Source organism: Pundamilia nyererei, unplaced genomic scaffold, assembly GCF_000239375.1.
Source record: "Pundamilia nyererei isolate P.nyererei 1_Seehausen unplaced genomic scaffold, PunNye1.0 scaffold00103, whole genome shotgun sequence".
Taxonomy (NCBI): domain Eukaryota; kingdom Metazoa; phylum Chordata; class Actinopteri; order Cichliformes; family Cichlidae; genus Pundamilia; species Pundamilia nyererei.
Window position 1 is genome coordinate 1,522,404 of NW_005187504.1, and position 56,346 is coordinate 1,578,749.

The following is a 56,346-nucleotide window of genomic DNA, read 5'->3' on the forward strand; positions in this document are numbered from 1 at the left end:
TGCTGTGGTTTAGTGTTTTACTGCTGGCAGTAAACACATCCTAACCAACAGCTAATTTTATGTGATAATCAAAGACTGGGGATGAATGCTGATGTTTTCAGTGATCCAGGGCGATGCAAACTTCTCGTTTGGCCTTACAGAAAGCATCTCTGAGGGGCTTGTTACTGGCAGCCCACAGATGCAGTCTACTGTGAATTTCTTCCCACTGATTTTTGTGTAGCTGAAAACACTACGTATGTTCGTAAACTGGTGAAATGTGGGATGATTAAGTAGCACCAGCACGGTGGTGTTGGAGCTATCGAAGGACTGGAAAGAGTTGGAAAACTGAAGTTTGTGACTGTCCTCAATCATATCCTGTCATAAGGATCTAATCTTTAAACTTGAAACTTTTATTACCATGGCACCAGAAACTGATTGTTTTTGAAAGGAATTTGGACTAAAAATGAGTTCTTAAGGTGATATTCTTGTTTTTCTTTTTACCATTAAAAATAGTTTCATTCAGCTACATAATGAGAGGCGGTTAACTTGCTTTAACCAATGACTTCTGCAGAATTGGGTTTAAATGATCATTATATGTTATGACATTATGATATAAAAATGGAAACATTGAATACTCCCGCTTCAGCTACTTGATCCAGTTTCATGAGAAGGATTAATAAAGTGTCCTGCTATATTTATCCCTTTGATCATGGATGTCAAACTCATTTTACATTTTCTAAAGATGTCCAGTGGGCCGGATTGGAGTCTTGGCCTGGCCGATTCTGGCCCAGAGGCTTTATGTTTGACACCCCTGCTGCAGCTGGAAGAAGGCTGGCAGCTGCTCCTTCCACACATTTTATAGCCAGTGGTTTATGAAACTGCTGACTCAGCACTTTCATTAAAGTGTTTAAGTGATACAACTTTAAAATGCATAAAGCTAGTTTTCAAAATGCTTGCACAGTAGCAGCCTGCAGTGACACGAGCCTTAATATGATATATTTTTCATTAAACACTTTTCCAAAAGACTCACTCAGAAATTAATATTAAATTAAAAAAAAGCTCAATTCCTCTTCCTCTAAGAAGTCGCTGGTGACATTTATCCATTTTGGTTTGTACAAGAGGAAAAAGTGATAATCCAACCTGTAAAATGTCTACATATATATTTTTACTATCTATTGTGTAGCAGAATAAGAGGAGTGTCATTCTGTTCCCTTATGTATTATTGAGCTATAATCCATAGTTTTAATGTTGCGACTGCAGAACGTGAAGCCACCTTTCCCTTTTTTTTTTTCAAGCTGAAGCTGCACCATGTTATCATCCTGGGACACTATATGTTGCTGTTCAGTTTACCGTCTCCTGCGTCGTCCTTTGGCAGCGATGCTCTGACGCAGCAGCCGCTGCAGTCCTCTATGGTCCTCTATCAAAGACCTGCAAAGCCTGCAGCAGGAGGCTGGACGCGTGGCAGCGCAGGTTCGTCAGCCAGGAGATGCTGATTCCTGCCCCCGTGAGACCGTTTTACAGTTTGTTTGGCTTTTTTTTTTTTTAACACTTGCTGAATTATTTTCTCTTTCACTTTTACTCACTGGTTAGTTTTAGCCACTAAAGATGACCTGATTAGTTTTGGGTAAAAACATGCACCCTCATTAGAGTAATCCTGCTTTTTAACAAACAGCCAGATCTCTCTCAATGATGCCATAACATCGTCCCTAAGGGCAAATATTACCTGGGGGAGGTTTGAGTTCCAAACATGGCGTCTCTGAGTCACAGAGAGGTTTACAGATGGTGGAGATTTCCTCAGATTTCAAGACAACACCACAGCACCCAGTAGTGACTCACCCTGACCTCTCTTCCATCTGGTTTAGGGTTTATGATTTGACACCACCAGGGTCTGTTAGGCCTGTCTTAGAGAACTGGCTTCAGCTGACATAAACCCAAGCAAAATTATCTGAGCAGAGATGCCCAGATCGCCCTCCTTTCAGCCTCCTCTTCTAGTGAAATACAGACCCAGCTGAGAGGAATAACTGCTGCTGGGCCTCCTCACCTTAGAGCCTTCCAGCATGAATCCTGCTCAGATATCCAGACCATATCAGCTGACTTGTGTCTGTGTTGAGCTTTCCCCTGAGCCCCCTCATAATCACCTAAAACTTCACCCTACCTGTGCAGCAGAGCCCCGACGTTATAATTGTAACAGCTTTTAATTCCACTTTTCTTCTGATCACACAAACTGTGGTTCAAGTCTTCAGTTCCTCTAAAAGTAACAGCCAGCTTTACAGGTATCCACCCTCCCCAAACCGCTGCATTTACTGTAAGGTGACTGTACCCTGATGAACCGGTTTAGTTCTCCTCTTTGTGCCTCATGCCCACGTGTGTCCCTTTTATTCATTGACTGAATAACAGGCAGAGGACCCTGAGCCGTGTTTTGGTGTTTAAAGCTGAAAATAAAGCAGCGTGAGTGGGTGTAGTGAGCGTAGGTCATGAAGTGTTTTTCACTGGGTTTTTTTCCACATCAAGGTGGCTCACAACTAAAACGCACGGAAAAGTACTGCAGCACACACACAGTTTTTAAATCAAAGTCTGGGCAAACATACATTTATTTTCCCCTGCAAAAAAAAGAAAAAGAGGCCATCCAGACATAGTGTTGCTGTTTACTCGTGGCTTCTATTCACTGCAGCAATTTGGGCAGGATAAGCGATGACATTTAAATGTAAATTCTACTTCTTAGAGAGGGAAAAGCAAAGTCGATAAGAGCTGCAAAGTAAATGAGCACAGCGGAGTCTAACTCCCAGAGAGAGATTGCCTTTGCTGTGCGACTGACTTGATCATATTTAGATCTTTCTCCTGTAATTGCTTGTTTCAAAAAGATAGAAAGTGATGAAGTGTAAATGCAAGACAGTTTTAGGGACGTGACCTGATACTGGGTCTCGGAAAAGTGCTGCCGATTTCGCTTTTAGTTCAAAGTAAATGCGCTGAAAGTGGTTAATGTGGCTGAAATCAAAGTTTTAATGCGAAGGTTCAGCAAAATGCAGAGAAATAAAAGTGAAAGAATGGAAAGGCAAAGAGTCGGGATGTTAGTGGGAGGCTGGCTTTATCTGTGAGAAGAGGTTAGTGCAAGTTTGCACAAAAAGATTCATTTCAGCTTGAGGATAAAGGCACAGGACGTACTCAGATCGGTCCATTGTGTGAAGCCAGTGCTAATTTTATTCTAAGAATAGTCTACTGCAGGGGTGTCAAACATAAGGCCAAGGGGCCAGAATTGGACCCAGAAGAGTCTAATTTGGCCCACTGGACGGCTTTGGAAGAAGTAAAGGAGGAAATAAATTCTTCCTGCTGATAGAGACTTCTCCCACAGCCATTCTTACTACACCAAAGCAATTAAGTAACAGATAAACAATTAAATAATATAAAGTTTCCTGTTTTTTCACTATCAGCTTTTTACAACAATAAAAGCAAATGGATATTTTCTGCGACTTATAACAAACTTGTTGTTTTATAATTACAGGACAGTCTCAGTACTTTTCTGTAATTTGTGCTGACAGACTTTTTCTCTTTGCCACTGCAGCATTTTTGAAGTTGCCTTTCTTTTTCAGAAGGGGGGATTTCACCAATCTGACCCACTTGAGATCAAAGTGGGCCAACAATGTAGTTTGACACTCCTGGGCTAATGCAGGCTAGTTTCAGATCCAACTTCCTCCTTATTTCTTATTTCTTTTCAGTTGATAAAAATTTGATCATACAGTAAAGAGACAACCTGAATGTTCAGACTGCGAGTGGCGACAGTAGGAAGCTAGAAAGCTCGGATCAAACCAGGTTGGTCGTTCATTCTCATTTGATCCAGCTCTAAATATAAGCTTTATAAACAGGAACGTTTTTAAGCCTATTCTTAAAACTAGAGACAGCGTCTGTCTCCTGAATCCAAGCGTCTGCCTCCAATTAAGAAACTCAAGGAACCACATGTGAGGTTGTAGTTTGACAGTGAAGTGCTTCAAGATTTGAAGGGTCCAAATTGAAGAGAAGGAAAAGAAGACAATCCTCCTTTCGAGTCTCTGTTAGCACTCTCGCTGTGGTGTTTTGGATCAACTGAACCTTTTTTAGTGAGCTTTTAAAGCTAATTTACAAGAAACAAATCCATTGATTACTTTTTTCAGCATCACTCTGAGGATGTTTCTATTTTTTGTGTTTCCAGTTCCAGTCAACAAATGCTGGTAACGAAAGTCTGTCAAAGAAAAAGCACAAAACACTGCTTGGAATTTGTGATTTTCTAACAATGTTGAGTAGCTGTGATAAAAAGGACAAAATATTTTTTAGAGACCAACCTGTTGGAAATTTGAGCAATTTTCATTTCTTCAAAGAGCTTTACTGAAGAAGTGCCGATTCCTGCCACGTTATTGAAAGAAATTCAGTTTTGCTACGTGTCTGCTCAGAATGTTTTTCAGTAAAATGTTGAATTTTTTCTACTGAAAGAATCAGCCGTGATTTCAATTTGAGGAAGACATGCAAAAAAAAAAATAACCCACTCAAACTTCACAGAAAATCTGAAGTTTTTAAAGAGTCAATTTAATAAGAGTGGAATTAAACTGACTTCTTGAGCTGAACTCAGTAAATATTTGATCAGCATGTTCTTAAAATTACATTAAGTTGCTAATTTAAATATCTTTTGTGTCTTTTTAATTGATTTGGTGTCATGCTTTCATCACGTAGCGTCAGAACTATTAATCACGTCCCCTGCTGGGATTATTAAGGCCATCTTCATTCATTTTTCGTTCAGGTCTTTCGTTTGTTTGTTTTTTTACCTCAGTTGACTGTTGAGGGAAATGCATCCTGTAGCTAATTGCTAATTTCTCCTCTGCATTATGAGCTACTCTCTAATTATCTGTCTCCTGTTTGGTGCTGTGCAGGTGAGCGGCTTTATCAGAACTCCCAGAAAACAGCTCCCTGCATGAAAGTAGCTTCAGAAACAAAAGATTGAAATTGTTTGATATGCTTTATGATCAAATTCTTCACCGAGAAACTTTTAAGCAATCAAGCATAGTTCATGCCCATGCATAAGATGTTTTTAATTGCAGTGTTAATAGCCACTTTGTCTGAAATAAAACACTTAAAGGGAACTTATTTAGCTATTTTGCAGCTATTTTTATTATCGGTGAACCTGGTTAGAGGAGCTTTGCATGAGACGCAGTTCAAAATAGTCCTGATTTATCTCATACTGGGCCTCAATGTAGCACTTCTGTCTGTAAGAAGCTGTTTTAAGCTCCTTTACTCTCCCTTTAAGCTTCAAGAGGCAGTTGTATACCTGAGATGGCCATATTAGCCATTTTAGCCCCTCAGTGACATCATACAGAGCCATGAGTAGAAAAATACTGCATCAGAGGTTTTAGAGCAGTTTGAAGTCTGAGCTTTTGGCTCACAGGGAGTACTCACACATATACTGACGCAGGTAGATGTATCTATATATGAAATAATAAAAAGTATGGCAACACACCTTGAAAAAAAAATTCTGCAGATCCAAACCCACAGTTGTGCGTGATTTAGAGGTAAACGACCACACCGGTGTGTTTGCCATCAAATCCTCTGACCTGTGATCACAGTGGGAGTAACTCACAGCTCAAATTTCTTAAGAATTTCAAAGAAAAATCCCACATGACCTTGTAAAGTCTCAATGGGTGTGAAACAGCAAACACAAAGCAGCTCACCAGCTCTGGATTTCTGTTACTATGGCAGCACCACTGTGGGACCTGTGCAGACGTCTGTTACAGCTCAGTAGTTTTGTCACCTTTGTGTAAGTCACGTTTCAGTTACACATCCGAGTCAGTGTTTGACTTTTGTTTAGTCAGTGAAAGTCTAGACTAGCAGTAAACTCTCTGCATCACACATGAAGACACTCAGCAACTATCAGGTGAATCCTCGTGAAACTGTTTCCGGAGAGTTAACTTTACAAACTGCAGTTTTTCTCCCACAGAGGGGTTCACATAACTTTTGTCAGTGGCCGGCGCCTTAATGCTTCTAATTCAAATTATAGCTCCGTGTTTGTTATACAGTGTGAGCAAAGCTCTGCTGTGTAATCATGTGGATGCGTCAGTACAAGTCATTCAGTCAATGATTTACTAACTCTTAATAAAGCCACGAATTTCCCCTCATAAATCTCGCACAAATGGTCACTTATTAGACAGTATCAGCGTAACACAGATGGACGTGAACACCGACTCTGAATGCTTCGAATGAGGTTTACTTCAAAAAGGTTTGGCATAGGGCAAAAAATAAAATTACAACTGAAAGAAAACAAACAAAAACTGTTCAGTTTTGGCTCATTGAACCAAAGTCGCCACATTCTGTGATTAAATCTATAATATTAACCAAGAAAATGAAACATTAAGCTAACATGGAATTACTAAAAAATGCAATTTCCTTGTAGTTGTCACTTTAGGCTGGCTCAGGAAGTTAGTTAGTCCACATTGACTCCCATGTTAACATTTAGAGCAATAGAAAGCCTGCTTAGAGCCTGGTACAAAGAGGGGTTTTGAGTCAGTTGTTTTAATAACTCTTACTGTGGATTATTTGCATCCTGACCTTGTTCAATGCCATTTAGAGCAACTTTATTGGCATAAAGGAACAATTGATAAAGCCTGGTGAGTGGTACGCCCCATCCAAGAGGTTTGTGGCTCACACTGTTACTTAGCACCAACACCAGATGTGGATGCAGCTGGCTAACCAGCCTGCTGGTTTATGCTGATAAGTTGGCGCCTGATCGATCAAATATGGTCACCTCTGGCTCCAAAACAGCAACGCGGTAGCTTGGAAAACGCTGCCGCTTAAAACTGCCGGATCTAAACCTAGTATATAATATCACAGTGGCCACATCCATTTTTTAAATACAGTCTATTAATTACACAGAGTTGCTGAATTGAACTTCAAGACAGAATATTGGAACAAAACTGTGAAAAGATGTATTCTTAAATAAGGTTGGTATAGGTGATATCCTCTAACATAGCAGTGAGGCACATGTTTGCAGTGACAGTCTTCCACTCATTAGAGCACCGAATGTGTGTGGATCCAGTGCTGGAAATAGACCCAGACATATACAGTATGTGCTAAGACCGACTATTTTAGGAAATCCATAGCCTCATTTAAAAATCTTGTCTTTTTGAGCTTTTTGAGCTTTTATCCTCCTTTTTATCCTCCAGGTGTATTTGACCTTTTCACAAGAATGACAATTAAAACATCACCATAAAAACACACTTGGTCTCTAACCAAAGTATTTTCATGGTAAACCAGTTGAAAAGACACTCAGCTAATGAAAGTCACAATTGGCCATTTTGATGCAATGAAAAACTTGTCAGATTTCATCGACTGCGCTTTTGTCTCTCGGTGTAAGCGTTGCTATAGTAAACAAGAGTATGATGGCATTGCTGTGTGTCGTTCATCATCAAGGTTATTTTCTGTGGCTCCCAATCAAAGCCGAGGAGAGCCGAGCACAAAGACGCTTTCACACCCCGGCCTCATTATCACTGCTCTTGGCTTGCACGTATTCCGTCTTTATCTTTCACAGCTTCCATCATATCTTCATTTAGAGTCGTGCCTTTCAATTACCGGGGAGCCCTAATGAACAGCAGACACCCTCAGTGGAGACATTGTGGACAGGCCAGCTCATTAAGGCTGATGAGTCAGAGGGCAAATAATGATGATCAAGGTTGTCTGCAGAGTCGGATCACCTCGTTCGAGTCTGACTTCAAAGTGTGGGACTGTCTCAGTCTTTGTTCTTTGATTTGACCGTGGAGTATCCACCGGTACCTCCAATAATGCCGCATTGCAGCTCGCGTGTTTTGGATGGTGAATTTATAAATTAAGCTGTTTTTTATCGCCCTCCTTTCTTACAAGTTCTCGTGACTTTTATAATTTAATTAGTAGATCTATGGAGCATTTTTGTGATGTGTTGTAACCCAGCAGAAAGTAATTATGACATGTCAATATGTTTGGATACAGCTAGAAGAAATCGAACATAATGAGCTCTTTTGTGGTGTTATGGTGCAGGGGTTAACACATTTGCCTTACATGTAAAAGATCCCCATTTTAAGACTGGGAGGAGGCACAAACCGAGCCTCAGGGGGGTCACAAGATAGTATTCCTTTAGGAAAGGCATCCGGGGTCAAACCTGTGCCAAATCAAACATGCAAATCCACTGTGGCGACTAGTTGGGAAATGAGGGAGCAGCTGAAAGTGTCAGCAGCACTGCTACAAAGCCCTGCAGATATTTTAGTCCCACTGAAGTCCTCCTTTTGTGTTTAGCAGTGATCATGTGGTAAATGTTTGTCTTTTTGCATTATAACTGTTTAGAAGGCCAAACATGTTCATTCATCCTTGGCAAGAGACGCTCACAGTGGTGCACGCTGCTGTGACAAGTGAAACAAGTCAGATAAAATCTTCAGCAGTTTTTCTTTCTGAAATTCATGGAATAATAAGTAAATGTTTAAATTTCATCATTTTAGTGGACTAAGAATCAAAACCTGCACATTATCTTTATCAGGGACCTGGTGAAAGGTATGGCTTTTTAATAAACCCTTAACACAGGGATCATTTCTCTAAAAGAAAACGCTTTAGTCTTATAAATATGAACCGCTATTTCAAATTAACAAAAACCTCTCGTTCAACATTAAAGCTAAAGCAGCAGGTGTTCGGTCTCCTGCAGATCAGAACGGAGCAGAACCGAATATTGAAACTCATGAACGGCATCCACTTTAGTGAAATCTGCTCTACCTATTAGCCAAAGTCTAATAGCTTCGTGTTTCTCAGTCTGCTACACGTCTTTCTCCCCTCTGTGAGTTTCCAACCCTTAATAAATTAGATGATCTCACAGAAAACTTCCCCCAAAAGTTCTCTGGGAGACACACGCAGCATAAGAAAATATATATGTCGCTGGATCTCTTCAATTCAACTCAGTTACATTTTATTTAAATTGCACCAAATCACAAAAACTGTTGTCCCAAGGTGCTTGGATCTCACAAAACAACCCTTTCCTGCTGCTTTCTGTGACATCACTAAACCTGATAAGTTTATGGTCTCGGCTGCCAGTTTCAGGCTGTGTTCAGCACAACATAACCTCCTAATTATAACAGCTATCAGTCAAAAAGGATCAACGGGATGCTTTAAGACCATCACTGCCCATCTAGTTTCACAGTTTGGTTTCAAAAAAGCAAGATGGTGACAGCAAAAGTGGTAAAGTCAGTTCAACACTAGGCTTCTCTAACTAATGAGTGATGGTACGGTGGCTATCTTTTGTATTGGCAGCTCGGCTGAACTGTGGAGCTAAGTCCAGTTTTCTCCATGAGATTATCAGTAATGTAATGACCGGCGATCATGAATATCAGCGATCCCAAGTGAAACCTTTCTGAAATTTTAAGATGGGTGACTGGAGTGACTGCTACCGACTGACACGCGAGGGGGCGGTAAATAGATTATGGGGTTTCCTAGGCAACTGAATCTTGCAACCTTCACTTGGGATCAATCATTAGATGTGGCTTCATCCTCCCACAGGTGAAGGCGATCCTGAAACCTGGCTTATTCTCTGTGAGACCAATCATGATGTGACTCATTGAGGAAGTGTGAAATGCAGCAGCACAGGTTCAGCGGACGGTCTTCTTCTCTCGGAGGCCTTTCCAGGACAGATTCAGTCTGAAAAACCATGTTAGAAGGAGTACACGGTGTTCTGTGTCTGAGCAAAGACAATGAAATCTTCAAATAATAAGAGAAAACTTAAACAATCCTCGTGGGCAAACTGAGCCCATTCAGCAGCAAATTAAACAAACCGCAAAAAAGGAAATGTAATTTAAATGATAATGGGTTTAAACGCGGCACCATTTGTATTATAATAATTTCACAAGTTGAGGTAAGAGTACGAGGGATTTATAACGAGCAGCTCCTTTTAAAGACTCAAGATGCTTTTCAGTTCTTATAAGTGGGTGATGCAAGTATTGCCACAGCGGGGCAAAAAGGGGGTTGACACTGAGAGAAAAGCAGGAAAAGATGAAAAGGGAGCTTTGCAAAGAGATGGTGGAGGAGGTGGTGTGGCATCAGTATTAATGTTAATGTCAGACTGATACTGCAATACATGTCATGTTGAAAAAGTCGCACATCTGACTCATGAATGCGCCGAAATGCCACTTTGTACCATTTGAAATCATCTCGATTGTGCGCCGTCTTTTCCTTTTTCTGTGTTTTTTTTCTCCTTTTTTAATCTTGTAAAGAAGTAGAAAGCGAGGCTCATGTCAGTGCGACCACGGAACAGAACTCAATTATGAGTTTTTCATTGTGTCAGCAGAAAGCGTCTAAAAAGCTGCTCCGTGCTGAGGGAATCCTGATTTCACAGCCGCCCACATGCTCCAGTTCTGTGGAGCTCACACTCCTCTGGCTCCCAGCGGGGGGCGCGGGATGAATACCGGATTATTACGTTCACGATGATGCAGGATGTCGGCGAGAGCGTGACAGGCAGGAGGAGATATTTTTAATGTAAACTTGTTAAGTCAAGGAGGTGAGAGAAACAGAGGCGGCGTGAGAGGAGCGAGTGCATTATTTATGTATGAGTGCGCTTATTCAAGCTGAGAGAGAAGCGTCTGTTAATGCTGGTAAACATAATATACGCCACTTACCCTACTCATTTCCAGCTCGTTATTTCTGTTGTTGGACTCCACTACAGTAGCTTTGTATGATTCAGTTTACTCTGAGCCTTGCTGCACTCTTTTAGTTTGACGTCTGTGTGAAACAAGCTGCTTTAGCTCCGCTCCCTTTATGCCAACTTTGGTGTTCTGACTGGCCTGTGTCAGGAGGACTAGTTACCATTGGGTCAACCTCCCCCCAACCAAACAAACCCTCACCTAGTTTCACAGCAGCTGCCAGTATCAGGGAATACACGTTTTAGTGACCAGTGGTTGCCAGCCGCTTGCCAACTGGTTTTTAGACCTTTATAAAATAAGAGCAGTTCATTTGACTGACTAGTGTTTCTATCAAAAGCAGCAATAGTTAAGATTCAAGATTCAAGAGCTTTATTGTCAAGACAGCAGTATACACAGTATACAGCGTACCGAAATGCTGTTTATATTTATAAGTGTATAAAAGATATATCTCCAAGAGATATATAAAACTAGGAATTACAAATAATTAACATGCTAAATTTCAGTAGAATTAAGGGCTAAAAAGGTACTAATTACTAACTATACCGTACTATACAGTACTATAATGATAACTATACAATACTAACTGTACAATAAACAAAGACCGGACAGAGACTATACAAAGGGGATTGTGCAGTAGGTATTGAATACCAGGTTCAAGTCATTACCAGGATATTGTAGACGAGTGAGGACGAAGACATGTGCAAGATGCAAAATGTGCAAATATAGTATAGTTTAGATGTGTGCTCAGTAACTATGTGACTGAGTGTGCAAGTAAGCATTTTGTTCTCAGGTCCAGTTTGTAGTGGATTTGTAAAAGTTTTTGTTGTTTTTGAGTCTTTTGTAAGGTTTGTAAAGGTGTGTATCAGTCCTTTGGTGGGAGTGAGCTGAGGGCTCTGACTGCTTGGGGGAAGCTCTTGCAGTGTCTGGTCGTTATGGTTTTGATGCTGTGAAACCGTCTGCCAGATGGAAGGAGGGAGAACAGCACACGTGAGGGGTGGAAAGTGTCCTTCACTATGTTGTTCGCATGTCGGATGATGTGTTTGTTGTAGAGTTGGGAGAGGGTGATCCTCTGTGCTGTCCCCACTATCCGCTGCAGAGACTTCTTTTGCAGTTCCTGTACCAGATAGTGATGTAGCAGCAGAGGACGCTCTCGAAACTCCATCCCTGTTATAAACATCCATTCAGGCCCAAACTGAAAAAGGTTCAAATCTTTGGATGAAACAGAACTGGAACATTTTTTTGGGCAGACACTCAAATTTTAACACATTTTCCCCTCGTATTCCTTAATTTCACTACCACCAGCTACAGTGAGAGACCTATAACAGAAAAACAAGTGCTTTAGATTATTATTTAAATATAGTTTTAGTTTATACTGATGGAGAAAACTCTTGAAAACTGAACAAACTTTAACAAAAAGCTTTGAACAAAGTTCACATATTTGCAGCCATAAGTGGTTGATAATTTTGAGACCTATATTTCTGTTACAGACTTGGGTGTCGTGCAGCTTGTTTCTTATACACAGAAATTCAGATGCAGGCCAATTTATGTTTAGTTAAGTCACACAAAGGTCTGGACTGAAGCTATGGTTGAGCTATTTATGATTTCTTTTATGGGGGTGAGGTTTTCCTTACTGAATGAATCATAAATCTGTAAATGAACTGAAGCAATTTCTGTGTTTTGAGTGCTTAAAGTACTAAAAGTGACTGTGGACGTCAACCTTGCAGCTTTTCAGCAGCATCACAGCCTAAACTGCTTCATGAGTTAGAGTCAGATTTAATCCCAGAGGATTACATCAATCCAGCTGTGTTCAGGGATCAAAGGAGCCCCAAATTAAATTATTTCTCAGCGGAAACAGTGTGAAGTAGGAAGGCAGCGTGGAAAATCCTATTTTACCCCAAGTGTGTGTGTGAGTGTGAGCGAGAGAAAGGAGTCTGTGCTGCATCTGCAGGATTATTAATGTTTGGCGCCACCTAGCGGTTATGCAGATTTTGCGCAACGACTTTCTCGTGAATGACCAAATGCAAGGCATATTTCTGCTTCTTGAAGATTTGAATATTTGTTTACTAATTTAAACAATCAGCATTTGCACAACAACAGAAGGCTCGAGTCTCAAAATCATTTGGGTTTGACTTGATTTGGAGGGCAAAGATGTGCAGATAAGAATCCCAGAGAAATATTGAAAAATACGTATGCATGTACACGTCTTTTCATCTTATGCAACAAAAGCATTTTAAATGTATTTAATTACTTAAAATATAAACACTTTAAGTGAATAGTGTATCAAATTTGAATCATTTTAATAGCCTGCATTTCAAATGAAGAGTTTTCCTGATGAACACGGGTGGTTTACTTGCCCTAAAGAACAAAAAAACAACAACACCCATTTGTAACAACAACAACAACATTTTATGAGAACATACATACCCTCGCCGTTGTTTCCAGTAAACATAGAAGGACAAAGGTTCATTTGACTTCACCTTTATTTACCCAGGGTGGAGAAATCCAACGTGCATTTAAAATGTTTCTCGGGAACGCTCTGCTCCTCGCTCACACTGATGCGCACTGTTGCAGATCAGCCGCAGCCGTGGTTTGTTCGTTTTTGAGCAAATACACAGAAATATTTCGAGGTTAGGTGTCTTTCTCTCTCTCAAGTAACCAGCATCCGACTTCAAAACAGGCCGCTGTAAGACTTTTTTACTTCCTCTGCTGTGCTTTCAAAAAAGACGAATAAAAATCTGAAGTTTCACATTAGTGGAAGTGGAATTGTTCCTTACAGAAAATTAAAATCAGACAGTTTGGTTTACTGATATTGTCAGTGACATGCGTTGGTGCTGTGTGTGTGAAGTAAGAGGTTTCTGATATTCACAGTAGTAACTTAAAGGTGCTGTGAAATGCTTTAAATTCATAGTGAAAAGCTTGCCAGTGGCAGTGCACTGAAACTGACCACAGTAGCCAGAGGCCAGTTTCAGCCCCAGCAACACAGACAAAGTCCAAGTGAGACAAAACCATCAAAGTCACGAGAATGTGTCACAAAAAACGTGAAAGTATATTAAAATTACACAATAAAACTTTCTGACATTGTGTCATGATTACACACTTCCACTGTAATATGTAAACATTTGTTTAAAGGAACAATTCACCCCAAATCACATGAACTTATGTACCAAGCAAAGCAAGCAGCTAGCTACAGTATCATTACTCCAGACAAACACCGGGTGAGTTTCATGTGTTATTCTTTGTACGGGTTTGAATACAGGAGCATTTCAGAGGCAGTGTCTAGTCTGTACGGGACTTTTTTGGGCGGGGAAATTAACGTTCTTCTATCTAACATCCTGCCCCTCCTCTTCTGCTCTGTGCAGTGTGAAGAAGAGCCGCTGCATCAATAAACAGTGTGGCTCCAACTCAACGATGCAGATTTGAGTAAAAGGCAAATAAAAACTGAAGCACAAACTTTTGTTGGACGGCCGATACCACTTAGTAGATTATTATCAGATAATTGCTTTAAAAACGCTCTAAAAGCACAAATATAGTCTCGAGGTCCAGTTCAGCGACTCCAATTAGCCGAGGTGAGGCCTCGCAGACAGCTGCACATGTTGGCACGTCTGTCAGTCCAAACAGCCACGCCAACTTTAAGCCTTGGCAAACACCCAGACAAGCGAGTTATGCAAAATTTTACACCGACTGTATGAAAGTGACTTTTGGGTGAAGTGTCCCTTTAAAACCCTGATTTGGCTGTGTGGAGTGAATTAAGGGTGTAAACGTACACTGAAACCTGTAAATCTATATATTTACTCAAGTCTCTTATTGTAATTGATCTGCTACATTTACAGTGTCAAAACAAATCTCACTGCCACTCGGTGTCGGGCCTTGTATGAGGACCTCTGTCAGTTTTCGGTTGACAAATGTGTAAAACAACAAACCAGCGTTCACCGACTCAGAGATCAGGGGTTAGAACCACCTGATGAATGGCCAGTTCACCCAAATCACGACAAAGATTTCATGATCTTAGTGGTATGATTTCAGATGTCTGCAGGCAGCATAAGTAACGTCTTTTTGTGATTTGAGTGGACTGACCCTTTAAATCTCGGTGAAAAGAGCCTCACGTGTCTGGACGGTCCAGCTGGAAACATCAGATCACGTTTGGCGGCGAATAAGCTGCATGTACGAACAAATAACGGTCACGTATCTCTGAAAGAGAAGTTTTTCACAATAACAGAACTTGAATATGTTAAAGTTGTGAAAACATGAAAGTAAAAAATAAGATTTATTAATTTTCAAGTCTTTGATGTAAATTTCAGCTGAGACCTCAGATGCGACTGGACACGGTCCCCTCGCTCATCTTCAAAAAGAACGACTGCAGATTGCACAGCATGCACTTCTTCTTCTTCTTCTTCTTCATCTTGTTGTTACTTTTCTTGTAAACTCCCTGATATTTTCCCTCTTCGTCGTCCTCCTCCTCCACCCATGGCACCCACGCTCCCCTGTGCTGGCTCGGGTTGGCTCGGGGGTCGTCGGGTGGAAAGTAAACCGGTACGGCTGTTTGGTTGTAGTAGGCGAGCCGGGCCAGCAGCTGCTGGACTACATCTGGCCTCTGGTCTGCCAGGTCGTGCCGCTCGTACGGGTCGCCTGTGATGTTGAACAGCCAGATGTTTTTGTGGACGGAGGATTTCTGGTAAAGTATCGAGCGTTCAAGGTTCCACCAGCGACCGGGTAGAGAGGTGGGAAGCATCTGAGGATCAATGTTTCAAATATTTGTTATAACAATCAATGTGAAACAGAAAAGTAGAATGAAGCTCTCTGAAGCATGCAGCAGTACCTGTGGGGGGACCCAATCTCCGTGGCCTGGATCACCTGTCAGTAGCTTCCAATCTCCAACTCTGATGGCAGCCTGGACTGAAGTGTCCCACACCGGCTGTAGTGACTCCAGCCCGAACTGGAGGGTTGGATGGGATTTGGTCAGTGGTATTCCAGGTTGGGATCTGTTCTGGTATGGGAAAAATGTCCGCTTGGACTTTGATTTTGAATGTAGTTTGAGCGTCTTGGATTTTGGCCGGCTTGATTGTGACAAGTTCTGGTTCTGGGACGTGGTCCTCCTGAATTTTGTTTTCAAACGGGTTTGGATCGGAGGCGGAGATTTAGGACGGGATGTTCCAGACCCTGACGAAGTGCCACCGATCTTTGGATGCGGTCTGTGATTGGGCAGAGGCCGGTCCCAAGTGTGGGCTTTGGTCTTCTTAGCTTTAGGTGGGGGTTTTGATTTTAGGCGAGGCTTGAGCTTCTTTTTGAAGAGGGGCTTAGATTTAGGCTTAGAGGCATGATGGGAAAATGTTTGAGGTTTCTTGGTGGTCTTTGTTTTGAAGGCTAACTTTTGTTTTGGTGGCTTCTTCACAACCTTCTTCTTCTTCTTCACCTTCTTTAAAACTTTGGTTTTTAAAGTTTTCACTGCCAAATCAAAGAAAACAGCGATCAAGACATATTAAAGATAAATGACCTCTTTTGTGCTCATATTTCTCTCTTTCTCTTCTCTCTGTATTTCCTACAATAAACAAACATTTTCCCCCCTGGTGGTAAATTTACTGACATGAGACTTATCATATTGAAACCAGTCAATGTCAATTAAAAGCAGCTGCTTGGTGAAGAGACGTGCAAAGTGGGCAGGGCATGAGATAAGGAACAGGCACGGTGGTGCGTTGGTCTGATTCAGAGGCTACGTCGAGCTCTGCAGACTGTTGTTTTGTAGCTCTTCCACTAGGGGGCAGAATATGTGGCATGACTGGTTTGTGCTTAACTGTTTGTTGTTATTTTAGCAGAGCTCCTGTCACAGAGCCCAAAGAGCTTCTTTGTAGTGAAGCGCGATAATGAAGCCTTCGCAGGCTGTTTTTTCTTAATACCTTATTGTTTTTGTCCGTCTTTGTCTTCGTAGCAAGCTCTTCAGTGCCCTCTTTAGTTGTTCAAGCCAACCTTTCAACCTATCAGCATTTTACCTTGCAGAGTATCAGCACATTTGAGCTACTGCTGGATTTTTTTTACAGTGTGTCAAAACAGCAATTCTTCAACTTTATTTTCAATGTTACAGGAGGTGGAATAAATCTGTGGGATTGCCCATCTAGCTAGGGCGTAGTCTACGACTGCTGGGTGCTGAGTCGAGGGAGATGGCCGCCCCTCTTTAAGCCTGATTCTGACGGATGTTTCTTCCTGTTAAAAGGGAGTTTTTCCTTTCTTTATGGTCTTTACCTCAAAATATACAAAACCTAAAAAAACCCACCTTGAGGTGACCGTTGTAGTCACTTGGTGCTATATAAATAAAACTGGATTTAATTGATTTGTCAGCATGGCTGCTCATTTTAAATCACTCCACAGAAGTCCTGTTATGTTTCCTTGCACTCGTGCGATGTGCTGGATTTTCTCCAGTGTGTCAAAACAGCAATTCTTCAACTTTATTTTCAATGGAGGTGGAATAAATCTGTGGGATTGCCCATCTGGCTAGAGCGTACGTCCAGCTGGTGAACCAGGACTGTGTTGACGTGGCTAAAAAACGAACGTGTTTTCAGCACGATTTGCGACGATACGTGATGGCCACAGTTCAGGCAGTTTCCCTTAAATGAATCAGGGCGTTACAGCAAAAGTCCACACTGGGAAATGGATTCTTGAAAAAAGAAGAGCCTGATCCTGGCCTCTTCACCTGACGTTACTTTGGGATGTTTCCGGCTTGGAAACTTTAGAGGTTTCAGCTGAAAATTGCTCAGCTGTAGCTGTAGATCCAGATCTCATCAATCTTGATTAGTTTGAAACAAAAAATTACTGTTTGGTCTTTTTTTGAGTTGAGTTTGAGGTCTGAGGTAAAATCCCAGTTAAAGTAGTCAGACTTTCAGGGAGCGATCTAAAATTAGCAGTTGTGAAAAAAGCTGTCAGGAAATTCCTGAGAAGAGGACCTCGAACTGGAAACCAGCCAAATTTATATGAGGAAGTCTTGCGATTCCTACGTGCCCATTCCTGGACCTTTTTGTTCACACCTCATTAAAAAAAGTCCTTTATGGACTTTTTTTGCCCCTGTAGTTACCCCAGTTTTCCTCGTCCTGGTTCTTCTTTTCAATTGGAGATTTGTGCAGAGGGTCGATGTTGTGAAGGATCTCCTTACGGGGCGACTCCCTCCCCTCACTGATGGCGGGCCAAACATCAAAACCATCCAGGCCCTGGCTCTGAACGGAAGGCAAACACTTCATTTACAGTAAGAGATTACAGAGCAGGGTAATGACGGGTATGCTGCTAAAAATACCAGAAGCAAGACTCATACATTTACTGGACACAAATAAAGAATAAGTAATTTCCTTGTAAAAGACGCCACTGACTTTTTGAATTACTACGTTTCCTGTAGCCAAGAAAGCATTGCTTATCTGCTGGCAGCAATGCAAATCTATCCACAGATCAAGCCAACAAAGCTTTTTGGACACTATACACAGACTGCACGGACTTAGAAATGAAAGTAATTTATATCCGAACAAAAACACAAAGCATGTTTGAGGCCAGTGTTTGGTAATGCTGCACTTATCATAATAGGTCCGGCTGATTTATCCAGATGACAGTAAAAGTAGGGACGGCTTTACAGTAGCACTGTTCAGTCTGAGGCCAACACAGAGATGAATATAGGCAGAGCTCTACTTTCATCTCTAATAATGACAACGAATAAACTTAATCTGAAATTAGGGGGAGACAGTAAGCGAGCTGAGGGACCAGAGATTGAGCTCTTTGGCAAGACGACTGGAAAAACATACAGATCCTGAACGAGTTTACAGTAACAGAAGAGCTCGTATCGGTATCTCTCTCTGTTTTATAGCACAATAAAATGGTCAGTAACACACTGGGAGAGAGTCGTTTTTCCATGCTGCTTAACTTTTATCCTCCCATATTTACTGTCTAAGAAGAAACATCAGAGACAAGTGCGAGAAAGTACAAGCAAACGGCTCCCACAGGTTATTGTTCTGACACAGGCCCACTGACCTGGCTGATGTTTCCTCCGGCCAGGCTCACCAGTGTAGGGAACCAGTCTGTGATGTGCATGAGAGCTTTGGAGACTCGTCTCCTGCGCCTGAGCAGAGGGCTGTGCACGAACCCCACGCCGCGGACTCCACCCTCCCAATATGTACCCTGAAACACAGCCAGCACATTTAATTTCATTCTGCTCTCTTTCATTTTGGTTAGCTGAGATTTTTTATATGTTATCTGTAAAACTACTGCAGACGTGTGAAAGGCCTCTGGATACTTCGGTTGTGAGTCGTCTGCACATCCTACAGTTCACATTTGGCATCTGCAGAATTTTAAGGGCCTAGCAAAGAGTTCAGCTCTTTGTTGTGTTCCTCAACCCACCCCTGCGCAGCTTTCTTTAGCACCATTTTTACATATATAAAAAAGACTGAATGGGTTAGCAGAACAACAGGACTAAAGTAGAGCCAGGCACGTGTTTTGGGGTTTTAGCTGGCTCAAAATAGGTCACGGCTGATCCTCATACAGTTAAGAAAAGGAGTCTGCTCTCTGATTTAAAAGAAGTTTGTGTATGTTATTGTCATTTTTACCCATTTGTTAAACAAAATATTTATTTTAAGGTTGAGTGAAATGAACCCCACTTATAAAAGATTCCTTAAAAATCAGTCCTGGTGATTTTCCAACCTGGACTTGCCAACTGTGCCTACTGTAGATACATTTTAGACAGTCATGTGTAACCACATGGTGTGCATTACCAAGGGTGGATTGTGGGACATTAATGCTTTGCAGCAGCGATGATGTCATTTGTTACTGGCGCTCACACAGGGGGACAAGTGGACAGTTGGAGCAGATCATCCAACCCTAGTCTGCTTAGGACGCTGCTGCATGTCAATCCACACGAATGGCAAAAGTCAATGTGTCCCTGCAGGACACTGCAGAGTAAGGAAGAGATCGATGTTGTTCACGCCACCTACACCTACAAGTGGTTGTACATTTATAATGTAGGTATTAAATGAAATGATTTAACCAGACTACAGCCGTAATAATATTATCACAAAGCTGATAAAAGGTCATTTATTGTGTTTCTTCATTTAAAACCAATCTTCTGGACTGTAGCGCTTTCATTACATCCCATATTAAGCTTGTCAGACTCATCTCGACATAAAAATCTTATGAGGGCAATTTCCTAATTGGTCACAGACTGTATATAAAAGATGACAGCAAGATCCTGATTGTCTTGCACTGTCTTAAACTTGCACTGGTTTTAATGGCCACCAGGGGGTGTCTTCTCTGGCTAAAAAAGGCATTACTGACTATGCCTTATTTTCTGTCACTCTCACATTCAGAACAGCAGTTCACAAAGCAGTGAGAGACGTCATTATGACTATGTGGACTTTTTATGAAGCCTATGCTTAGACGCCGTGCAGTTATTTTACCTTACGACCCCGCAGCGGCCAGTTGTTCCCGCCTGTGAAAGGCTGAGCGCCGTTGTCGGTGGAGTAGATGATGACGCTGTTTCGGTAGTATCCGTACTTTCTGAGGGCGTAGGTCACGTTTCGGACCGCTTCGTCCACCGTGGAAACCATGCCGGCGAAGTTTCTCCTGGGGACGTTGACCATGTCCCGGAAGGGGTAGATGTAGGACTCTGGAGGATTTAGAGGAGTGTGGACCGCCTGAAGGGAAACGTTACAGGATATTATTACATGTTTTTAAATTCTATCAACCATCCAAAATCAGCCGTAAACAACAAACATCTGGGCGGCGTGTTTTGAATTAAAACCTTTGAGTCTGTTTGAACAAACTGTCTCAAAAAAGCCAAACAAACAAACACTTCAATGTGGACTGTGCACTCTCTGAGCGCTCACACTCAGACATAAACAAACATGACATGCAAACACATCCTGTTGTGAACACCGGCCCCTCTGATCCCCCCTCCACCCGCTTTTTTAAAAACTTTTTGATTGGCTTTAACGTAACCCATCTTCTAAAGATGTTTAATGTAACGACCTCAGCGCCGTACCTGGAAGGACAGCAGCAGGAAGAGCGGCCTCTCTGCAGGGTCGTGACTCTCCAGGATCTTGCGAGCTCTCTGTGTGAAGAGCGTGGTCGAGTATTTCCCCTCGTGGCCCCACGCTACGCCCTCATCGTCATGGAGATCGTAGCCACACAAGTCCTTGCCGTCACACGATTCATAACTAGACGCAGATGGAGAAATGTGAGTTACTGGAGTAAACACAGTAAAAAGACAGAGAGCAATCATGAAAACAGGTAATAATAGTAGTTGTGATTTACCTGTAGTAGTCCACACTTCCGGTTAACGAACCAAAGAAAGTGTCAAAACCTTTTCTGGTGGGCAGACACGCTTTCCTAAAGGAAAAAATGATTACTGATTACAGATGTTTGGAGGGTTTGTAATACAAGCCTGACACCCCAACAACCAGCTGAGCAATGTGGACCATTTTATAGAAGAAATGATCACAAATGATGGCCGATGACTTTAAACGTCTTGAAAAATGTCAGGAACCTGATAACTGCTGTTCCCTTTTACTTGATATCCGTCCACTAACTCCAGTGAGTTAGATCATTCAGTGCTCTCTAGCTTAAATAGCCATGTTTCTTTCTCTTCATGCTGTCTGTTGTACAGAATAAGCACAGTAGGGAGTGTTCAGCACTATGCCAACTCAGTTCAACGGTAGGAGAGTTTAAAGCTCCAGCGAACTGTAGAATAAAGACCGATTGTGTTGTCTGGCAAGTTTCAGCCTGTGGCCTTCTTCCGGCTGATTCTAAAAACATATCACAGATAACATTTTAAACAGTAGAACATTTCTATTGGACACGCCCTCAGATCATTTCAGGTCTCAGGTCATTTCTTGCAGGCGCCTCACTAGACATATATGATTGATTGATTTGTACTGTTTCCACGCTACACTGATCATTTCTTAAAATGCGTCACTCAAAAAATGCATCACCATACACACTTTTAATTTTAAAAAATTATTGGTTTTACTGAGCGGTCTTTATACATGTAAAATGGCTAACAGCAATAGTTAGCTATTAATATATATTGGTTAACTAAACCGTTTTAGGTTCTGACTAATAAAAATAAACCCCCCACTGCTTAGGACCACTGTGGGGTCTAGCTGTGGACCAAATTTGGTCCAACAACTCCTGCAAATTTCCATAACTTATAATGCTACATACTTCTGCTTGTCACAGCAGGAAAAGCACAGGTGCAGTCAACAGTTACATAAACTATTATGATGAGTCCAAGTAAACCATAATTGTGAGCCAGCATGCATCATACCAAAGCCCTGAAACCTTTAGCCAGGTGTGTGGAGACAGAAAGGCCGGCAGGGACTGGTCTCTTTTTAAAAAACACAGTATGTCACAGCTGAGATAAACAGAAAGACCGTCCTGCGTCATCTCATATTTTAACTAGTCATGAAAAAAAAGCAGAGTATCTTTTTATGTTTTTAAGAATGTGGACATAATTGAAAAAAATCTTCTTGTCCTTAGCACTTTTTAAAATCTGGTAAATTCAAAGTCAGCTGAACAACACCACATAATAACATACTACACCATGTTATTATTTATTTACAAGAAACAAAGTCAAATTGCAGAAGTAGTGTGTGAAAAACTAAGTGAACCCTTACTGCTTCCATAAGAATCCATTGATCCATAAGTCCCAGCAAATTCGCTTTAAGGTGCAGAAACCCCAACAGTTACATCTTAGACTCTACAGGCCTCAGTTAGCATGTTAAATGGAACAATGTTGTTTAGACAGACAAGACCAAAGTGTAGATATTTGATCATTTTGCAGAGCATCACATTTGGTAAAACCAAACACAGCACATCAGCACAAACATCTCATATCAGCTGTCAACCATAGTGTTGGAGGGGTGATGATTTGGGTTGCTCAGAGGACCTAAGCAGCTTGCAGTCATTGAGTTGACCACGAACCCCTCTGTATACCAAAGTACTGTGGAGTCAGATGTGAGGCCATTTCTTCGACTGCTAAAGCTTGGCCCAAATTGTGTCACACAAAAGGACAGCGATCAAAAGCACGGCAGCAGTCAAAGTCCAGACCCCAATCTAATTGAAATGCCAAGGCATTGTCATGGCAGCGGTACATAAACAATTACCAGCAAAGCAAAGCACTCCTGTAAAGAAGAGTGGGCCAAGATTCCTTCACGATGATATGAGAAACTGATAAAGTCATACGGAAAAAGATTACTTCAAGTTAAGTAGTCCAGCTTCTGAATCATGACTGCATCACTGTTTCTCCACCATCTTTGTGTCAGCAGACTTTTCACCAAACAATATTCTCCAAGTTATACTGAAGGCTCCCTCTCACCTGTAGAAACCCAGGTGCCACTTGCCAACCATATGTGTGGCGTAGCCGGCCTCGCGAAGCCTCTCAGGCAGAGTGTCCATGTGCGAGGGCAGACAGCTGGGCTGTCTGGGTCTGATAATGGAGTGCTGTAATCCCGTGTGGATCTGATATCTGGAAGAAAGAAAAAAAGAGCTGTTAGTGGGTTTGTAACAGGCAAGCCGCTCAGGCAGGAGCTTCCGTTTGGCCTCAGAGAAGACGCAGGGAGCTCATTATTAATCCTGGCTGCAGCTCAGGGCCTAATCAATAAACTCATTATTCAAAGCAGCTACCTCATTTGAAACAGGAGCTTCACATGCAGCCATTTCTTCCTCATTTCACACATTTAAAGCCCTCTCTAATTCTTTAACGTGATTCTTGTGCTTCTCTAACATGTGAATGAAAAACCGCTTGTTGGAGTTTCAAAATCCAACAGAAAACAGATGCCTTCAAGAAAGATTATTATTGGCTCTACTGGACGTTTCTTCCCGTTAAAAGGGAGTTTTTCCTTCCCACTGTCGCCAAAGCGCTTGCTGAAAAGGGGTCATATGATTGTTGGTATTTTCTCTGTTTTATTTTAAGGCAACTCTTGTTGTGATTTGGTGCTGTACAAAGAGCATTTCATTGAATTGTGCTATCAAAAAGCATTCAATCTAAATGTCAAGCTACAGATGTGGTGAAAATGCAATTAGTACAATGTGTAAACGCGGAGGTATTGCCCACAACAAATAAGAACTGCTGGCTAATAACTGCCGAGCACAAATCCTAAAGGAAAACCTGACACAACAAGCACAGCTGGAAGAAAAATGGAAAAAATGCCAAGACTCAAAGCGCTGACGCGAGAGCAAAGCTTCAAATTAACCCATCAACAGGGTAGCTTAAGTTCTGGAAAGAATATGGATGCACTTCAAACGCTTTTTAATGTGGTAATGGCTTAATGTTGTAAATCTCTTACCATTAAAATGGAACAATCTGACAGTACATCCAGACAAATAAGACCAGAGGATATGAATTATAGCAGTTACATGCTATAAATTAATTAATGAGTCAATATTCGGACGGCTTTGATAATAAGATAATGATTTAAGATCTTTTTAAGTGGTTTTTTTAAATACTGAAACAAAGAGAAAACAATATGTATTGGTGTACATGAGACAGTTTATTAAGAGACTGGGCTAAATGTTGTCAAAATTTAATGTAAAGACTTCCGATATTTACTGTAGGAGGTCGGTAAAGGTGTGTTTGTACCTGCCGGTGATGAGCTGACTGCGCGACGGCGTGCAGATCGGCTGAACGTAGTAGTTTTCCAATTTCACGCCCTCTGCTGCCAGTTTGTCCAGAGTGGGAGTCTTGATGGTCGGGTTGTGGTAACCGATATCATTGAAACCCTGCAAGAGATTCATGATTGCATCAAAGACTTTGTGTTTTAGAGTCTCACTTTAATTTGCCAAATACATACTCAGTGGTTCCTATACTGTACTGTAAGGAAGTAATGGGTCCAGGTGTGTTTGTTTTGTCTGTATTTTCTATGGTACAGTTTTGTTTGTGAGCTGGAAACAGTGTTGCAACAGTTCCAGAGAAGCTCTATCAGAAGCTTCATTACTCAGCCCCACACTGGTTGGTTTTTAAGGCTTGTGAGTCATTTTAAGATGCTGGGTCCTGTTACAATACTGTAGGAAACAATACTTTCTGCTTCTTGAGAAACTTAACAATGACCTATAAATCATTTAACCATCACAAACAGCACATAACTCAAGGGATGAACCAGTGTTTTGTCCGCACATAACAGACCACTTTAGAAAACAACCTGTTTTAAATAGCTTAGCTTTAGGCACTTTCTTTCTAATAGCCTGTCCCAAAATACATCATTTGTTCCCGTTAGCGGAATCTTTGAAAACATTTCTGGGCCAGTGAGGACATTCTCACAGCGCCATTAACCAAAAACTTGGCACATTGCGCCATGGTGTGCAATGTGCCCTAAAAAAAAACGAGGTAACATGAGAAGTGGAGAACAAAATAAGAAGTGAATTCAGAATTTAAAAATTTAGTTAAAAATTTTTCATCAGGTCAGGAGAGATGTGAACAGCAGGTGTCTACACAATACACAATGCAACACTATCAGTGATGGATTGGCCTCCCCAGAGCCCAGACCTCAACTTTAATGAAGCAATGTGGGATAACCTCGACAGATTGCAGAGCCAAAGGCAGCCAACATCCAAAGAAGAAGGCTGGAGAACTTTTCCTGAAGACTACTCGCCTAAGAGAGCTCAGGCTGTGTTGAAGAATGAAGATGGTGATGTCAAATATTGACTTCAAGCTCATCAGATTTGTAGAAACTCTGTTTTTGCCTTACAGACTGTATTTGAGGCTGCATTTCCATGTTTGCACCTTTCAATAAATTGCTGCATTTGTTTCCCATTTTCGTACCAACATTTAAAGAAATTTTGTGCGGCTCAAGACTTATGCACAGCTCTGCACATAAAATGGTTTGTAATAAACTTGATCTAGCTGTTAAGTTGGTCTTAGTAAGGACCAGTCTGCAAAAGCGTAGCCTTAACTTCACCTGGCCTCACCGATGACATGATGCTTGCTTCCTAGCAGCCTGCGCTGTCTTGGTAATGTAGCATTTCTGATTTGCAGCAATTATGCAAAATCAAAGCTGAGCTAGCAAAAAGTCAATTTCACCAACAGTGTAATGAGAAAATTAACAGAGGTGTACAGACAGCAGCAAAACATTTGGTTGCTAAGCAGTCTAAATGTGATCTAAACAAGAAATCACAGGAAGTGAACAAACAGTTACTCCAATATGGAGGTCCTTCACTCAGAAAACAAAAACTGAAAACAAAACAAAGTAATAAAAAACAGTGGAAAGACCTCCTTTCCAGAGACATCTCAAAATCAGCTGCTCGTCAAGAGTAGTATTTTATGTAGGAAGTAGAAGGTCAAGCTGTGTAACTTTTAGGCTGGACCCGTGTATGTCTTACAGTTTCTATGAGAGGATCTGCTTGGTTTTAAGTAAGCGTGACGGGACCTGTGGATTCATGTGTCACTGCCAAAAGGCTGCAGCTGTCACCGGGTCTGTGGGTTACTCTTTCTTCTGTGTGTGGTAATCTTGATCCTTAAGCTGAGCTGCTGCGTGGCGAAAACGAAGAAGTCGAACCACACCAAGTACGTAGAAACAATCAAAACTGACCACTGTGCGTGCTTCTAATGCGTGTATAAACATTCAATCGATCTGACTTACGCATAGTGTCCTCACTGTTTGTTGGTTTTTTGGGAGGACTTCACGCGAGCACCTAGCCACACACAGTCTTCAATGACACTGCGGTGCAACATACTGAGTTTAAACAAGCACAACAGGAGTGTGTCTCTGTGGTACCTGCAGCTATCGGCGTCCACGACTAAAAATAATCCCCAGTTCGACACAACAACTTATGACCGACTAACCTGAAATCCAAGATTGTGAATATCTTGTCTGTAACATCTGTTTGCATGCGGTGGATACGTGAAACCACATTTGAGACGGACTTGCCAAATTGAAATTCAGGTTTAAATCAGAGAGGTTATACTCAGAGAGGCGTTAAGTCCTCCTATGCTGCTCTCATGCGTGCTGTTTAATTCATTTCACTGCTTATAAACCAGATTTTTCAGCTACTTTCACACATATGGTTGTAAATGTTTTAGGAATGATTTGATTTCTATCCCCAATAATATATATTTATGTAAATACTATGATGTGTTTCCTCGTTTCAGTGGCACCGTCCAAGCATTTTGATTCAAGAAAACGCACTCGCACGACTCTCACACACACCTGATCGTCGGTGAGGATGAATACGATGTGCGGCTGGTTCTTCTTCTTCTGCGCCGTCTCGTCAGTCTGCTGCTGCATCTGGTTGTTCGGGGGCCGATGAGCCGACAGGCAGTCGAGGGTGAGCAAAACACTCAGCGCAGTCAGAGCCGCAGCTGCAGCAGCAGGGGCAGCCTGCATCCTTACAGCAGGAGCTCTGCGGAAAAGAACGACAACAAGAATATAACAATACGGCGACAACTTCTACCAACAAAACACCAGGGAAGAGTAGCTCAAAAATGTTAGACTCAGCACAAATTCACACAACCCTGCCATCAGTGGGGTGACTGACTGTAGATCACGAAACCACATTTGAGACAGACTTGCCAACTTGGCTGCAAATGTGATCTGAAACACTTCCATCTGGTGGACAGAGAGCTGAAACTCCGCGGAGGGCTTTCAGCTATTTACAATCTCTGGAACTGAGTAGCATGAATAAAAAAAATAAAGAAAAACGATTAGAATATTACCCGGAACCGAGAGAGAGCAGAAACAGGGCATTTGGAAGTGCTGGAAGAGGGTTTTATTACTTTTCTTTGATCATTTGCTGATTTATTTCACATTTTACACCCTAGGAGTGTCAAACGGGGATAAACTCCTCTGTCACTGGGGATATGGTGTTATAACAGCTGGATGATCACGGTCGCGCTTAGGAATGCACCGATGCTTGGAGCACGTTACACGCTTTCTAATGTCACGTATCAGACCTTTCCAGCAAACTCCGGTTAGTGTTTCTCAGATGGTCACAAAGAAAAACTGCCTGAATTAATTCTAATACTTGAAATGCATGGCTATCACAGTCCTGTGTTTGCACTGCTGTATTTCCTCAGAGCAGCCAGATTTTCATGTTCATGTAAACTTCCTCTCTTTCAGTTTAAACCGCTTTTTCAGGAAGTAACCTAACTGATGCCCCGATGGTCCAGAGACAACAGAGATTATGTAAGGCAAGTTGATTGGTCAGCAGCTGACGGTGTTTCCAAAACCGCACCCACCCTTCACCCGTAAAACAATCTGAATAAAGTGAACCCTCACTGACTTCTAACTTTTGTTGCTGTCAGCGTTTTCACATTATACGGTGTGATGTTAGTGAAAGAAAGACAGATTTCTCTGTAGCGTGGGAAACACAGCATGTGCATCAGGAGTCAGATTTACGGCCAAAAAGGGAAGCAGATGAGTGAGTCTCTCTGTACTTTAATCACAATCTAAACCTTGATTAGTTTTATCCCACCACCACTAAGACAAACCATCTTTCCACCTTTTACATCGTGACAGAAAAGCTGATGCTCGTTTCAGTTGGAACGATCTTAAAATGCGGCAGATTTCATGTAAATGTTGCTCCATGCTCTCAGCATGAATAACTGCAGACAGTACTCCACTACATTTGATCAAAAACTTATCCTGTTTTCCTTCTCTCACCCCAACCGGTCGCAGCAGATGGCCCCGCCCCTCCCTGAGCCTGGTTCTGCTGGAGGTCTCTTCCTGTTAAAAGGGAGTTTTTCCTTCCCACTGTCGCCAAAGTGCTTGTTCATAGAGGGGGTCATATGATTGTTGGGGTTTTCTCTGTATGTATTATTGCAGGGTCTACCTTACAATATAAAGTGCTTTGAGGTGACTGTTGTTGTGATTTGGTGCTGTATAAATAAAGTTGAATTTTCAGATTTAAATCTAAATCTAAACTGAGTAATAACGTATGTGATGCTATTATGGATCATAAGGTATGTAAAGTACACAGGATTTCCCTGCATATAAAACTTTTTGGTGCTCACCTAAACAATGTTTTGGCCTTCCGCTAATAAACATAAACATTTTTGCTCACCGAATGCTGAAACACAGCAAGAAAATGCACATACTGGTTTTAAGTAAGGTGAAATAGACTCACTTTGTTAAATAAATGCAGGACAATGATGTTTGCATGCATATTTACACCCTCAACTTACCACCAGAGCCAGAAAAAACATGATACAGACACGAAAACTAGCTTGTTTACGCGGGTCAGTGAAGGTCTGAGCTGCAGACGGGGAACCAGTGGGTAAAATGTTATTTTGTAACCTGGTGACAATTTAATTATAAACTTATAAAGCTGTAAAAAGACTAACTGACCAACATCTTTTAACAATAATTTCTTTTTTTTAAACAAGCCCGCCTTCTTGGCTGGAAAATGGCTTATTGTGAAATACTTGACCACATTCATGGAGTTTCAAACATATTTTAGAACTATGTGTGCCATGTTTCTCTTCAACTGTCCGATGTGTAGCCCATTGTTTACTTTATCTTGGTGAGTGCGTCTCTCTGCTGGCTCACACTGAGGACCGCTGTCAGTCCTGACTGATCTGATGAGTGAGTCACTTGTTAATAGATGTGTAAAATAACCTTTACAAGGCCCGAATGCTCTTTGATACTTCCTCGAATTGCCAGTGTTTAAACAATATGAAATTATCCATGACATTAAATAGTAACAAGGTTCAAAAAGGATCTTTTTAAACTCTCTAATCTTTATTTTCTCAACGCAAACTGTAACCGAGCGCTCTTTAAGAGGAAGGGTAACCTCAGACTGTTTTATCTGTATCATCTACGACATGTTTATTAACGTGAAAGCCAAGAAGACCATGTAATGTTGATTTTATATGTAAGCTGACGAAAAGCAGCTGTCTCAGCTTGATTGTAGAGTACTGGTTTCCAACTACTGGTGAGATACAGGTACTCATGGGAAAAGAAGCAGAGTAGTCTGAGTGAGTGTCTTAGTTAAGAAGCTCTGACTAACCTTATATAGCCTAGTTTTGCTTTGATGGAGTTAGTATATATTTAAATGCAGTATTTATCAGAAATAATAATAATAATGAAACTGTAATAATACTATATTAAGTCTGGTATCAGAGTATATCCAGGTCGAGAAAACTCAAGTCAGCATCGTTCATCTTATCCTCACCTCTGCGGTGTTATTTCAAAGCCAGGCCTGAATCAATACCTCGATACAAGGATCAATGGGAGTGAACGGCTCTTCTTCCCCCTCCTCTTCTCTCTCCTTCTTCTTCAGTTCATTCCTCACCCTTCGGCTTCTTCTTCTTCTTCAGCTCGGAGAACGCCTGGTTTGCAGAAAAGTTTGCAAAAGACGCAGCATGTCCTTTGAGTTTCCACCAGAGCCTCCTTCCTCCAGTCTGAAGAGTGCCTTCTCTCCCCGCAGATGAAATACGAGCGAAGGACAGCCGCACACAAACACGCTCCCACCTCCGGCCTGACTCGCCAAAATAAAATACGCTCGACTCGTCATTTTAAAGTCACACAAGTCATTTTAAACTGCTGCTGTGAATGAAATGAAACCTCCTCCAGTTACCATAGTGACCACTGCAGGGCCGTAAATGAACCGTGATAACGTCAACAGGCTGAACGTGTAAACTGTCACAATAAAGCATTATTAATGAAATACAACTCTGATATCACATCAGAGTTGTATTTATCAGGAACATTAAACAACTGTTCCTGATAAACAGTGAATTAACTTCCTGTCCTGTAATCAGCATTTTCGTTGCCTCGAGTAGGCAGTATATAATAATTAAGTCATATGGTAAGGTGTATTATGACCTAAATTTAGCTAAATATCACAGATCCTGAATTCAAATCTTAAAAAAAAAACGTATTTAGTCGGTAGACGTTATAAAGGAGTTTTATCGGAGTTGTTTGTTGATGTATGGCATTTTTATGCCCCAGTGACGAATTGAATTGAATTTTATTTAGATAATAATTAAAAAAAAAACGCCTAAAGGCTGTCCAGCTGCAGAATAACAGGACTTCAAGGACTGCTCCAGATGAAATATTTGCTAAAAACAAACAAACAAACAAACAAACAAACAAACAAACAAACAAACAAACAAACAAACAAACAAACAAACAAACAAACAAACAAAAACAGTCTTCGTTAAGAGCTCTCGTTAAGTTCTGTATTAATTTGGAAATTTCCCAGCTTAACATCCGCTCCTCTTGACTTTATTTCTGTAACTTAACGCTTATGGAAACCGGTAATAAAGCCGCAATAAATGCCGTTTCTTTCAACGGCGTTAAGTCTCTTTAATGTGTTTCTTGTAGTGTCAATACTGACACCGTCACTTTGTTCGTGTCTCCGGGAATAAAGGCAGGACTTCAGCCGAGCAGCCTGCCTGCAGACCGGACTGTTACAGGCAAAAGGAGTCCGCTGGCACTCGCAGGAAGCCTGGAATTTCTTTTAGGGCAACATGCTGTAGAAATGCAAAATAAGGATCAAGTGATCCCAAAATATTCAGGATGAGGCAGGAAAATATGCTAGACTAAAAAAAAAAAATACCAGCTCCATTCAACCCTTATTAAAAATCAGAAAAAAATGGATAATACCAAACATCTAAAGACCACGTGTGCAGACAAATATGAGAAAGGTGGCATTTAGAAGTCTGTGTCCAGATGGAGTCTGTTATTTCTAAATGCACCTACATTGTAGACGGTGGGTCTTACAAAACAAGAACACATGTCATCAGTACGAGGTCTTCATAGTGCTGAGTTGCTCGTTTTAGTCTTTGTTTCCAGCTTTGGATTGTCACATTTGGAAACGGTTTTCATTTAAAACGCTCAGTTACTTTATTATATAACTGAGACGTTTGTTTGATTTAAATTCAAACCTGGCAAAGTTTTGTAGAGAAGGTTGTTCATGTGTTTTGCTGTGATGTCTTTAGATATTAGACTTTACACTCATAGAGACAATAAGCACAAAACAAGGGCGCCACAGAGGCTGTGTTACTCAAGACATGGAGCTGTTTCATTTGGCCCCTTGATTTATTTTGAAAGTTAAAAGAGAAATCATGTTTCTCCAAGCGGTGCCACTTTTGTCCATGGATGGATGACTGACTGGTTATTCAGAATATCTTAGCAAAATCTAGTGAGACTCTTTTATCTTGGTGGAAGGAGCCTTTCTGAAATCCCTCTTTAAATGATACTGTTTTTTCTGTCTCTGTCCAAATAGTCCCGACTACAGTGGGACCCTCTGCCTGTGCTGCGTCCTGTGCCAAGTTTCCAGCAAACACAGCGTTGAAAGAGGCTGTGCGTGATTTATTAAGGCCTGATTCACTGGCAGTGAGCAGTACATGCAGGAATACTACCAGACATTGTTGCTGCTCCCTCAGTTGCTCACCCAGTAAGCCACAGAATTTCTGTCCCTAATGTTCCTAATAAAACAATATCAACACCCAATCTGGGAATTCATGGAGATTATAATGTGCCTATAATGGAATTTATCCATTGCAGCTATTGAAGTCCATTTCTGATATTAAAAAATGTGAGAAGTTAAATGAAACGTCATAGAAATTGTCATCATTTTTATTATTTTCATTAAGTCAGTGTTGACTTTTATTTTTTAAAATAGACGCTGTATCATAGTAAACAAATAGTCAAGCCAACATTGAGCTAAGCTAAAATATTGACTTTCTCTGACGTCCACAGCCCCTTTGATCTTAAGTGGGTCAGCACAGTGAAACTCCTCTTTCTGTTTCTTTACAGAAACTTACATTTAATCAATAAGATTTTTTAAATATAAGAAAAAGAAGCACAATTACAACTGTGCATTTCATGTTTTCTACTTGATAAAGAAATGCTGCTGTAGTAAATTAAAGAAAGCTGTCCACATGTAAGAAGTAAAGTAGTGTAAAGTAATAAAATAACTTAATTACTTGGGTTTAGTATGTATGTTCATGGGGGAGATCATTATCAGTAGGAAAAGCTTTAAAACTTGTCAAGAAACAGTTAAAAATTCAAAGTTCATGTACAGTGGGCCAGATTGGAGTCTTCCCCTGGCCAGTTCATGGTCCCAGGGCCTTATGTTTCACACACCTGCTATAAGCAGTCCATTTATTGACAAAGAAATGTATGTATTGGGTCAGGATTATTAATGAAATTCCACTTCCAGACTCTAAAAACATATTGTAGTTTTGATTCAGCTGACTGAAAAGCTAATACTAGTCACGTGTACGGATTTTAAATTCTGATTTTGACTCACTTTGTATTTTGATTTCTTGAGCAAAATCAGCATCCATGTATTTATTTGTAAAAACAGTTTAAATAGTGTGTTAGGGATTTCATTAGTCTATTAATTAACCTTTACCGATTAACTTTAAATTTGTTCCTTTTTGTTAAAAATGTAAAATGCTGCATTACTTTATTTATATGATAATAACCTTCGTATTGAAAAAATAATAGCAGATGGATGAGTGGAAACCTTTCTGTCTAATTAAACAGCTCAGCGTTAACTGAGGACCTTTTCCTGTCAGCTGTATTCTGCTCATTTACAGCTTCAAACTTTTATTAGGTGTGCCAAGAGGCACACTTATTCTTCTTGGACTGTATTACTGTAGTTTTGAATAAGTCACATTTATTAGGGATGTGCCCTCTGTGACATCATACAGAGCCAAGAGTAGAAAAAATATCTAAAACAAGTTTGAAGCCTTTTATTGTCTCACAGGGATCAGTATCCCCCTTTTTAAAATTTATATTTTATTTTTATTAATTACTTTTATTATTTTATTTGAACTTTTTTGAAATTTTATTTAAGAATAAAAACTAAATAAAATAAAACGTTTCCTAATTTTTAATATCAGTATCCACCACTGTACCACTATATATACAGTACTGTGCAGAAGTCTTAAATCACCCATTTTATTTCTTTATATTTTGCTTCCAAGGAGCCACACTTGTAATTTTTTTAACAAGATCTTTTACAAGTGATCTTGAGCAGTAGCTTTCCAGGCTTTCTGGAGATTTTTCAATGTTTTTCATTCATTTTTACTCCAGTCCTTGTACCATTTTTAGATGAATGTTTTTGTTTGTTTCTTTGTAAAGACACTAAATACTGATCTTTCAATTGTTCCACCGTGAAAAAGCTCCATAATCAAAGCACATAAAAGACTTAATCTAGCAAACAACCAATTTTAAATTATATCTTTAAGCACTTTGTTGCCAGCAGCTTTCCTGAGCTAACTCTACAAAACAGTGTGACTGGTATAAAACAGCATTTTTGCTCCAACAAAAATGGTGATTAACAAAGAGCTAGTAGCTGACAACCTGTCAGTGTGTCCGTAAAAAAGCAGGAAACTGGACAAGTGGAGGACAAAAGTAGAAGTGGCACAGTACAGTGTCTGAAAATCATGTTCTTAAGAAAGAGAACAAAAACCATTAAAGAACTGACACCAGAGCTGAGAGATGCTTTAGCCCTTCAGTTTATTTATCTACTGTTTGCTGAAACTTCAGAATAAGTCTCAGTGGAAAGGTGGCTGCCAAGAAGCCAATCCTAAGGAAGGGAAACAAGGAGAAAGGGCTGAAGTATGCTAGATTATACAAGAACTGGACTGAAAATCAGTGGCAACAGATCTTTCGAAACCAAATTTGAATATGTTGTTTCAAATAATTGTCAATATGTGTGGAGGAGGTCAGCCATCTGTAACAGACTGTGGGGGATGATTCATTTTTCAGCATAACAATGATCCCAAACACACAGACCCCCCCGAGTCCAGACCACAACATTACTGGAATCATGATGGAATCAGCTTGACAGAGAATAAAACAGCAGACAGCCAAAATCTAAAGAAGAGCTTTGAATGTCTTTCAAGAAGAGTGTAGAGAAATGACAAGAAAGCTTTCCCAACAGAGTTCAGGCTGCGTTGAGAAAGAATAAAGAAAGAATTAAGCTTTGTTTTCATGTTTTGGTTACATTTTTCTTTAATAAAACTGGTAAATTTCAAATTATGCTTCGTTTTCTTCCAAAGACACAATTTCCCATGCTGCCTTTCGAGGGGGGCGTCGTCAGCGCACATGTGCGCACGCCGAATAGCGAGCATGTACTGAAGTGTAAATAACCCGTCAATATTATTTGCACTTTTTCTCGGTTTGCCAGTCGGTCCCGTCGGACAGCATGGCCTCAGAGGAGGACAACGTGCTGCTGTTTCTAATCTACCAGCACCTGAAGGTGAACGGCTACCAGAAAGCTGCCCAGGTGCTGGAGAAGCACGTTACCCAGGTAAGAAGTTTGGCTTAAATTTACAGTCTAATATTTAGCGTGCAGTCGGTAGACTGGGTTCTAGCTCGCACACGTTAGTTAAATGTGAGTAAAAAGACTATTTTTTTATGTGACTTCATCAGCTGACATGCGCATCTTGCTTGTTATATAACAACTTAAATATAAATGTGATGTGTGTTTGCTTCAGTGTGGCTGTCGGTAAGATGCACTTCAGTCTGTGTGTGTGTGTGCGCGACAAAGCGTGTGGCTCCTTGTTCAGGCCTTCTGGAGGAAAAGAACATTATGTTACAGGAGCTGCACAAAGCAGCTCTGCTCCTGCGGCCTATTGCTGCACGCTGTCACCCCATTCAAAACCTCATCACCTTTTCATAGTGTTTAGTGATAACAGTTGACCTTTTTATCTAAAGCTCCTGGAGCTGCTGTGATAAGTTGATTAATTGATTATTTCATCAATTTAAAAATAATCGGCAGCTTTTTAAAAATAAATAGCCAGCTGAGATGAACTTCTACTTACATATTTTTCAAATACGAGACCTGGATGCTTTTCTCTATATTTCGCTGTAATTCACTCGTTTTTAGAATTTGGGGTATTTAGACTGTTGCACATAATCACTGCAGCTATTGATTATCCAGTAGCTGTGCCGATGACATCTTATGATGCAACCAAACACTGTAAAATAAACCTTTCTGGTATTTTCTTTTTTAACAAGGGAAATCTAAAAAATAATATTGTCTTATTCTTCCTGAGTCTGTCTGTTAGGAAACATGCGCTTAGGTGTGATGTAAGCTTTTCCTGCAGAGCTTATGAGATAAAAATGTCATTGTCAAAAGTTGCTCATACTTACAGTGGCGGGTGCTCATATTTAACATGATAAAAGAAAATGTAAAAAGTGAGATCAGAGTCGGTACAGGTACAGAGAATCACAAGGGTTCTCTGTTTGCAACAGTTCTTTTCTATTTTGGCTTCACAGGTCTGAATGCAAGTACATAAACCCCGCCCACCTGCAGTTCAGACCTTCTGTTTACAGGGACGGCCAATCTGAAGAAAGTTGGCTTAAAGGGAGAGTGAATTAACTGAGCGGTCTGCTGAAGTTCATTATAAGATATCATTTAACTTTTCTTTCATTTTACTAACCACTTATCCAGCATTGTGTCGCGGTAGCTGGAGCCTGTCCCAGCTGTTACAATGCCAGAGGCAGGGTAAACCCTGGATAGGCTGGTTCCTAACCATTAAAAAGAGGGGGGAAGGGTTTTTCAGACACTGGATGAGCTGTGGGCTCCATCAAAACATAAAAATAAGGAATATTATACTGTCGTAGAGTTCAAACATAAAACGAGAGCTGGAAAGGACATAAAACAACACCTTAAAGTCTGAATGAAGTTACAGCAGCAGTCTTATTAGAATTTACTTACGAGTGTCCTTCACTCCTCTATGTGAACATTGTGTATTCATCATACTCTCTTCTTTGGCATATTTTACATGAATTCACATCTGGAAGCTTGTGGCAGCATTCCTGCAGCACAGGAAATTTGTTATTTCCCTTTGCTATCTGTGTTTTTTTCCTTTCTTCTTTTGTCTATGTAGTTATGGGACGCACAGGAAGTTTAGCTGAAGCAGAGACAGAACATTCAGGGAATCAGTGAAAAGGAGAAATTGCATTTTGAAAACACTCTTGAAGAGTCAGTACTGAGCAAGTTTTAGATGCACAGCATTTCTCAGGCTGTTGTGTGTTCTGTTGTAGGTGGAGACACCAGTGGAGAGCTCCTCCACCCTACATGATATCTACACAGGCTGGATGAAGTAAGTCACACCCAGTTACACACTTGTATACATAAATATATAATGCCACAAGTTACCAAAAAGAAAGTAATTATAAGAAAATTGTAAAATTTAACATTCTTTGTGCTGTAATTGTTATATGTGCTGCAAATTTTGTGAAAACTGACTGTGTACAGCAAACTGTACAGGTGAGCATGTGTAGATTAAAAATGTCAGCAGCTGAAAACAGGATGGGGCTCTCTGGCTCCCAAAGAACCTTAAAACAATCATTTAATGGTCTAAAATGAGATTAAGCCCAATGAAGTGCATAAATAGTGGCTTGTTTCTCATCATCCTCTGTTTTTCTTTATCTCCACATTTTATGACTTCCTGCTTTTTTGGAGTCACAGCTCAGCAGGTAATGCGATTCAGAGACACACTCAGCTTAGGTGATTTGTAGACTCCACGCTGTCTGTGTGAGCAGGATGCGACTGGTACGGTTTGTGTGAGTGATTTCCTGGCCTTGTGCCCAGTGCATTCTGGGATCACCTTCAAATCCCTGCCTCCCTAATGAGGATTAAATGGGCATCAGATAAATGGCTAAATGAATGACATCAGCTCATTTGCCGAAGTGAATCTAACACTAAAATAACAGAAATCTGCAGAAGTCAATGAAAATACATAATTATGTGCCGAATATAAGGCACCTCTGATTATCAGAAAAACACTGTTTTCAAACAGCTGCTCATTAGGGAGAAGTACTCATAATGGTACTTAGCCCTATTCTAATTAATGCCACGATGCAAATGATCAAAAACCTGTAGTTCTTAGGCTTCTGAGATTCACAGAAATGTTTTTCTTTTTAAAAGCTGGTGAATTCAATTAAATATTATTTATATAGCGTCAATTTACAACACCTGTTGCTTCAATGTGCTTTATAATGTAGGTAAGAATACACTTAACCTCTCCAAAGTTAGCTGACACTTTGTAAGCGAGCACTTGGCAACCGTGGGAAGGAAAAACTCCCTTTGAACAGGAAGAAACCTCCGGCAGAACCAGGCTCAGGGACGGGCAGCTAGTTGGGGGTTAAGGTGGGAGAAAAACACAGAATTGAATTACCTCACTGCACCGATAAAGAGTAAAGACATGTAAACAGAACAGTGTAGTCTATAGCTGTGCTAGCTATTTGCTTCCAAGCATAGCTAAATCAAGTCGAATGCTTGTTTACGTTCACGACCATTTAGGCACACCTTCCCAGTACTGGGTTAGACTCCTTTTCTGCTTTGAGAGCTGCCTTAATTCTTTGTGACATAGATTGAAAAATGTGCTGGAAACATTCCTCGGAGATTTTCCATGTTGATAGGATAGCATCACACAGTTCCTGCAGATTTATCCGTGGCTTGAGTCTCCCGCCGCATCCCAAAGGCGCTCTCTTAGATTCAGATCTGGTGCCTGTGGAGGCCATCTGAGTACAGTGAACTCGTGTTCAAGAAACCAGTTTGAGATGTTTTGAGCCCGATTGCTTATAAAAAGATGGATGTTGCCACTGCAGCATCACGTATTAGTGAGTGTTGGAACACTAAGGCTCGCCATTTTGGTGTTGGTGAAACCGGATGTAAATGGTAAATGGCCTGTATTTGTATAGTGCTTTACTAGTTTTACTACTTTACTAGAGATATACAGATGTATGTTATGTTATAACAGTTTGGAAACTGGAGAAAAAAGTTAAATTATTAGCCATGTAACTGTTCCAAAATGCTCTAAACACTAAAATGGTCCAGAGTTCATTTCAGACTTTCTGGGCTGAAACTTGGCACGCTGCTATCAACTTAAGCAATCTGTGTTTGTAAATCTGCTAATTAAAGAGGCCACAGCCATAACTTTAAGCATCAGCAAATTCCATTTAAATGATTTATAATAAAGATTAGCCCTGTGTACAATTGTGATGAAGGGAGAAAACATACATGAGGCCAAAAATACTTCTCATACTAGCACGTAAACGTGTTAAATTCATGCCTAAGTTGGACATTTTAACTCGGGAATCTGTGAGTCTGAGACTCACTTTTAGAGTCAGCCTCAAGTGGTCGCTGGAGGAATCGAGATTTGCATTGACTGCGTTTTTCAGCTCATCAGTTGGTGCTTTACCTAATGTATAAGCATAGCCAGTAAAAGAAATGTAATTCATTTGTGTGTGTGTGTGTTACAGACTGTACTCCCTAGCCCAGCATGCCAAACAGGAGACACAAGAGTCCAGTTACTCAAAGAAAAGCATCAAAGCAGAGGCTGCAGACACCAGGCTCTCCAGTGTCACAGGAGGAGATGATGTGGCTTCCAACCCTCCACTCGGTAAATTTTATGTTTGATTGCAGTAGTTAGGACAAAATAAAGCCACTAATATGTGCACATCTGTAGCTGAAATGAATTAAATTAATTAAATGTCAAACATTTTCTAATTAATGCTTGTTTAAATCTTGTGGATCTCGATTTCTGGAGAATGATGATTTCCATTTGTATTTTTTCTGATGTTTTATAGATACATAGAGCAACAACTTGGCAATTAATTATTAGCAACCTGTCAGTCATACAGCTGATTCATTAGTTTATCTTTGGAAGATGCAAGAAATGAGGAAAACGTAAAACAAACAAAAGCCTCTCTGTAAAAATATGTTTTTGTTTATTTATCTAATGCTAATTTAAAGCTAATTTAGCAGTAAGCTGAAGTTTGTTCCACAATGGGCTCCTGTGCTTTGAGCCCACACTGCAGAAGTTGTAACAGTAATTGATTGTCTGTGATTTAAAAGTAATCAGTGAAAATTTTAATTGGGTTCTGTAGCAAATGGGAAGCCAGTGTAATTCTGCCAGGACTGGAGTAATGTGTGTCGAGTGTTTGTGACTAACCTCACTGCTGTAAATGGTCAGAAGCTCCTCTCCTGCGCAGCTAGCTCACAGTGTAGGAGACGTTTCTCTACTTTTAAGATCAGTCTTCAAACTTCCCTTTTTGATAAAGTTTATTGTTAGATTCTTGCCTTCTTTGTTCAAACTGGACACTTTTTGTTACTTCTCCACATCACCTGGACTTTTTAGGGAATGTAACTACTAGATCGGTTGACCCTGACACGTGCCTCAGTAATGCTGCTGGGTTACGTCTCGTAACTTGTTCATACAGGATCATCTGATTGTTGGGCTGTTATCTCTAATATTGTAGGGTCCTTACCTTACAATGTAAAGCTCTTTGGGGCAACTGTTGTTGTGAAATTGGCGCTACATAAAGAAAACTGAGTTGAACTTTGCATTGTATAAGTTATCCTTTTTTTTCACTCTGTGTTTATTTCTTTTACAAATCTTGGCACCGGTGACTATGAAGCCAGTCTAAAATATATTCGATTTTCTCTTTCAGAGCCCGGGCCTGATGTTGTTGAGCCACTGAAGGCAGAGAGCATCTCTGAGAGTGTCTGTGAGCAGCTGCTGGCTGCTGATAATAAATCCCAAGCAACAAACTCTGACAGCGAGAGCGCCGGCTCCTCTGACAGTGAAGTGGAAGAAGAAAAGATAAAGGAGGAAGAAACAAAAACAGAGCAAGAGGTGAACATCTCACATATCATGAAAAATGGGTTTGAGTTTTTCTGTGCTAGCTTTGCCCCCTTTTTCTCAAAGTGAGGAGACAGAATCCTTTCAGTTAGCGTAGCCCTGTTGTGTCATTGCTAATGTGTGCTTCATATGGGAGAGCCAATAAGGACAAACTGAATGTTGAGCGTGAATGTTTGGTATTTAGGATGTGTTGATGAACACGTGCACCGAGAAAACCAGAAAATATCCCGTAGCCTTCAAATGGTATTAAAATCACAGGAGAAATAACAAGATAAGAAGGAGAATCATTTTTCCCAGCTAAGATGCTAACAGTTTATTTCCTGGCATGACTTAAGCTTTAAAAATGTGTTTTCTTAAATTCAAAAGAGGTTTCTCAACAACAGCAGCTGCAGGAAGGCGTGGTTGTGGTTGGTCCTATGCAAAGTTTTGCAGCACGTCTGCATGCTAATAATCCTTCTCTCTGTCACCAAAGAGCTGCGTAAACAGCTGCAGATTAGCTTTTATAGGTAATAATATTGACATTCTGACACCCAAACGGTACATTTATAATCTGAAATAAGCTATGCCCTGAAGATAACAATCATATTTTCAAATATTAGCATCTTAAAACTAATTAAAGTAGGCGAGGAATCTCCAGCAGACCTTATCTAATTAAAGATGAATCTCTAAATTTGTACGATTAAGCATGAAGTGAACACGAGTTATTTAAGTCTTATCTCATAAAGCAACTCTTGAAATAACTACGAGCAGGGAAAGATAAAGGTGCGACGTGTTAATGATCATTAACCCTTTAAAGCCGGTCGGAGCGGGCACGCTCCATTTTGCATAACTATTTTTAAATCCCGGTAGCACTGCAACCACGTAAACTAGCGCAATAATTTTTTTTGCATATGAAACCGGAGGAGTTGTACTTACATCTTATGCCATCAGCTTGTCCTCGGTCACAGTTTCCTTCCACATATAGCTTTGCAAAAATTGCATAAAAAGCGCTTGCAGGAACAAAAACATAATATTCCAGAAACACGCTTTGCAGATCCGATCAGCTGTTTGTAACACTTCCTTCGTCCATCAGCACGAACTATCGCATGTCCGCCATGACCTGCCCGAAACCGGAAGTGACGTCATTTGCGAAAATGTAGTTTTTTACCATCAGGGCCTTATGAGCCATACTGGTGTTTTTAAAAGTTATCTTTGACTTTATGACTTTCTGTGTCGTTTCTGGGATGTTTAGAACTCATATTGCACTGCTGGAAATAGTTTATTTTGATGCATATGCAGGTTTTTTTTGCAAATTTGCATTATAAGATTTATTTTCGTTTTTATTGCAGTATATAAAAATTGGTGTATTTCAAAAATAAAACTATGAAGACACTTAAAATAAATTTCCTGTGGTGGGAAACTAGTTTGTGCAACTTTTTTGTATTTACAGTTTTGAGGGATAAGCCTCTTAAATTTCTCTACTAGAAATATATGTTAAAAAAACAAAAACGATTTTCAAATTTTTTGTAGTTTATTGCACTTTTTTGCAATTTATGTAATTACTATGCACTTAATGCAGACATATTATTAAAATTTGGGCTATAATGGTTGTATTGATGTATAGCAACTTGAAATGCTCCTAAAAATGGCTCCACAGCATGTAAAAATATAATATAAGCTCTGGCGCACTTGGTTCTATGGTAGGTCTTAAAGGGTTAATGTAGGAATATTTTTACTTGGGGTTTATGTTTTAAAGGTTTTCATTAAAGTTAAAAGCAAAAAGTAAAAAGCGTTCGAGTAAGTATCGAGTGCTGAGCGTTGTTACAGGAGGAGGAAAGCAGTGCCATCATGAACACACATAGCTGTTGTCCAGCCACTGTAATAATGTGCTGATAGATGGACAGTAGCTGCAGTGTTGTTATACGCTTGTGAAACACACGGACACATTTCCACTCGTCTCATCTGTCCTGTATTAGTTTCCTCTGTTGTTATTACTGGTGTGTGTGTGTGTGTGTGTGTGTGTCTTGTCTGTTCTTTTGTGTTGGCCCAGTGATGCAGCAGATAATGCCGTGTGGACACAGAATTGTGTGCGTGTGACAACAGTAATCTTCAGAGACAAATTGTGTGCGTGCTCGTTTCTGTGCGAACTATTCGTTGTGGTTTCTGTCGACAGCTGCTGGAAACCCTGATTACTTTGTGTCTAATGGTAAAAGCACTGCGGCTTTCTTTTTGCTGTACAACAACAACAACAACATCACATTCTTAACGGCAAAGATGTTTCTACTCAGCAGAATTTCTAGTTTCTTTTAGTTGTAGTTTTCGCCAGCTGGTTGAATTAAATCTGCTCTCTGTGGATTAAAATGGACTTCCTGTGATGTGGAGCGGAGCTAGCAAGTGCTCCAGCGACACTCAGTGGAGTCATATTTTTACTTTTGGATTGCATATAAAGAGATACTAGCATCTCCTCCTCACGTGCCTTCTTGGCCTGCTTGGACTTGATGGTGTTTTTTTGCTTAAAGTGGTGAAACAAGTTTGGTTTTTTTTTTCATATTTAGTGGCAACAATTGTCTTGCATACTTTGCAGAGGAGTGTGGTTTGTTGGGGGTTGTTGAAGTAGCTCCCTTTTTATGTACTAAATATCATTGGAGGCTGGCACATGCAGCTATCGCTCTCAGGCATGTCTGGGTTTGTTGTTGTGCATGCTAGGGGACGTAAACACAGGGTGTCTCTATCTATATAGTCCAAATATATTTGACACAACAAGTTTAGTCTGTGTGCGAGTATTTGAAATTGCTCTGTTGCATTGTTTCCCCCAAACGTAAAAAGCCTGTACACTGTTCTCAGTATAGCACCTCATTTGCAGTGAAATATAGTCTCCAATAAATGGGGTATACAGAGCAGTAAAAAGATCCTCGAGTGTCTTGGATTTGTCTTCCTGAAACTAGCAGATATTCTGAGTAAACAGCAGGATGCAAGTTCTTCTAACTGCCTGTACATATTTTCCAGTCGGCTCCAACTAAAGTGTGTGCTGAGGCGTCCAATGAGGCAGAAAGCCTGAGCTCTGCCTCTTCAGACGCTGAGGAAATAACTGCACCCAGCCAGGGTAACAACAGCCTGGTGTTACCTGATCAGGCTGAGGACCAATCGCAGGCCCCCGATCCAGCCGAGGCCTCAGTCTCAGGCGGTGACCTTAAAGTGGAGCATCAAGAGGGCAGTGATGATCTGAAGCAGGTTAGGTCATCAATTTCATTTTAAACTTTTGTGTCAGATGTTTATTTTTCTTTTCATCTCATCATATCTCGCAAAACGTTTTCATGCGACTGACACTTGAGCACATATGCATCACTCGCTCTACCTTGATGTCTTTAAAGGCCTAGTGTGCTGTTTAATTTTCCTCCTGGCGCACTGGATCGCTCTGCAATGAGCAGAAATGTTAATCACCTTAAACCACACTCATAAAAAAATGGGAGTAGCTGTTGATTCCTGGCTCAGCAGAGCCTCCTTCTCCTCAGCTCACCTCTGCACAGCTGAAACTTATTTTGCAGTGGACTGTTTGTGTTGTTACGCTTCCAGTAGTCAACACTGCAGGCAGCCTTTCTTTGCTGAATTGTGAATTTTCTTTTAGGACTTTACTGGAACGTAAAAGATTGCGATTAAATGTCACCGTATTAGATGTTGCTCTTAATTAGTGCAACAAGTCGGTGCTCTTTAAAACTCTGTATTCATGTTTAAATCATCTGAAGCTCCAACAGAAACAGAAACGTCAGATTTAATTGGCATTTACATTGTTTAAACAAGCAATTTGGTGCCAGTTGTCAACAAGAAAAAGATCAAATAAAAAACATACAGAAATTAAATGTATGTTTTTTGTTTTTTTTTGCATAAAGATGATAATTTGTGGTGCCACCTTTTTACCATAATAATAATAATTCTGCAACATTCATCTCTCCAAGTGTCAAAACAGGACTGTTAAAAGCCAGCAATGAATAATTCATCTAATTTGATCAGTTAAGTAGCGTTGTATTTGCAAGATTTATTGCTCACATGTGGAAAGATGGAAGCGCCAGTAATAATAAATCGGACATGAGCAATCAAAAAGCTGTAAACAAAAACCCTGATCAGCCAAATATTAATTCATTGTCGCCCAAACTGTTGTAAACATCTGGCTCTGTTTACAGACTAGTGCAGCATGCTGGTGTGCTATGCATCAAAGATCATTATGCTCCTTCCTCTTATGCTCATATCCATAGATGCTTAGTTTATATCAAGTCTTAGACTATTTTTTTAGTTAAAAAAAAATAAATCTAAATTTAATTGTCATCTTCCACGAAATCCAGAGCATCTGGAAAAACAATAAATTGGCAGAAATGCAATTTGGGAAACAAATATCAGTCCTCTTGTTGTTATTATTGCCCACATGCACACATCAACATAGACCTAAAACTAAAGATTATCACCTGCACTGGTATCTAATTTGGTGCATGAGAAAAGCAACACACAAAAGAAACTGCATTCAGTTTTGTCCCAGCTGTCCTCTTCAGCGAATGCCGCCATGCTTGGCAACCTTCAGAAAATGGTGCCGGCTGAGTTGTAAAGCAGATACTGGCCGGCGCTGGCACCAGCGCCTCCAGGCTGGAAGTGTTTAAACCATTATCCATCTGACTTCTCTTTAGTGATGCAGCCATGTTTCCAAGACTTAACTGTGGCTTCGAGTGCAATTTTAGCTTTTATTGACAAAAATGAGCTGTATTAATTCGCCTTTGTTTTCTTGTAGGATTAAATTGATCTTTCTGCTCGGTTTTTCTCCAGGAAGCAACCACAAACACCTCAGAAGACATAGAAGAAGCTTCGGCGTCACAGCAGACAGATGTTCCCACTCAGGAAGTCAGCGAAGCCGAGTCTCCAGAAGGTGAAGAAGCCACAGCAGGAGAGGTGCAGTACTGCTTCATATTCACATATTAATTGATACGAGTACAGAACCTGTGATTGCTTTTATTATGCATCCCTGAAGTGCCTGCATATTTTGATATTTCCACTACAATTACAAAGTATTTAAATAATTCAGTTAAACTAAGAACTAAATCTGTAAAAACTTGACTCGTCATGTCTGGTGGTGAAAGACCTCTGTTGACCTCTTGCAGATGCCCATCCTGGTTGAACCCACCACCTCTGACCTGACAGCTCTGGAAACCAGTGACCAGCTAGGAGACGGTCAAGCCCCGCCCTCTGCAGGTATTAACAGCCAATAGATTTTTAATTACCGGTTTGTTCTTTTCCCCCTAAATGCATGGCATCTTTTCCGTCTCTTTCTCACTGCTCTGACAAGAGTCACAAGCTGTTGTTAAGAAACCGAGGCTTCAGTGCGGCTGCCTCTGCAGCAGGTTTCTTTTAAGTATTATGAAAATCAGTCTGATAACATCTGCCGTCCAGGTTTGTTTCCACAGTTACAAGAGTTTCAAAATTTCACATTTCTGCTCAGGCATGAAAATCACTGCAAGGTTGATTTAAGAAAGAAAGTGAGATTTGTCGTAGGGTTGTATCTGTAATCAGAATGTTTCTCCTGATTGATTGATTTAAACTTATCACTAAATTCGTAGTTATGACGACCCACACATTCATCTTTCCGTATATACGATTACATAAGACAAAGAGAAGATGCACGTGCTCATGACCGACATAATTAAATGATTGATTATAAGAATATTACACACATTCATATAATCTCTAAAATTGGTTCATCTTTATAGCTTCTTATCTTTATATGTGAATATTAATGTTGTATGCTCCGCCCCTCCCTGAGCCTGGTTCTGCTGGAGGTTTCTTCCTGTTAAAAGGGAGTTTTTCCTTCCCACTGTCGCCAAAATACTTGCTGATTAGGGGGTCATATGATTGTTGGGTTTTCTCTGTATGTATTATTGCAGGGTCTACCTTACAATATAAAGGGCCTTGAGGCGGCTGTTATTGTGATTTGGTGCTGTATAAATAAAGTTGAATTGAATATGTATTTATGATTACTTGGACATCTTTTTCGTCATAAGTCAACAATAGAGAAAAAAGTATAACATTACTTCTCACTTGGAGTGTGAGCTCAGGCAGCTCGATGCTCATTTCGTAAGCTGTTGTGCCGCAATGACAAAGAGTTGAGGTTAAGTAGGATGCACTTCCTAACATATGGGCACAAGGTCTTCAGTTTTTCATTCAGCTACACCACTGAAGGATCTGAAAACTGTGATGCATGAAGAGCTCAAGTCAAGGCAAACGAAAAGACCAGCCGTTCTCAACTGAAGAAGACTAAACGGTCTAAAAACTCATATTTCGTAGCTTCAAGAAGAAAGACACATTTCAACCTGTTGCTTTGCTGAGCAGTTTTCTTTTTCCCCCAAAAGTTTAATTAACCCGGGAAAAAACTAAATATTGTCACACCTGAAGCCCATCTGTAGCTGTGACCCTGGTGTTCGCCATTTCCTCGCAGGACACTCGTTTGATTAAATCAACTGTGGTTCGTCGAGCACGAAGCACACCAGGTTGTTGTGAGCTTGCAAATCTAGTGAGAATCCAGCCGCCTCTCAACACGTTTCTTGTGGTGATGTGACGACACACCTCGGGAACAGAAGGGGAGATGGATGTTGGCTTTATCTCGGCTTGTTGTGGTGGAGGCGTACAGCTGTGAGGCTCGACTCTCTTTTCATTTAATGGCTGCTGATTTGGACGAACTGACCTAAAAGTTATTCACTGATATTAAAAAGCAGTTCCAAAAAGGGAGTTGTTGTTGGAGCGGTTTCCAACAAAGCACAGCTTCGTCGCTGTACTCTGGATTTACTTTTTTCCATTTATTTACAAGGGAGAAAAAAGGCATTCTGTCTTTTCATTTTTCCTTTTATTGACAGCACGTCATCTCCGGCTGTTTAAGCACAGAAGTTTTAGACAAAGTTTGAATATTTTTACCCCGAGGCAGCTGGATTCAGTGCCAAAACTTGTAAAAGAGTTTGACAGATTTCTGCCAAAGCCGAGAAACAGCAGTTGTTTTTCGACGCCACTCACTTGTGTAACTTCTCAGAGGAGTTTGTAAAGCTTGTCACAGCTTGTTAAGTAAGCCGGAGTTATGACTACTCTGAGAGTTGCAATCATCTGGAAAACAATCGCATCTTTCACCCAAAAATGTGAAAATGATAGATGACGTTTGAATAGAAACGAAGGTTTTTCGCATTCTGACCTGTCAAACACAGAGGCAGTTCTGGATTTTACTAACTGAACTGCACAAATTCCTGGAAAGGAGCCTTTTGTTAATAATATTATTATCGACCTGAACTTCCTGCTATGACAAGTCCAAACATCTGCTGCAGAAAGGCTTCAGAGTTGGATTCCTGTGGGGGGAGAGTGATCTGATGCTGCTATCAAGAAAAAAATACACCTGGAGATGCTCGTCGAATGAAAGTGTTAGATATATCACAAACATGTCGTAGTGTGTGCTCTGCTCTCCACTTTAATCCTCAATACATCAGACAGAACCCAGCCTGAGATCCCATCAGGGCAATTTAAAATGTCTCGTTATCTTATTTTTCTTTTCTTTTATGACCAAACAAAAAAAACTGCCTTATGACTCATGTCTCTTGCTGTTTTTCCCAGAGTTGCCACTGTAATAGACTGTCGACTGATTTTAAAAAGATGATTTTATTGAGTCTCACGTCATGTACTTAAATCTTAAAGCTCTGATCAGGTATAAAAGACTACAAATGTAATCTAATGTAGGCATTTTATAATATTTTTCAGACCCTGATGGTGAATCTAAAAATCCAAAAGAGGAGGAGGAGGATGACGTGGAGGAGACAAAGAAATCTGAGGTGATACAACTACTTAACTATTTATGGTGAAGATAGGTCTTTGCCAGAAGCAGATGGGGAATAATAATGAGTACATTTGCACTATCTGTAATGACTTTGTGTATATGCAGCATGTTTTAATTCCTGTATGCATCTCTGCACTCAGACGTCAGAGGTCGCAGATCTTTCCTCGGAGCTGGAGGGAGACACGGAGATGTTGAAAATCCCCGTGGACACCGGGATCCAGAGTGACCTCTCAGCCAGTCCAACTGGTATCAAAGTCACGTTGGTTTCAGAAGAGCGATCGGACCCAGAGGCCTCCATCATCATCAACATCACAGTCAAAGATGACGAAGCAGCTGAGCGAGAGACCGGCCAGCTGTCCCCTGAGGAGACTGCCGAGTCCTGTAAAGACCGCAGCACTCCCAGGAAAAAGAAAAGGAAGAGCAAACAGGATTTTGAGACGTCAACAGCAGACGCATCGATCACGGACACACCCAGCAGCACTGATGCATCTACCCCAGATCCACTCAGTGACACTCCTCTTCCTAGGAAATCTGCCAAAAAGAAAAAGAGAGACAAAAAGAGACAAGAAGAGGAGGTGACAGAGGATGGCGGAGATCAGGAGGATGAGGTTGAGGCGTCTCAGTTAGCTCCACCAGACAAGAAAAAGAAGGCTAAGAAGAGGAAAAGGGAAAGAGACGAAGAAGAAGAGAAGGAAGAGGAAACTCACACTGTCACTGAAAACAAAATTAAAAAGAAGAAGAAGAAGAAGAAGGCTAAAGATGTGGAAGAGGAGGAGCGTGAGGCAGGAAGAGCAGTAGAGGAGAAGGCTGAGAATCCTGTGAGTCTGGCAGAGACAACGGAGGAGAAAAAGAAGAAGAAGAAAAAGAGGAGAAAGGAAGGAGGTCAGGAGAACGAGGCGGTGCAATCTGAAGAACAACCAGCAGGGGGCAGTAATGGCACAGAGGAGAAAATGGAAGCCACAGGTAGAGAGAGAGAGAGGAAAAGCCTTTCCTGAAAGTTCCCTGTAATAAGACATGGACTTGCATTTCATGTGGCCTTTACTCTTAATCATTAGTGGTGATAAATCTAGTGTGATTTTTAGATAACTTTAATTGTGCATTTTCTTTTCTTTTTGGCCTGCTCCTGCAGAGGGAAAGTCTTCTTTGGACTCCTCGGCCAAGAAGAAAAAGCGTCTCAGGAAGAAGCTCAGCCTGAAGAGGAGATTAAAACTTCATAAGAAGGAGAAGCTGGCGATGAGGTTGATGAAGAGCAACAAGTTATCTGCAGATCAGAACCATGTGAGAAGGAAGAAGTGAGTAGTTTCTGCTTATCTTTGGCATATTTCTTCATAAAACTACAAGTGAAACAAAAGCGAAGCCAAACGATTGTAGAACTTGGCGCTACTATCATTGTTTCAATGTCACCTTGCAGAATTTTGATGCTGTACAGGTTCGTGCTACCAGTAGTACTTTTTACAAAGAGTATGTGCAGAAGGTTCTTACAAAATCACAGTAAAAGTTAAAGGATTACTTCCATTTTTCAGACAGAAACGCCTACAAGAAGAAACAGAGGAAGTGTTTCACCCAAAGTCAAGCAAAAGACCCAAAGTTGAGCCCATTCGGGAGGATGAAACACCAAAGAAGAAGAAAAAGATGCAAAAACATGCTGACCTAGAAGAAAATTCGTCAAAGGAAAACCAACCTCCCAAGGCAAAGAAGGAGAAGAAGAGGGAGCTGCAGGCTGAGGATCAGAGCGGTGTGGCAGATGACCAGAGTGCTGCGATTCTTGATGATGCCGATACGTCGGCGCTTTCAAACGGAGGGAAGAAGAAAAGGAAGAAGAAGGCGGTTAAATGCGAGGAAGCTGCCGAAAATGTGAGCCAAGATGTACCAGCTAAGAAAACAAGTAAGACTTTCTTCTTACTAAGTTAGCATTCATGTTGCGCTATATTAAGGGTGTGACAGTTCATGAAGTCTTGACACAAACATCTGCAATATCGTCCTGCGGTACCATCGATCCGCAACCAGTGTGGTGAAAGCTATAATGTTTAGACTGCTGCGGTAACAGGTTATACATCAGAGTATTATTGTTCGTCATCATACTGGAGGAAGAAGAAACCATGACCCAGACTGTGAGATATGAACTGAACCATAGTTACACCACTGCTGGGATAAACACGATGCTTGTAGATCCACCTTTAGCAGCAATAACTTGAAGTAATTGTCTTCTGTTGACTTTATCAGTCTCTCACATTGTTGGTATACACTTTGGTATACTCAGTCAAATGAAGGTGCAAGGAGCTCAGATCCTGTGAATGCAAAACAAGCATAAATCATCACCGTAACTGACAGCTGGTATGAGGCGTTTGTGTGTTACGTGGTGTTACACATGATGGCCAGATATCTATATGTCGGTCTTTTCTATCCAAAGGACATTATTCCAGGAGTCATGTGATTTATGCAGATGCAGCGCTGCAGACCTAAGCCGTGCTGCCATGTTCTCTTTAGAGTGAAGAGGCTTTCTGTCATCAATTTTAACATGCTAACTGAGGCCCGTAGAGTCTGAGCTGTAGCTCTTGCAGTTTCTCTGAGCATTGCACCGATGGAACTTATAAGTAACTTGCTGGGATATGTTCACTCATGGGAACATTGTGGCATTGCGTTGATACTCCCGAATGCTCCAGACCGACTGCTTTTGATCAGTTAAGTCCGTTTTATTAGCAACACCTAGCTGCTATTTAGCCTTGTAATTCCTATGCAAACAGTAAGAATGTGCATAGTTTTTCAGGACACTACGTCACAACAGTGTGCAGTTCTTTAGACTTTAACTATATCTCACAGCCTGCTTTTGGTTTTTGAGGTTCAGTGACCTGCACAGGCTGAGAAAAGGACATGTCAGGACAGACTCCATAAAACTGTAATAAAGCATTATCATAAAGACGCTGTCTACATAAAATCCACAAAGCTTCCTATCAAAGTAAACGGGCTGGTGAGCTTACCGACAGAGAAAAGCTCTACAGCGCATCCACCTGAAGTTCAAAGGTCAGCTTGTTAACAGTCACAGTGCAAGGCTACACGAACTCAACAACCTCACCACAGGAGAGATGGAGCGATATCACCATGTCTTTAGTTTTTGATGCATTAATGTCTGAGAAGGACAACCTGCAACCCTCTGTAATCTTCCACTGTGGGGCCATCACCTCACATTTGTTGCTGGATGCTACATGAGTAGATTCAAGGTTCAAAATAATCCTTATTAGTAACAAATCGTGCATTAATGTCGCCCCTCGGTTCACACACCGTCTAAAACAAAGACGTAGCTGCTGTAGTTTTCTCTCTCGGCTCAGAGCTGCACATTTGTGCTGTTGCAGGCACAGCTGAGAGTACACTGCCTCTCACTGTAGTTGAATCATATTTATAACCTCTGAAGAGAAACTGGTGTATTCATATACAGAAGGGGAAGAGACAAGACTTTTAGTTCTGGTTTCTCTTTGTAATCAGAGTTCTAGTGACCAGTTGCATTCAAGGAGGTTTTTGTTGCAGACAAAAGGCCCATGTGGAGAGCTAAAAGCATATATTTCCACCTGTAAACAATGACCGTGGCCCAGATGTCTTTTGGCTTTCTCCAGTTTATCTTAAGTACACCTCTGCCTGTGGATAGGGGGAAACTATTGCAAGATGATGCTTGCAATCATCCAGAGAGGTGAAAAAAATGACCGTGCAGGGGTTCCACACACACCACACTACCACAAAGTGCAGCAGTTCCTTTAAATGACTTCATAATGTGCTGATATTCACAGAGAAGAGCAGACTACAGGAGAAACTAGAGGTCGAGCCTGCTGCAGACACACACACTCCTCCAGCTGCTTCTGGGGTAAGAAACTCTCATCCTTCCTTTTAAAATATTCAGAGTTATAGTACGCCGCCGTTTACGTTTCCCCTCGTTAATGAGACTGACTGACAGTTTGAAGAGACAAGAAAAAGAAATCTTCGGTCTTTGCTTAAGTTGTTTTATAGATCTGTGAAGAAGTGTTGGCACTGCGAGGCATTTTAAAGTAAACTCAAAGTTTCCTCTCCAAATAATTTGCATGGAGAAGCAGTTAAGCAATATTATTATTTTTTTCTTATTCCAGAAAAAGAAAAAATCTTCCAAGAAGAAGACAAACTGATTTAGATTTGGGTGAGTAGCTGCTCGAGCTTTCCACTTTAACTTTATTGAAACTAATTTGTGAATTTAAAACGCTGCTTTCAGAGGTTCAGCTTAACTCCTATACGGCCGTCTCCGAGTCACCGTTCAGGATTTTCTATGTGAAATGAAGCGTTGCTCGTGCCTTCACAGGCTCTTCAGAGGCCGTGTTCATGGGTCATCTCACCTGTGATTTAAAAAAAGCATGTGCTTTTATTTTTTCATTTCAGAACTCCACTGCAGCCTCAGCGCTGCTTTTTCAGAAAACGTCAAACAAACAGAATCAGAAAATTGTTTCGTGATTGTAGCTAAAACTTAACGCACAAGTCAGGTTTCTCTCTACAGCAGACGTGGCATCATTGTCTTTTTATTATGACTTTCCCTTTTCTTCCCAGGGCGTACTCGGGAGGATGACTGCAACTTGGACCTGGAAGCCTAAAAATGTCAGCGTCTTTTCTCCCGATTATTCTGTCTGAGGTTCATTTTTCCACGAGAAACAGATTTCTGAGAGGTGCTGGGAGTAACTTCGCACTACCCTTTGTTCCTAAACTGTGAATTTAGCACAATACACACCCTAAACCCCCCCTTTATTTAGCAGATTCGACTTTAAAGCTTTGTTGGAGGCAGACCTGCTCTGCCATGGGAAAAAAAAAAAAAGCATAGTAATTAGTCAATGACTTTATTATGCATTTCATTCAGCGCAGCCTTTTTAACTGGAAGCTTTTCCCATTAAAGTCTCATTAAAGAAATGATTTAAATGAGCTGCCTATCGTTTGAAAGAATTCACGCAAGTGAAACATAAATTTCTATTTAAATCAAAGAATTCGATTATTAACAGGATTGCTGTGAACTTTTTTTTTTTAAAATCACAGTTTATCTCTTTAATCATTTGGCGTAAAATGGCCCTCGAGTTAGTCAGCTTGCAGTTAGTTTAAAACTGAGAGAAGATGGGATCTGAGGATGTTTGGAGGCTGTGAAAGATGATTAATACGTTTCCACTGCAGCACGAGACACATTTCGGCTGCAGAGCAGCTCCGTCTGCAATCTGCATCTCCTCAGAACTGATAAAAACTTATAAAGGGGGAACTTTCACAGTCGTGCGTCTTCTTACAGTCAGAGGGGCTCACAAACCTCCACATCTTTGAGTTTGAGTTAGAAATAAGCTAATAAGCTAAGGTGGCTCGATTTTCTTTTTTGTCGGTTCTTTTCTTTTCATGTGAACTGATTGATCAACCAGCATTTGTGTTTGTTTGAGGTAGAATATGTAGTTTTGTTCTGATGTGCATATGATGCAAACTTTGTCAGCCATCAGCTATGCAAATGATTAAATCCCGCTGCTTTGTACAACTTGAACTGCTTAAATTTGCCGTTCCTAACGACGAGCACGTTTCGAGAACGCCGGTCGTTAATAGCTTTAATTCTGCAGCGGCAGTAATTTTCTTTGTTTTCCTTCCCACAATGTTACACGTGCTGTGTTTCACAGTGAAAGTCAAACGGGGAAACTGATCTAACTTGGGCATGAAATTATAAAGCAAATGGCATCACGTCAACAAAGCAGCGTTTGTTTCTTAGGCGATTAAACCCAGATGTGATGCTGTTTGTAAGGTTTGTGCTGTCGAAGCTCAGCAGGAATCATTTCACCTCTGCATCCATCCCTCGTGACATGAACACTGTTGATATAAGTGCTTCTCACGTCTGTCTCACAGTCGATCGCTGTAATCAAACCCTAAAAACTTCACATTTTTGGAAGAAATGTTTTGGTTGTGATTCAGTTATTTTGTTTCTGATTGCAATTTATTTTATTAAAACTAAATTCAGTCTAAATATAGTTGAAATAAGAACAAATTATACATATTCTGATTGGTTATATTTAGGGTTGGAGTTGTCACTCGGACCTCGCAGGGTCACTTTTTTCCACTTCAGAACTTTTGAATAGAAATCCTCATTGTTGAAATATGCAAGCAGATTAAAAGCTCAGGGAAAGTTTACATGAAATGCATTTTATAAGGTAAAACTTGAATCTCACTAAGATTCCTTATGCAGTATTTCACATTATAATCTCATGGCGATGTAATATTATATTTTATCCCCTTTAAAAAAAAAAAATCAGTCAAATTTGAATCTGTAAGCACATAAGTGGTGATTTGATATACCTTTAAAAAAGTAGTGATGTGTTTTTGTAAAAAATTGGAGCCAAACGGCTCATTAACCCAGCTAACAGTTTCTCATAATTAGAAATAACTAATCTAATGCTGTTAAACTGAATGATTAGTCTGAAGTCTGCCTACATGCTGTTAACTTCCTCTGTCTCGTTACCTAAAGCGCTCTGAAACTTTGGTGTCTGAACTTGTGAGAGACGCAGCTTGGAGCCGATGCCGACATCGATTCGGAGAACTATGAGGAGAAATTAGGTTTTCCACCCTCGGTGTCTGTGTTTACTCGCCGCTGGTGACGCCGTCTTTCTTTCTTACACAAACAGCTTTTTTCCCTCTGAAACAGAAATCCATCAAGTCAATACGCGGAGCAGTTTGCAAATGCCACATCGTGACGATCAAGAAACCAGAGTTCAAATCTAATTTGTCCTGAATTTAAACAAAGTAACATCAATTTTCCAAAATCCTGTTGTGATTTATGGATTATTCCTTGGAAAATCTTCTCATAATTTCCTAAACATTGTTGCTGTTTTAAAGAAAAATAACAGGCACTTTAAAAAAAAAAAAAAAGTTCTTTATTCCCTATGAGATAACGACAAATCTTAAACTAAGGTCCAGTATAGTAAAATGACTTATGAACTGACAAGAACATCCATCTGAATTTGGTGCAAATCTATGAGTTAAAAGATTAAAAAGTGGCTCTACAGTGTGTGCTCTGGACTCGATACATCGTTAATGTATGTCGAGTCATCCTCTGTCTCAACCGGGTCGTTTTAGTTCCTCTTACATTCTTCTGATTGGCTGCCCCTCACAGCAAGGAAAGAATAAAGGAATGCCAAATTGTGCACTTGGCTTCTTAGCTAAATATCAGCTGTAAAGTCTAAGGAAATTAAGAGAAAAGTTTCCTAGAAGGGTAAAAATAAAGGATGCATTTAAAAAAAGTTGACAGCAGCATGATGAGCGAGCCAGTGTCTCACGAGTGTCGACAGTTCTCAGATTATCAAACAGTTCTGTTCGCGTTTTGTCCTGTAGCGTCTGTCAATAAAACCTTTTCTCACTTAAAATGACTTCTTTTGTTCTTTTTGTTTTTGTTTGTTTTTCAGTATCAGCAGCTGGTTCAGCATGTAACACTGATTGTTGACCTGAGTATAGTCAGAAACATGACTTTACGCGGGGGCGTGCCCTTTGACTGCTTTAATAAAACATACATGAACATGAGGAACATTCAGGTGACGTGTTGGCTGGCTGCGTGCAGCTGAAACTCATTTTCAGATCCACTTATATTACAGTTATTCATTCATTCATTCATTCATTCATTCATTCATTCATTTTAAAACCACTTCTTGAATTCGTGGTCATGACGATGCTCTAGCCTATCCCAGCTCACAGAAAGGTTCATATTTCTGCCCCATTAAAAACACTCAAATCGACCTGAGCAGTAAGATTATTTGCACTATGTTTAACCAGTATTATTTATTTATAACAAGTATAGCAAAATTGCTTATCACGTGCTGTCTTTTTCTAATATTTGTTAAATGTCTTCATGTTTTGCTTGTTTAAGTCTGAAGAATCCTGCATAAGATTTTTTCCTCAAAAAGATTTTTACTTTTTAGGGACAAAAGTTGATTTAAACAGAAATTCAAACATTCTTAGTGCAAATATCCTTTTCATTTGGGATGTGGGGCACAAACAGGGAACCGTGTCCACTGCAATAAAGAAAGCTTCCCTTTTTATTGAGCAACTCTGCTGCTGATCAAAGTAAATACTCGCAAGTATTCATGAAACACATTTATTCATCTCTTAAACGAGACTTACTGACCCAAACAAATATGGCAGCAAGGAAAGCAACAGCTCCCCACCCTGAGTTTTATTCAGAACAAATAAAGATGCTTAAGTTGGAAGAAATTGTATTTCATAGAATTCTAAAAGTCTGAACCATTTAGGTTATTTGCAGTCTAAATGGACACAATGGTTTTACGGTCGAAAGGGCGAGA

General features: G+C 40.5%; 2 protein-coding genes across 5 annotated transcripts; one reads left to right on the forward strand and one right to left on the reverse strand.

Annotated features, from left to right (window-relative positions):
- Positions 1–13,102: 13,102 nt before the first annotated feature.
- On the reverse strand, positions 13,103–31,355 carry LOC102211418 (arylsulfatase I-like). 4 transcript variants are annotated; one of them, XM_005740759.1, is made up of 11 exons: positions 31,295–31,355; positions 26,801–26,993; positions 24,238–24,377; positions 22,975–23,124; positions 20,913–20,987; positions 20,641–20,815; positions 20,057–20,293; positions 18,639–18,785; positions 17,701–17,839; positions 15,457–16,082; positions 13,103–15,369 (listed from the first exon to the last, which is right to left on the reverse strand). In XM_005740759.1, exons 2-11 carry the CDS (start codon positions 26,975–26,977, stop codon positions 14,947–14,949), a joined length of 2,289 nt encoding a protein of 762 aa, XP_005740816.1. In that variant the 5' UTR covers positions 26,978–26,993; positions 31,295–31,355; the 3' UTR covers positions 13,103–14,946. The 4 variants fall into 4 exon arrangements, with proteins under 4 accessions (XP_005740816.1, XP_005740814.1, XP_005740815.1 ...); XM_005740757.1 differs by lacking the exon at positions 31,295–31,355 and adding an exon at positions 29,802–30,086; XM_005740758.2 differs by lacking the exon at positions 31,295–31,355 and adding an exon at positions 29,763–30,086.
- A 3,282-nt stretch (positions 31,356–34,637) lies between these two features.
- Positions 34,638–53,052, forward strand: LOC102215000 (ABC transporter F family member 4-like). Its single transcript, XM_005740769.1, has 14 exons — positions 34,638–34,862; positions 36,605–36,663; positions 38,828–38,967; positions 40,019–40,203; positions 43,195–43,419; positions 44,998–45,120; positions 45,330–45,420; positions 47,959–48,029; positions 48,175–48,997; positions 49,164–49,326; positions 49,558–49,919; positions 51,814–51,887; positions 52,147–52,193; positions 52,595–53,052. The coding sequence occupies exons 1-13, from the start codon at positions 34,758–34,760 to the stop codon at positions 52,180–52,182; spliced, it is 2,457 nt and encodes an 818-aa protein (XP_005740826.1). The 5' UTR covers positions 34,638–34,757; the 3' UTR covers positions 52,183–52,193; positions 52,595–53,052.
- Positions 53,053–56,346: the final 3,294 nt, after the last annotated feature.

Excerpts from the sequence above, each read along its gene's own strand:
- LOC102211418 (XM_005740756.2), bottom strand. Across the intron at positions 20,988-22,974 it reads TGGCACCTGGGTTTCTACAG|GAAAGCGTGTCTGCCCACCA; the intron begins GTGAGAGGGAGC and ends TTTTTCCTTTAG. Across the intron at positions 15,370-15,456 it reads GAGATTGGGTCCCCCCACAG|ATGCTTCCCACCTCTCTACC; the intron begins GTACTGCTGCAT and ends ATTGATCCTCAG.
- LOC102215000 (XM_005740769.1), top strand. The coding sequence starts at position 34,758 with ATGGCCTCAGAGGAGGACAACGTGCTGCTGTTTCTAATCTACCAGCAC. Across the intron at positions 34,863-36,604 it reads TGGAGAAGCACGTTACCCAG|GTGGAGACACCAGTGGAGAG; the intron begins GTAAGAAGTTTG and ends GTTCTGTTGTAG. Across the intron at positions 49,327-49,557 it reads AACCATGTGAGAAGGAAGAA|ACAGAAACGCCTACAAGAAG; the intron begins GTGAGTAGTTTC and ends TCCATTTTTCAG.